This window comes from Vigna umbellata, chromosome 4, assembly GCF_029865625.1.
Source record: "Vigna umbellata cultivar VRB3 chromosome 4, Vumbellata_1.0, whole genome shotgun sequence".
NCBI lineage: Eukaryota > Viridiplantae > Streptophyta > Magnoliopsida > Fabales > Fabaceae > Vigna > Vigna umbellata.
Window position 1 is genome coordinate 74,146,849 of NC_142168.1, and position 65,655 is coordinate 74,212,503.

Consider the following 65,655-nt stretch of genomic DNA (forward strand, 5'->3'; position numbering starts at 1 on the left):
AACTTCATATCTGACTTACGTTATGCTGATATGTTTATTTTGATGACATAATTATTAAAAAACTGTGCATTTGTTAAGAAAATGTAATAAATATTTGATGCTCATATATTTTGGACATATATATTAGTTATATGTGTTTGTTAGGAAAATTTAATAATTATATACATTAATACAAACTTTTTTCTCCTTAAATCTTGGAACACCTGCTCTATTCAATTTAGCAAAAGTAAAGTTTATTCAACAAGATGATTTTTAACATCAATATAAAATAATTATGATACCTACTTTATAAACGGGAAGATTTATAAATGGGAAGATTTAATGAGATGTTTTAAATGACATGTTATATATTTTGGATAGACATATTCAATATAGTAAATTTTTAGGAAATATAATAATAACAATAGTTTCTCTTTAATTCTTGTATAATTTATTAGTTTTTATATTGGTTTATTTCAACTAAATTACATTTAATTATTTTTTAAGCACTATATTTACTGTAAATATAATTACTTTTGGTATTAAATAGTTAAACTTATTGTACTTCTTCACTTTTCTAAATTAAACAAACAAGTATTTTAAGTCATTATACAAAAATAATAAAGTTGTTTTTATAATGTTGATAAGAACTTTCTTACAGAAGATATTGGGTTAAATATGTTTTTAGTCCCTAAACTATTGACCGTTTCTGGTTTTCGTCCCTCTTCCAAAGTAAGGTACAATTTAGTCCTCAATCTTTAAAAAACGTTCGTTTTAGTCGAAAAAACGAACGTTTTGAGGACTAAAACGAGGACTAAAAACAAAATTTTGAGGACTAAAACGAACGTTTTTCTAAAGAATGAGGACCAAATTGTACCTTACTTTGGAAGAGGGACGAAAACCAGAAACGGCCAATAGTTTAGGGACTAAAAACATATTTAACCCGAAGATATTTAAGTAATACAAAATTTATCCAAAAAACTTTTTACAAAAATTTTCTTCTTTTAAAGTTTAAACAACACAACTGAAAGAGAGTTTTTATAGTGTAAAAGTATATGTAGTTCAGATTATTGTTCTTTTTATGCGATATTATTCATATAAGCAGCTTTGAAAAAATCAGTTAGATATTGACTTTGACGTAACTATATAACCTTTTGTGAAAAGTTAAATGTTATATTATTTTTGTAGAAACAATTGTGGTATTTGCACAATTCATTTAGATGTAAAGTTTAACATGGTACATGTACTAGCATTTATGTAAAGTCAAAGTAATTTTATATCATTTAAGATTTGTTAACAAATATATCATGTTTATGAGCATTCAAAATATTATTTAATCACATTTAGCTTGCTATTTTATTAGACGTTTTTATTAATCTCAAAAACAAAATTCTTACACATTCTTGTTTTAACAATAGTTAAAAAAAATCAAAATAATCAATATTCTAAAATAAATATATATTATCGACAATTATTAAAAGTATCATTTAGGGTGAAATTTAATTCTAACAACAATTCCATTTAGTAAATTTATTGTTGTTTTTTGTATTTTTCTTTTCACGATAATTAATCAATTTCCGTGTATAACAAAAATTGTAACTATTATTGTTAACATTAAGTAATTTGAATAAATTAAACACAATATATTATGTTATGAAAAGTTTCGTTAGATAATTGTTCCTTTTATTCATATTTTGTAATAGTTATAGAAATGTTTATATATATATATATATATATATATATATATATATATATATATATATATATATATATATATTGATTTTGATATAAATTATGGGGTAGTGGGTGTTAGATACATCGGTTCTCATGACTACCCAGATCTTTTGGAATGGTATGCGTTACTATTTATTATTCCCACGTTTCATTTTTTATGAGTCTTAAGATGAAACTATGATAAAAAAGAGAGAGTAGAAAGTGGAAAATATAACATTAAGTTGGTTCGTCGTAATATTACTGGTATACATAAAAAAAGGTTTGAATTAAAAGTAATTACTTTAAAATAAATTTATTTTTTTCAAAATATTATTAAAAGTTTTATTGTTTTATTTAGAATAAATTTGATCAATTAGTTAATATATTTTAATTATTATTTTATCAATAAAATTTTTATTCTATAAATATTCTTTTATATATTTTATTTATATAAATAATATTTTTATTCATTTTGTATATTTTCATTGTAAAATTTATGAATAAATATAATTTGTTATTAAAGTTTATTTAGTAACTATTTTTTTCTTTTTGTCATTGTGATGTTCTAACATGTTTCTACTTTTAAGGACACGGATAAAAAGTTGGATACTTATATGAACTTTAAGAAAATAAATCAAATATTAAATTACATGACCTAATTCTTTTTAAGACGGGTATCCTTTTTCAAATTACAACGTTATTTATTCCATGTTCTAACTACTTGAACCAAATTATTCTTCCATTGTTTTTTGTTGTTATTTTTCTAAAAAATAATACAGTGAATAAGAAGATTAATTCAAATTTTAAAATATTAACTTATATATATGTATATTACTTTTAATTTAAAATATAGAGACAAGGTTAATAAACTTTGATATTAAGAAATTAAAATAATTTAAAAAATATATAATTTATTAATACATTTATTGTGCTATATAAACTAAAAAATATTTTTTTCTTAATGTTTTCATTAATTGAAAAGATCTCACAAATACATATAAGCAAAGAGTATTGTGGAAGTTGGTAGTATTTGAATATGATAATATGAAATGAAATCAAAAGTGTTTGGTTTTGTGTTTAGAATTTAAAATAGAAAACTATTAGATATAAAATTATTTATAATAATTTATATATATATGACACATTTAACATAATTAGAAGCTAAGACATGGTTTAACTTGGAAAGGATCATAGGTCCTACAAGATCCCTACCAACCGAACTCTATCAATGGAGCTTTGTGGCTTCCTTTAATCTTCTCATCTTTTTCCAAAGGAATACATGTCATCTATGGGTCCATTCATATTCAAGTGCAACACCACCCATTATTTCACTCTTTATGTCTCACCCTTTACACCCACCCATTATTTCCATTTTTTATTATTTCATAATTTAAAAAATTATTTTAATAATATATAAAAAGAGATTGCTTTCTAAAACCTTATGAAATTTTTTTAAAAAATGTATTTAGTTTTTCTTATGGAAAATATTCATTACTATAAGTTGGTCATTAATTACCCAAAAATAATAAAAAATATTATTTATGTTCTTCCATTTTCAAGCATTTTTAAAATAAAAATACTTTCTTGACCTTCGTCTAATCAATAGTCAGCAACTTAAATATTATTACTTAGATTCAAAAGCTCATGATTATGTCGAACTAATGATGAAAAGACAATGCCCCTAAGTAGCATAGTTTTTGTTGTACTTCCTTCCATCGACGAATAATAACTTTCCTACGATAATTTTAGAAAAACGTAGTTAGTGCATGATCCCATGGCAATGCAACTTCTCCCTAATGACATTGACAATTTATTTATTTCAGATAAATATACGTAATTATTTAATATATAAAAATTATAAAGCCATTGTAATTAAAATATTTTTTTAAATGGATTTTTAACAATGGTAAAATGTTTTTTTTTATTTTAAACAATCTCTTATAAAATTAGTAAAATTAATGAATTTTAAAACTGAACTAATTGAAATACTGAATAACTTGTTTAGTCGAACGAGGCATAATTTTTAACATTAAATATTTTCCATACAAAAATATAAATATTATTATCTAACTTTTAAAACATAACAAGAATATAAGGAAGGAATTTTTTATAAGTGTTACTATTGTCTATTTTCTTTAAATTTTCTTTAAATTTCATAGCTAAGATAAAGTATTGAAATGACATTAATTTTTATTAATAATTAATAACAATGGGATTTACAAAGATAAACCATCAACTTATTTTATAAATAAACTCCATGTCTAGGAGTTTATAAAATGTTTAATATTTTATTTTACATATTAATGATTCGTAATTATATAATACGATTAAATAACATTTTATTAAATATATTTTATATAGTAAAGAAAACTTGGGTCTATCTCACAAGAAAGTGAATTGATATTTTAAAAAACTTTCTTTTTAATTAATCAGATATAGAAAACACAAAAATTTATACACTGATTCAAATATATATTTCACTTTCAATTACCTAGACACTATATATATATATATATATAATCTTATTACAACTACACTTTATATGGAATACAATGTAGTTACACAGCAAACCTATAAAAAAATAACTTAAGAGTAAAAAAACCTACTCATATGTGTTAAAAAATAACTTATATAAATGTAAAATATAATTTATTTTGTTTTTATATAATAGATTATTATATTCAAAATATATTTTAAACTGATTTAAAAAGAGTTAAAAGTTAAAACAAATAATAATTCAATGAATGTAACATCATATATTAAAAAAAAACTTATGCTAATGCATGATTCATCCACTTGTGCACAATGGAATGAATTCAACTTACATAAACTCAAAACTAATGAATTTTTCATAAACATTAACACATGAAACAGAAAAAATGGTATACTGATAATATCGACAAAAAGGTAAAATTTAATAATGATCAATAAAACATACCAAGTACGAGACCACTTTAAGATAGTATTGAGCACATGATAACCTTTTCTTTAGTGTGTGGTATATTAATTTATATTTTGTATCCTCTCTCTAGACATGAAATTATTATATTCCAGAAAAGATTGTAAATCCTTCTCTATCTCGTTAAAATTCCATGTTTAAAATGATGGTTTTTTGGACATTAAGCTTTGTTTACAGCACACATCCATGGGGAATAACACTAGTTTTCTTTAGTGAAAATAATGTAGAAAGAGAAGGATTAAGGGTAATTAATTAATGAACATGTTGTTGTAGATTATTAATGAATGGTTATGTGATATTTGACACTTAACCTACTTTCTGGTCCACCTGAATCACAAAGCTTCAACTTTAATATTCTTCTTATCTCTTAACGATCCATGACTTTATTAACTTTTGATTAAAAGTAAATAATTACGCAGATTGTATGTTTACTGACTTATTAACTATATATATGCATAACATCAGCAAAGAAATTTAACTCGACCTACGCCTAAGAGAGTTGAACATGCCACATTAATTTGAAAAGTATGAATTTGAATATATAATATATGAAGAATACTTTTAGGTATAACTTCTTAAGTAGCATTCATTGGAAATTTTTTTATTAATATTATACTTCAAAAGTGTTTAAGCTAATTTTAAGCTTTTTTTATTAACGTTTTTATTATGTTAGTCGTGATTGATACACAATTTTTGTATTATCTTAAAATAGCTATTCTTTTCTCCAACATTCATTTATAAATAATTAAATATGTAAAAGAAATTAGAAGTACCGTGTTGACATGATATTAAAAATATTTGTCGATCTCACTTGAGACAGTTATTACTGGAGTTTCTATATCAACACACAAACATTTAATTAATTGTACACAATAGTGTCAAGAACTATTGATCGGAATAAAAAACTGGTCATTCTTAAAAAAAAGTCAAATAAAATATAAGTAGCACTTATATTATGGGATAATGATAATCAATCACAATTAGACATCACTTAATTGAGTGCCCCAACTAAAAAAATAGTTCACCCAGTTTTTGATACTTGGGTTTATGAGGATATGCACTTTTCATTGTATTAGCTAGAGTGTTAGACGGATTGGTTTTATTGAAATCTCCTTCATATAATTTATGGAGTCAAAGAGATTGAGGTAGTACGTATAAGATCATTGATTTAACACTATTATGAAAAAAAGAAGAATTATAACTGAGCAATTTTCAGAAAAAAAATTGGTGTATTAATTAATGTAATAACAAGGGAATTAAATTATAATTTTGTCAAGTTTGATATGGATGAGATATATAAGGTTGAACTACATTAATGTTGAGATGTATACCTGAATAAAAAAACCTCATGGATTGTTCCAACACTAGTTACATACTTTCGGCTAAACTCTATAAAGGGTTTCTTTTCTCACTCTTTCCGCGATAAGAAAAAGCATCTTTAGTTTCTTGTATATAAATGATTAAAGCAGACATAAAAATCCTACCTTTGATATATATATATATATATATGTATATATATATATATATAGTATTCCCATGGAGAAAACGATTCAGTGTGTATTTGGGTTTGGAAAGGACCCCTTCCACTTACTCCTTTGTAGTAATGTAAACTACATATTTAAGTGTATGATGAAGGCAATAATGGGCAATTAGGTACAGTGCATTATCACATCATCTGCACCATTTTACTGTATTTTGATACTTTGCTTCAGCACACAACAAACCGCACCACCGGGTATATATAAAGATAGATAGATAGATACACATATCTAGGGTTAATGTTGTTGTGACTGAAATTAACGTTATCTTGATCTGCAATTAAGAGGGCATAGATCTTGAAGGGAATTGCGTGCGCCATGAGTAGAGGTGAAAGTTCTGGTGGTGGTCAGAGCTCTTTGGGGTATCTATTTGGGTCAGAAGAACAGCGAAATGAACCTCAACCCACAAGAACAGTTTCATTACCACCCTATGGCGTTGAAATCGACAACACTGTTAATCCTCCCAACACCCAACTTGTTGTCACCAACAACCGATCTCAAGGCCACCACTTGGGAAACATTGTAACTGTAAGATAATCTCCCATTTTATTAACCTTCATAGTCATCTTAATTATAGTTTTTTCGTTAATTAATATAGTTTTTTTCTCTCTCTATATATATATATATATATATATATATTACAGGATCGTCCATCGACAAAAGTCAAATCGGTTCCCGGAGGTCGTTCATCGCTTGGATACTTGTTTGGAGATAAGTGATATTTCATTCTCCGACATTGATTGATAGTACTGGTGCTATCTGACAAGGAGAATCGGTACTTTTTATTGTAGCTTATCTATGTGAGGTTTGAGTGAATCAATCACCTATAATTTGATTTTATTAGAATGTAAAAAGAATAAAAAAATCAAATCAAGGGATTAAGTTTCCCTTTTGTTGCAGGTTAATAGAAGTGAATAATGTGGGTCATGCGAGTGAAAAATAAACCAGTGTGTGCTTTGTCTGCTAGTTTAATCAGTTTAAATGGAATGTTAAATCTATTATTGTTGTGTAGTTGTACTTCAAATGGATAAGAAACTTTGTATTCTGTTCTGTGGCTGATCTTTAGCTAGCATCCTTAATCATGTATTTATTTTCAGTTGACCCGGAACTTTTTTAATTAAGAAAGTTAGAGATAGAGAATCATTCGTCTCATAGCTTTCCGATTGAATACAGACTGGATTTGCTTCGATTTTGCTTACTTTTATGTCTTACTTATGATGATCAGGGATTTGTTCTTATATGTTGGTCGACTAAGATATTCTTCAGCGACAAACAACTTTATTAAGTGTTTTAATTAATAAAGGTTTATTCTTGTTCTTAGTATTATTACTATACTTCAAATTAAATAGAGAAGTTGCAAAAGCATACGAGCTTAGAAGTGTACTTTAAGTGGGGTGTTTCTTCTTTCTTTAGATTTTGTCCTCTATCATTTATTTCAGAAAATGTTATACTGGAAACACTCTCACACAATTTCTCTCCAATTCGAGATTATGTGTTCTATTTACTTCGTATAAAGTATGTGTTTTCCGTGTTTGCTAACCCTTCCTAGTGGGATTGTTGTGATTGATTGAGCTCTTAATTTGATTTAATGGAAAACTAACATTAATTTTTCAGGCTAGTCGTTTTTTAATTGTGTTCAAGATTAACTCCATTTTTTGGATAGTGTATAATACTAATAATAATAATAATAATAATAATAATAATAATAATAAATATTATAAGTGATATGATAACTAAAGAACATATATGGAAATTGGATGAGAGAGAATATAACATGTTTATAATTTTTCTGCATTTTGGTAGTAGAAGAACATGGAGGTGGTGTTTTTCAGAAGTAAACGTGCATTTCAGTTAGGTTTTGACATGCTCAAAAAAATTCTAATGAAAAAATTATAAACCCTTCTCTTTTAGTATTTAATTCACCCAAGATTCCTAACGCACTATCATCAAAATGTAATGCTGTTTTGTCCAGAGCCAAATTCGTAATATATATGTTATGGTAATATGGTAGATAACAGTTTTGTTGGGGAGTTTATGCTCCAAGTTGTTCCTACAAAGGTCAACCATATTCTTGATCTTAGAAATGCATGTGTACTGTACATATAATTTAACACACAACTGATATAATTAAATTTACAGTATTTATATCAGTGATTCATTTCTTGAATATATATATATATATATATATATATATATATATATATATATATATATATATAGCTGTGAAAATATCATTGATAATGTAAAAAATCTCAAACAATGCATCTAGTTATTGTAAAAAACATTTGATCCTTTGTGTCCATCACAGTTTAAACCTTCTTTTCTGTGTTTTTTTTTCTTATAAAATGATAGTGACTCTATTCATGAGTATTATATAAGCATTTGACTAATACATGGCGATCTAAAATAAACCTTGTAAACATGTTGGTGATAGAAGAAAAATAACAAAAGAAGTTTGAATATTTTAGAAATAAAAGCATACTTTATATATATATATATATATATATATATATATATATATATATATATATATTATCTAGACATCTTTATCACGAAAATCTATAAAATATACTCTCCACTGCACTCTTTTAAAAAACACTTTATTAAAGTCTGGAGTTTATATTAAATCACAAAATTTCTGTGATATCTTAGTTTATATTTAAGGAATATTGCTCGTAATTATACTGGTTTAATGATTATTACCATCAATTATCATTCAATCAAAAGTCAATACTGTTGTTATGATGTTTAAGATAAATATTTTCAAAGTTATTGACTTTGGCAGAATAAAACTGATTTATGCTATGTATTTTTGCATTAGATTAACAAAGGGTGGTTATGCAGTTCATTTCATGAAGTAGAGAGGAAGGGTGATCATATATTGATATTACACTATCAACATAATTTGCTTTCATGAATTTGTGTTGAACATGAAAATAAAAACAGGAAAATAAATGTAGGGGGTGCTTAAGTGGGCTAATAGCTGGCTTGGTGTGTGATTGTTTAACAGCAAATCAATTGAGTGATAATTATAACTTTATGTTGTGTGGCTTAACTTGCTCCAACTTCAAATAAAACTAAGTACTAAATGAGCATGAATGGACCAAGAGGTTCGAGGAAAAAGATGAAAGAAGGAAAGATTGCACGTGAACCAGTCTGCATATCATGTACATTGTGATAAATAGTAGACAAGCAGTGAAGTGGGCAATGTCTGTTCAGGAATATGTTGGGTTGGGACACTTGGGGCTCATATCACCACTGTCTCTTCAGCAACTTGTCGGAAACCATTATAATGGACAATTACTGAAGAACATTAATAATTGAATCCTTGAAAATCTTTCCTTTAATCTTGAGTTTTATACTTTTGTTACTGTCAGTTTTTCCTGTGCATCTAACCTTTCTGATCTTCAATGGTATCAGTATATATAGGCTGAAACCTGAGGAATGGGATCTCTCAATGTTTTACAAATTTACAAAAGATACAGTTTTTACTTTTCAGTTTCACCCCATTAGAGTTGCGGTTTTGTTTATACATAATCTTTCTCTTTATAGATTCATAAACATTTTATGGGTATGATCATTTTTCTCATTCTCTTTCTCTTTTCTTTTCCTCGTTGATGTTATATGGCATGATACCTGGATAGGAAAACGTTCTGCATAAACCTGGTTTACCTTGCATATTCATTCAGAGAATCTTGATCTTTCTTCAAGTTGATAAGAATCTTTATCTGGTTCTTCAGTCATTATATGCTGTTGTGTCTAGTAATGTGTATGACTTAAAGAAGTTATTTTTGTCAGAATTTGTTGCAATTCGCAGTGCTTATGTGTTCGTTTCTTGGATTTGATTGCTTCGTGGCATTTAAAGTTGGAGTCTTTAACGGGTTGGATGATTTAGAGATGATCATCGGTCTTAAAAAAAACTGTTTTTATTCACTAAATTAATACAAAATTGTAATTTAAGAGAGTTTCAAACTTTTAAAAAAAAAATAGATATAATTTTTTAATTTAATTACATTACATTTTTTAATATGTTTTATGATAATATTTAAATATTTATATTATTTAATACGTTTTTCATTTAAATTAGTTGAAAAAACACGCTTTATACTAAAACTGTCAAAATGGGTAACCCGATCTGACCCACCACGGGTTGGCCACTTAGTGAGTCAACCCAACCCAGCTCATTTATTAGCGAGCCGAAAAAATTCGAACCCGACCCGACCCTGCACAGGTTGGTGGGTTAAACGGATTGGCTCATTGGCTCACTTAATTAACTTTTTTTTTCACCCTATTCTTAACATGTTACTTTGATCGATCAAATTGATATAAAAGAAAATGAAACAAAAGAAATATATTATTATATATATTATAAGCTATCAAGCCTAAAATTTTGCCAATTTAGTTTAATGACACAGACACAACTGATAAAAAAGCTACATATAGCTATTAACAAAAATATATAGCACAGTATAAAACTATCATGCTTGTAGATGGATAAATTCATAGTATTATGAGTGCGAAAGACTCTATTATTGTTAAGTAAAGGTTCTGCATTTTGAATAATTAATTTAATTAATTTGATTTGAATAAAAAAATAGGATTTGAATAATTAATTTAATCAATTTAATTTAATTAAAAAAATAGGTGGATTGGTGAGCCAACCCAACTCACCACGGGTTCAACTCGTGTGAGCCGGGTTCTTAGTGAGCTGGGTCAAAATTGGCTCGCATAAAAAAATTGTATTTTTTTCCAACCCAACCCGGCTCAGACCCGTGGTGAGCCGGGTTGGTTCACGAGTTTCAACCCATTTTGACGGCACTACTTTATACTAAAAAAATTAATATAATTGAATTAAAAGAATTATATTTTTTTTAAAATTTAGAAAATAAAATATATTAAAATTTTATATATAAATAAATTTTAATTTTATATCAAAATTAAGAAATTAAAAATATATTTAATCCTAAAAGAATTTACAAGTAATTTTAATTTTTTTTACCGTGAAATTTTAGACTAACTGAATATTGTATTAATCGAACATATTTTTTTACCAATAGGTCGAGTCTACCGTTCTAGTTTCATATAATATTTAAGCAATTAATATACTCGAAGTCAAAGGATATTATTCTTTTGTACATTATTACCACAAAAAAATAATAATAAAATGCTATGAGTTCTCGTTCAAATGATAACCAGCTCTTTTATACATCATTTAGTTCAAATAGTGTGCTTTTTAGCCACTGCATTGTAGTTATACTAATTTATATCACTTTTTGTCATTACAGTTAATTTAATTAAATAATAGATAGAATTAGGACAGAGAAAAGACAATGGGTACATATGTGTATTCTTTTTTATAATCTATATCTTTTCAACGCCAAAAAAAACATTTTTATTTTAAAATATAAAATTAATAATTTCAGAGGATACAATTAAAAAAGAATATTATTTTTTATTAAGTGTTAAATATTTGTTGGAAGATTAAGAAATGTTTATAATTTTCCTTCTTTTTTAAATGGCTTTTCATATTCTATCCTGATCCTGATCAATATCAAACTCACTTGCAACAGTTAAAAGTAGAACTACAAAAATTATACATCTGTTACTTTATATTGAAAGACTAAAATACAACTAAATGATAGTTCTTTCAAAAATATTATAATTTTACTTACATTGTTAAATTAAATAATATACATTTGATGAAGTAAAGTAATTCAATGAAGTATTAAGAATCAGATTATTGTTGATTTTTTTTTGTAAATCCTTTAAAGAAATAAAAATAATTAAAATAAACTTCCCTAAAAATTAAAATAAATGTACAAATAAGTTAATTTGTAAAAAAATATTTTACATTAAGATTATAAAAAATAATAATTTATCTACAAACTAATTTTAATTTTGATATTAAAAAAAATCTTTTTTTTTTCTCGAAAACACTGACAGAAAATTTTCCAAAGCAAACCCTAAATAATAGTATTGGTCTATTTACTAGCTTTACATCAAAAGGCCAACAGTAACTTTGATTTTAACAGCCGAATTAATTTAAATATTCTTCTATTTTGAATCCCATAAAGAAATATTAGATTTGGAGTTTGTATTCAACATAATGATGCAATTATAATCCATTTGCTAGGGCTTAAGGATTAACATATAATAGCATAGTAAAGCACACCATTTAATTAGATATGTTAAAAAGTAATAATGTTTTTATAAAAATTAAGACAAAAATTGCTATATTTCTATATTGTTTTTATTATTTACGTACGGAGAACAAATTTTGTTGCAAAAAAAGTCCAAGATGTTGAATAAAAATTTGTTGCAAAAAGTCCAATATAAGAATAAAAAGCGTCTATCAAAAGTTGCAGTTTAAGTATAAAAGAATGGAGGAAAAACACATATATGATGTAATTAACGTGTCAATCTATTATGTAAAGTAAAATATAATCATGGCTTAAAAAGATAGATAAATAGATCGTATTATCTCATTGTAGAAGTAAGTGGATGAAATTAGTCTCATCGTGAATGCTTACCTTCAATATTTCACTATGGCGTTTGAAAATAGTCTCATCGTAAGATTAGCATTGTTAGTCCAACTCTTAAGTATAACAGGAATATAGAACTCTGGTATAGTGAACTAGCGTAGCCATGAAACGACAGTGTGTAAAAAGCCAGACATAATAGATGTGAAACAAATGGTGCTAGATCCAAACATTTAAACCAGAACAAAAAATTAATGATAAATAATAAGCAAAAGGCTCCATGACAGACCATATTTGTCATCATAATTGTTTCCCTAAATCCTGACTACCAATTTGATTCCTAATGATTACTCATTTTGGTTTATCCTGAATGCTTTAGGACTAGATTACAACAGTGAAACTTTCTGAATTTCTATACATAGCAATTAATCTGAATAGTGGATAGGCACTGTATTTAAGTGAAGAGGTGTATCATGGTACATTATCCTAATAAGAAAGAATACTAATGTTTCCCTCGTCACTCAACTATTAGTTTCACACGTTACACCCCATCATTTCTCTTTATTTCCCTTCTTGACTCATTGTATCATCAATCATATGAATCACTTATCTTTCCCTCCTCCCGTGTCTCTCCAGATGTACACCCAAGACCAAGAGTGATCAGGTGATCATATTTCAAGAAAGAATTACTGACTGGGTGGATCCGGATTGAATTTCACTGATTCCCTCCAGATGAGCTCCTTGATGTGCTCTTCAGTGCATGTTGGCTGCTCAAAATCAAAATTGAATTGCCCAGGACCAACTGGTTCATCATTGATGTCATGAAGTGATGAAAGGTATGGGTGACACAGTGCTTCATCAACTGGAGGAAATAAGTGAAATATTACAAAAAGTGTATAAACAAATATGAACTTACATTCAATAATAAGCAAGTTAAAAATACATCCTTGAAACATAATTCATGAGGCATACCTGTAATGCGTTTGTTGGGATCAAAGATAAGCATCTTCTCTAGTAAATCCAATGCCTCAGGAGACATACTTGGGAATCTAGCCGAGAAATTTTGCTTCCTATAATGGGGAAGCTGTCGAATATATCTTTTAGCATTTTCACTTCGGAGAAATGCAAGACTAGCATCATCTGGTGAACCTAATAACTTTTAAGCAAAAGGAAAACATAAGAAGAGTGTCAAGTTACAAACTAATTTACACATAACTGCAAAATCGGCTTATGCAATCCCTCCATTTTCTAACAATGACAACATTCAAAGATGGAAATACAAACCCTCCGTTATTCCCTAGTGTAGAAAGGGTAGAAGGTTTGGATAGATATCACAGGAATTTATGTCACGCAGCAAATATGTTGGTTTATAAACAAAACCACGACGATGCTAAAGATATTGGCTTTTTATAACATTAACAATGCTTACCTTCCAGCTATCAAAAATAGTAAATTAGCAAGAGTAATGTTATTTCCAAATTATTTTTCACTCTCATTTCCACAACAAGGAGAAAGTCAAGATGAGAAGAGATAGAAGTGTGGATTAAGATTGTTAGTATTTTGAAGGTTGTGAAAGGAGTAGTTGATGTGGTAGAGAAAATGTAGAGATAGTAGAATGTAGAAGTAGTAGTTGAAAGAAGTGTTGTAGTTGTCTTTAGTTGTAGTAGATGTTAGCTCATACAAATGGTAGATGTTGGCTTCATACAAATGGTAGATGTTGGCTTCATACATCAAATGGTAGAGTTCATGGGTATTTATAGACCCATAGATTATTCTAGAACATACTAGCCACAACTTATGTGGAATGTTCTAGATTTTTACCTATGTAGAATATTCTTGATTTTTCTTCCTATCTTAGGTTTTTCTAGAATATTCTAGAACTTGTATTGCATTTCAATTCTTCTATTTAAGGAGCTTCTACATTCTTCTAGAATTTGCATTACACTTTAATACTCCTCCTTAATGCAAATTCGGTAACTCCAAGCATTGTGCGCAGTAGTTCAAATCTTGGTCTTGGTAACATATCTTTAATTTGATCTTCTTCCTCCTTTGCCTTGACCATAGTTCTTGCTTTGATGCTTCTTCATAACAGTAAGGCTCAATCATGGCCATATTGCAAGTTTCATATATGTCTACCAAAGATTTTACTCTTCTTGGACTAGATTCAGGTGAAGAATCTTGTTGTGGAGGTGGAGAAAGCGTACCTAAATTTTCTTCCTCTTCTTGAGTTTCTTCTTGAGATTGTTGCACTGGAAGTAGAATGTTGCTTTTAACAACTTTTTCTTCTTCCCAATTCCAAGAAGCATTTTCATCAACTTCAACATCTCGACTGATGATGAGCTTTTTAGTTTGTAGGTTGTAAACTCGATAGCCTTTTGACTGTGTGCTATATCCCAAAAATATTCCTCGTATAGTTTTGTCTTCAAGCTTGTGCCTCCTTTGATCAGGAACATGTATGTAGCAGATAGATCCAAATACTCGTAGGTGTTTAGCCGATGGCTTTCTCCCACTCCAAGCTTCAATAGGAGTCTTATCTTGGACTGCTTTAGTTGGACATCTGTTTAGAATATAAACTGCAGTGTAAACTGCTTCAGCCCAAAAAGTATTAGGCATACTTTTCTCTTTCAGCATTGATCTTGCCATCTCCATAACTGTGCGATTCTTTCTCTCTGACACGCCATTTTGTTGTGGAGTATATGCGACTGTAAGTTGTTGCTCTATGCCTTCATCTTCACAGAATTTGTCAAACTCGCGAGATGTGTACTCCTTGCCACGATCACTTCTAAGTACTTTTAGCTGTTTTCCACTTTGCTTCTCAACAAGGGCCTTGAATTTCTTGAATACTCCAAAAACTTCTGACTTTGCCTTTAAGAAATAGACCCATGTCATTCTAGAGAAGTCATCGATGAAGAGGATGAAATACCTGTTGTTATGATGTGAAGGTGTTCTCATCGGTCCGCAAACATCGGTATGAATCAACTCCAATAAGTCTTTTGCTCTCCATGCTTTGTCTGTCGAGAATGGTAATCGATGTTGTTTTCCGAGGAGACATCCTTCACATGATTCATTATTCTCCTTCAAGCATGGAAGATCTCTCATCATGTTTTTCGTATATAGAAGTTTTAAGGCATGTGTGTTGAAGTGGCCAAATCTCCTATGCCAAAGCCATGAGTCATCAACTTCTACTTTCATGGCAATATTAGTTCCAGGTTTGAAGCTTATAGGAAAGCTTCTATTTCTCTTCTCCATTTTTACTTGGCCAATTTCTATCATTTTACTGTCATAAATTTTGCATGTATCTTTCTCAAAATGAAGAGAATATCCATTCTCCATCATTTGGCCAATACTTAAAAGATTTTCTTTAAGATTTGGAACTAGTAAAACATCCTTGATGAATTTCGTACCTTTCTTTGTCTCCACCATGACAGTTCCTTTGCCTCGAGACTCCACTGTGGTGCCATTTCCTAGCCGAACTTTGACATTGACAGATTTATCAATGTCTTTGAAGATGCTTTGATCTTTCGCCATGTGATTGCTGCATCCACTATCCAAGTACCAACTTCCTTCTCTACCAGAAGATTCTTGATTGGCGTAGAATAAGAGTTTCTCTTGATTATCTTCTTCCGCAAAGTTTGCTTGATACTTATTTTTATTACGACAATACTTTTCTACGTGACCAAATTTCTTGCAATAGTGGCATTGAGGTTTTCCATGATGCCAACAATCTTTTTCCAAGTGACTTGTCTTTTTACATATGCCACATGGAGGATATTTTTCTTGACGAGTCTTCGAGAAGCTTCTAGGATTTTCTTTATTTCTAGAAATTTCTTCTCTACTTTTATTTCCTTCATATTCTTTATTCTGAGACCGTAATTTTAGTTTTGATTGAAAGGCATTTTCAACCGAGTCTTCTTCATGCCTTTTCAATCTTTGTTCATAAGCTTCAAGAGAGCCCATTAGTTGTGTGACTGACAATGTAGCCAAATCTTTTGTTTGTTCAATCGCGGTTGCGATTGCATCATACTTTTGGGGAATAGAAATTAAAATTTTCTCAACGATCTTTTTGTCAAGAATATTTTTCCCATAGGCTCTCATCTGACTAACTATTTCTTTTATTCTAGAATAGTAGTCTTTAATGGTCTCAGATTCTTTCATTCTTAATAATTCAAACTCTCGTCTTAGAGAATGAAGTTTAATATTGCGTACCTCGTCACTTCCTTGAAACTCCTCTTGTATTGTATTCCAAGCTTGTTTTGCACTTGTGGCACCAATTATCCTTGGAAAAATTGTCTCATCAACTGCTTGTTGAAGAACAAATAAAGCCCTTGAATCCTTCTGCTTGTTTTCTTTCAACTCCTTCTTTTGAGCTGCAGTAAGAGTAGAGGTGTCTTCTGGAATATTGAATCCCTCTTCTATGATATCCCATAAATCTTGAGAGCGGAAGAATGTCTTCATTTTGACACTCCAAAAATCATAATTTTCTCCTTTGAAAATAGGTACTGGAATTGATGATGTTTGATTAGTAGTAGCCATGTGTTGAGAATATATTTGGAAGTAGTAGAATGAGTTATAGTTTTGTTTGAGGTAGTTGAAAATTTTATCTACGCCTAGTAGATGACCGAACGTAGCTCTGGTACCACTGTTAGTATTTTGAAGGTTGTGAAAGGAGTAGTTGATGTGGTAGAGAAAATGTAGAGATAGTAGAATGTAGAAGTAGTAGTTGAAAGAAGTGTTGTAGTTGTCTTTAGTTGTAGTAGATGTTAGCTCATACAAATGGTAGATGTTGGCTTCATACAAATGGTAGATGTTGGCTTCATACAAATGGTAGATGTTGGCTTCATACATCAAATGGTAGAGTTCATGGGTATTTATTGACCCATAGATTATTCTAGAACATACTAGCCACAACTTATGTGGAATGTTCTAGATTTTTACCTATGTAGAATATTCTTGATTTTTCTTCCTATCTTAGGTTTTTCTAGAATATTCTAGAACTTGTATTGCATTTCAATTCTTCTATTTAAGGAGCTTCTACATTCTTCTAGAATTTGCATTACACTTTAATAAAGATGGGTAATTGCATAAAGATAAAAGAAGAAAAAAAATGTTGTGAAAGTGTTGTAAGAAAATGTAGGAATAACACTATTCAATAAGTAATAGCTAGAATGGAAAAGTAAACAACTAAACCGGAAGAAAATTTTAACTGCATGGTTTTGTACTTCATTAAGGTGAAGGGTGCCATTTCTGGACAACGACAGATTTTTCTATTTCTATGCAATCAGAGTCTGAAAACCTCACAGAACCCAATTCACAAAGTTAACTATCTAGCTAATAATTAGCAGTAATAGTAAGGGTAAGAAAACAAGGAGTACAAAATGAAAACCAATGGCTTTTTGTTTCCAGCAACTTGGGAGTATTAAGCATGTCTGGAAGGTCAAGGAAACAGGGTTCATAAGTCTAAACATGTTTCTTAAGAAGAAAAAATTTACAACCAAGAGACTAATGCCAGAGAGAGGTAATGCAGTACATTATTTAGAAAGCTTCAGCAACATGTAATGTCAAAATGAAGCACCGTAACACATACCTCCGTTATAAGCCTTAGTTGATGAACATAGTCTTTCCCAGGAAATAAGGGTTCCCTGGTCAAAATTTCACCAAATATGCAACCGACAGACCAAACGTCAATTGCAGAGGTGTACTCCGAACAATTGAGGAGCAATTCCGGGGCACGGTACCACCGGGTGACCACATACTCCGTCATGAAATCGGTTTCAGATGTTATCCTTGCCAAACCAAAGTCAGCAATTTTAAGGTCACAGTTCGCGTTCAGAAGCAAATTACTGGGCTTAAGATCTCGGTGCAAGACATTAGCCGAATGCACATACTTCAGCCCCCGTAAAAGCTGATATAGAAAGTACTGCACAAATTTCAAGAAACATCAGTACCGTGCTTAATTTATTTAACCTACATGCGTTGAGATAATCACTTTAAAATATGTCAGCAACAGAATGAATGGGGATTTTTTGTGATCTTTTTTCAAAGAAAATATGAATACAATGCAAAAGTGAAAAAGGCAACGACAGGAACAGAGGGAAACCTGACAATGGTCGTCGTTAAGAGGTTGATCAGAACGAATAATGTGGTGAAGGTCAGTGTCCATCAATTCATAAACAATGTAAACATCATTGAAGACATCCTTTCTTGGAGGTCGTATGATATCCCTAACAGCAATTATCTGCGAAAAAACAGTGATTACTAAACAGAGAAAGAGAAATATAAATAAAAAGAGATTATTAAAAAGAGAGAAGAAAAGGAACATTTTCATGGTCCATGTGGCGAAGGAGCTTAATCTCCCTCAAAGTCCGTTTAGCGTCAATGATGTTGTCAAAGGCGTTAGCAATCTTCTTTATGGCAACTTCCTCGTGCGTATCGCAATTAACAGCAGCACTGAAAGAAAGAAAAGAATAGCATAGTAAGGTACCATTAATCGAAGCAAGAAAGAAGAAGAAGAAAAAAGGGTTTGTTGGGCATAGATACCAAACGATGCCGTATGCGCCCCTTCCGATGGGACGAAGCGGAGGGACATACTTGGAGGGTACCTCGAACAAGTGTCCATAAACGTTGTACTGCACGTATCGACCTCCGTGAATCATAACCTTCTTAATCCCTTCTTCCTCTTTTCCTTTGCTACTCATCTTCAAATTAACTTTCAACCACGCACTGCAAATGCCAGATCTCTCTCTCTTATTTCTTTTGAAAATCCATCATGTGAACTCGCTCATTTATTTTTCAATTCAAACACCAACTCCTCCATTTCACATTAATTATTCCTTGCTCTTTCTCCAATTCAATTTCTCCAACTGTCTATACTGTTAAATATTAATGTCAGAGTATGAAGTGCACAACCAAAATATTTTAATCAGTCTTGTTCTTCACCTAACTATAATTTAAAAAAACTAATTTAATTTCCGTGTTTAATCACGCTTCCTAATTCTTGTCTTTCTTTTTCTAAATGATTTAACTGCCAACAGCTGATTACCATTTCAATTTCGTAAAAGACTTGCTACTGAAAGACAAAGTCCTCTTAAATTGTAATTTAATTTTAAATTGACCAAATCGCAAAGGCTGTAATCAGATTCAGTCTAAGGTTTTGTAAGGATGAATTGTTTGGCAATAATTGGTATGTAAGTTTTCAACCATGGAAACTCGCCGCCAAGTGAGTATTGAATATGAAGTAGTTGTAAACAAAAGCGATTGAGCGTATCTAATTTTGACGCCAAAGATTGTAGAGTAGTCCTCCAACTCTGTTCGTGTTTCAAAGGTCACCTCAAATTGCAAACTAAGTGACCACTTGTTTAGGGGATTGGTATAAGGGTAAATTATATTAAAAGAAGAAAAGGTTTCAAAAAACAAATTTAGTATTAACATTTTTTATTAAATTAATTATAAAATTATGTTTTCGAAAATTAATAATTTTTTAATACTAATATATCTTTATTAAATTAATTATAAAATTGTTTAAGAAAAAAAAAGTCTCAAATGCTAACATATTTCTATTATATTAATTAAAACTTTAGGTTTGAGAATAAAATTTAATTAAAGTATATGTTAATTTCATTAAAATTAAAAATATATTTATTGAGTTAAATTATTTTTTCAATAAATTATAATTTAGTTTAAGATAAAAATAATAATTAGCTGTTTTTGTTGTTTTATAATCAATTTTAATATGTGTATCAATATTTTTATCTTAGTATTTCTTTTATTTGTGTGATTAATGTTTTTATTTTATTTGTATTAGAATTAAAAATTAGAAATATGTTTCCTTTTCTTGATTTTGCTTTCTCTATATTTTTTAACTTATGAAATTTTTTGTGTTGATCGAATTGTAAAATTATTAACTAAATTAGAATTTGATTAAAATTTAAGCTCTTGGTGGATATAAAAGATGAATTCTCCACTTAAGCAGATAAATATGAATTTTAAACTAATTACAATAATTTAATAAATAATTTTACATAAAAAATCCAAAAAATAAATTTTAAATAAAATGTCTTATTATTAAATTTACTTTAGGTCTCGAAAACCCTTGAACTACCTAGAACTTGTTCTTCTAGTTAAATTTTACGTCTTTTCCTGACAACACTAGTCCAAATCAAACTTAAAATTATAAAAATCAATTGAGAAAGGATAAATAGATAAGAATAAAACTTAATGTTAAATTGTTTGATGAAATTGAAATAAATGAAAAAATATATTTTAAAAACTAAGTTTTTTTTTAAAAGAGTAAGATGAAAATTAAAGAAATAATAATGTAGATTCACCGTTTTCTTTTCCTTCTCTCATCCCTGAATCAAGCCACCAATATTATTTTCCATTCCCCTTTCTACCAAATAAGGAATGTGTTTTGACAAAATATTTGCAAAAACAGATATAAAGTAAAATTAACATAGTAAAGCTAATGCAACTTGAATTATTTTGTTTAAATGTTATTATTTTAAATTTTAGTTGACGATAGAGTTTAGTATAAAATTTTCTCAACATTACACTAATTTCTTAACATAAAAATTTATGCTTAAATCCATTTTGATTGTATAGTTTTACGAATGTGAAACTTCAATCTTCACAAAATTTTAGTTACATATATAAATTAAGTATTTTTATGTTAGTGATTAATGTCTTCCAATTGTTAAAAAAAATACTAAATATCAATTAGTAATAAGAATTTAATTTTTTTGTCACATAAAAAAGTAGTGGGAAAGTTTAACGAGAAGTTTTAATCTAACAATTAACATTTTCTATTTATTATTGACTAAAATATGTAGTTAAAATTTTATACATACCAAAATGCACCCTCAAAACAACATGAAGTGAGTGAATTTAAGCCTAAAGATTAAAAAGCAACAACATGCTTCATATAAATTAAAATTAGGGCAAATAATGCATGAAACATTGGAATGCTACATACTTCAAATAAATGAAAATGAGAGTACAAATTCCTTGAAATATTAGAATGGTAGACTGTCAATGGGCAAAGAATGTGGGATTACGCCTAACCTATGGACGAACGAATCCAACATTTTAATAATAGTAATTACTATTATTAGTTAAAAAAACGGAAATTTCATTTAAGAAATGACACTGCATTAAAACACCTGCAGTCATTATAGTTTACATATGAAACAACTCAATCAAAAAAATAACTATGTACATTAAGGTGATTTAAAAATTTAAACAATTAGCCTAACATCATAGGTAAATATGCCTAAAATAACCACTGTATATTTCAAATTCTGGTCATGATACATTTTCACATCCATTTAGCCTGTTCTGAGAACAGTTATTAGTTACCAGGACCGCATTGGCATTCAATGTTACAAAACACTGGGCTATATTAGTTGTAACAAAAGAATTGAAACATGAATTCAATTATTGGCATAGATTAATCATATAGTTAAATATCTTTAAAGTTGGATATATCCAATTAAAAACATTTTTATAAATGCTCACTTCCAAAATCAATTGCACCATTACCCAGCCAGTTTACAACAGCCCATTCTCACTACCCAAAGCATCACACCTCAAACATAAATTCAGGACAAAAATTTTCATTGTATAAATAACTTAAGTAAAATGTCAGCCAGATCAAACTACTTTGGAACGAGGGGAGCTAAGCTTAACTCGAATGACAGCCAAAACTGAACAACCTTGAGCACAAATCAACTATAGTCAAGGAATGTTTGAACTTGTTGGTGCTCCATAACCACCAGCACCACGACCGAAACCAGGCCTTCCACCAGGACCCTGAAAATAGAGTCAAGCATACATTTCAGACTTGGAATAAAACTAAGCAAACCCAGATAAGAACAGCTACTACGAATTGGTTATCAGAATAAGAATTGTAACAAAAAATAAATGAGAAATTGTGTCAAATCTTCCAATGTAACTTCCAACTTCAAACGGAAACGAGTTTAGATAGAACGACAATTTAAAGGAAGTCTAAATCAGAGGCCTAACTTAACCGGCATGAATTAAACAAGAAGCCAGAAGCAACACAGTAGGTTCCTGACTATAAAAGTAATCATAAAAAGTAGGTTCCTGACTAATCGTAATAATTAGATAAAGAAAGTTAAAAAATTGGGAAACCCAGGAACAAAATGGTACACTATGAAAATTGGTAACGTAACATATTCTTCAACCGAATATGTTCATCCTAGAATGCTTATTCATCAAGTCATCAATTTATTCAGATAACGGTATCATCGTCAGATGGTTAATGTACAAGTCTATTACATCAATTGGGGTATAAAAAAAGAAACCACAGTTTCTCTTTTCAGAGTAAAACGAAGGATCCACTTTGGAGAATCGGAAAATATGAAAGTATTTCATTGTTTGTAATACAAATTTATCCTAATTTTCCCTCTATTTTCTCGTTCCAGTGCTATAACAGTGGTTGTGTCTCTTTCAGTATCTAAAACTAAATTTCGCACTAATTTAGGTGGACCATGGCTAATATAGAAATCCAACATAGAACCATGGACAACCGTAAAATAAAGTAAAAGATATGGAATAAAGATATTTGAAAATAGGAAATAAATAAACTATTAGAAACATAATGATGATTGATAGGGGTTGCAATAAGTTACCCCAAATGAAGGTCTGTAGTCAGCAGGAGCTCCACCTTTGTCCCCAAAGTCACCACCAGGTCCCCGGGGACCTCCACGGTATCCATCTCTATCACCACCAAACCTCCTCTCTCCCTCAAAGCGAGGTGGGCCCCTGTTCAAAGAAAATCACAGTCAAATCAAACACACCAATATCACAATTCGAAGATATAGCGAGAACAACAACGGCCTATTACCTGGGGCGATCACCGGGTGGGCCACCGAATGGTCTTCCGGCGGGCTTGGCCTGCTTCTTAAGAGTAGCGGGCACGATTTCCGAGGGAAGGTTGAGGTATGTTCTGAGGAACTCAATTCCATCGTTGGTGAGGAACCAGTAATAATGCATCCAAGCAAATGTCTCGCGCACGTACTCCCTGGACTTGAAGCTCTGCATCAGCTTTATCACCTGCAGATTTGGAACATCAATATCTGGGTGCTTCGCCAGATTGAAGTCCTTCTTCGCATAGCAAACTCCCTCTGAAACAAAACCAACCACGTCACAATTTTAACACGACACAAACCTTAAAAAACGACACGAGAGAACATTAACGGACCTTGGAAGAGGTATTTGCAGATCTCTCGACGGTTCTTCTCGGAAATGATCTTCACAAATTAATGGAAAACAAATTAAATAAGTATTTCCATAAACCAATTCCAACAATGCAAGCAATGTTCAATCTTTATCCACGAAAAAAACAGCTAAGAGGATGAAGTTCAGATACCATGGTTGCTACGGTGCAGCGGCGACGGAGAGAATGTCTACTACCTCACTATGCCTTTGCCGCTTGCTGCGATACAAACCCTAATTCCGCTTTCTATGGTTTATAGCAGACTTCTCTCCATGTAATACAACTATTGAATTGGGCCTATAGATGTCCCGAGTTTCAAGCCTTCCTGTGACTTACTCCAGCGAATGGACTCGTATGAGAGCCCATTTGTTTCTTTGCTTTGTAATTAGCCCACCTTATTCTTCCTACAACCACACTTTCTTCTTTCTACAACAAAAACATCATTGTGATGCCCAATATAACCTTACAGAATATATATAAACTATTAAATTAATTAGGTAAGCATTTAATGCTTACCCACATGTATTTACTTCTCGAGCTGCCCATTATAATCCTATAAAAATATATATAAATTATTAAATTAATTATATTTGCTTCTTCCATTACCCTCAAATCCTTCTCAGGAAACATTCAAATTGGTTTTTCTTTTTAGTGTTTTTCCTTTTCCTTTCGTATAGGTTCTTCTTCCTGGATTTCGTTTTTCATCTTCATTTTGGTTGAAGCTTAGAATTATGTATTTATTTACTTTTTCTTTATTTACATTATTTTTTTTTAGTTTTAAACGTTCGTAATTATTTATAATTTTTTGAAATCCAATTTGAAGAATGGAAAATCTGTTTTAGAATAAATACCAGATTTTGAAATCCAATATATATGAGTGTCTAATTTTCGAAATTTGGTTTTAAAGTGTCATACATTTCAAATATATAAAATTTTAAAATTCAACTTAGAAATTTTTCAAATTTTGAAATCTAGTTTAGTAATGTGCTGGAATTTGGAATTTAGATTAAGAATTTATCGGATTTTGAAATTTAATTTAGGAATATACTGAATTTCGAAATTCAATTCTACTAACATGGTCTTTCCACAACATGTGTTACTTGATCGATATAACTTGTAGTGTTCTCATGTTCTTGTTCAACAATATCCTTATGTTGCTCATCCAAATCAGGACCAATTATAATAAGAAGTTTTTTCAACTTTACTGTGTAAAGCTCTCAATTAAGTATTTTGAGACATCTCGTGTTGTTTTCATTTTTGTAACAAATAAATTACAACATTTGTTATAAACAACACACCAAATAACTATACTTAAAAAGAAAAAAAAAACACACACTAAATAACAAAAAATAAATTAACTAAAAATTATAAAAAAACAAGTGACAACTTCAAATGCGTTTTTTATACTAAAATATACTCGAAAGAACAAAATAAAACACGAAGCAGTGGTTAATACATATTGGATATATTTAAGAAAAAAAAAGTAGTTTGATGACAACCATTTAATATTCAAGGCTAAAATAGTAATAAAAAAAATCAAAAGATAAAGAAAAAAAATGTAAAGTAATGATGGATAATATTAAATAGATGTGAAAAATGTTTAGATGTGTCCATATTTTAAGTAGGAGTTCCACAGGAAGAAGCTTAAACAGAGAATGATTGAGCAAAAGGAAAAATGAATTTTGGAAAAGAAAAGTAAAGTAAATGTATGAAATTATTTAGCATTGCTTTATCGAGTGGATGAGTAGAGATGACGAAAATATATATAGTTAGCGAATGAATAATGGTTGGTTAGCTCTTTAAGCACAAGGTACATTTCATTTCCAAAAGGAACACTTGCAGTGCAGAATGAAAATCTTTTGGGACGTGCATGCGTGGTAAGGTAAGACAGAGAGGACAGGGAGTTGGTCGTTACATCAAAAAAACAAGACACTCAAAATTAAAAGGCAAATCCATTATTGTATATTCTCATTCAAAAAACACCAAATGTACAGTCAAATTAATAACAAATTCAATATTTTTCCATATCTTCAAAAATCCAGACCCAAATTGTGAAGAGCAATTTCACACTACTAAGCAACGTGTGAAAGCAGCAGTGGGAAAACTGAATAAGGAATGTTGACATCGAGCTAAAAAGGAGACATAAAGAATTGATAACTCAAATGAAGAGGCATATTGTTGAGCAAGGGGGAATTGAAAAAGAAGTCTCTCACAACTAGCTTCCCTCGCCAATGAAGCCATTGAAGGTGTTATGAAGTTATTAACTAATGTTGAGTCCGCAGTGTCGATCTTTAACTTACCTAAGGGGATTGAACTTTCCTCAATTGCTGCAAGAGCTGACTAGAGAAATGAAGAATGGGATGGCTAAGGCCCGAGATGGTTGACAAGGACTTTCCATGCTTCACATTTTGGGAACTTCTAGAGGTGGTGGATGTTTCATTGTATGAACCACCCTATTGACTCTATTTCATGTTAATTTCCAAACTATACCGGGGCAATGTTTCACAGCTTTATAATTTCCGACTAGAGTATTTGAACTACATTGTTTCTTCTTCTTTTTTTTTTTATTTGTTCATTTTTGTTTTCTTAATTTGTTAAAAATACGGCTAAACATCCGAGATACCCTAAAGGACTCGAACCAGTTATAGAATCTTGGAGAACCAAGGAAAAGTTCAAGAAGGGATGAAAGTCGGTGTCCAACAATTGAATGAGCAAATGAGTTGAATTCTAGAGCTTCTGAATGCCTTGCAAAGCCGTGTAGATTCGCGCGCATGAGCGCAACAAAGAGTTCTAGGAGCACAAACTTTCCCTCCTTATGGTCTTCCCTAGAATTACACTACATCCTTGGAAGTGGACTCGAGACAATTTCACACTCAAAAGGCATAAAATAACGCAGTTGAAGGAAGAAACAAGCTTAGGGCAACCACTTTCATGGTCCCTACAGAAATGATTCAGCCCAGTGTAGTAAGCAAGACAATGACAAAGCAACCCGAGGCGAAATCTTCTCCTCATGTCGTTACGCCAATGGATGTTGAGGCTGACAGACGTAAATGGGAAATGCTGGAAAAGGGCAAGAGTCATAGAAGTTGGAGGAAGCCTTAAGTTTGAAAATGTTGTAGGGTTATGCTTAGTCCCAGATGTGGTGATACCTCCCAAAGCGTAGATGAAAAAGAGAGACCATTTGTCTTAAGACCCATCTCATGACATATGGGAAGAAAATGGTTGTTCACGCATGTGATGAAAAGTTGCTAATTCATTTTTCCCAAGATAGTTTGGTTGGCATGGCACCAAACTGGGGCACTCATCTTGAATCTTCGTGCATCCGGTCTTGGGAGGATCTGGTGGATGTTTTCTTGAGGCAGTACAAGTACAATCTGGATGTAGCACCTGATAGATTGCAATTGTAGAGCGTGATGAGGGAGTTCAAATCGTTCAAAGAGTACGCCCAAGGGTGGAATGAGATTGCTGCTCAAGTAGGGTATCCTATGAGTGACACGGAAATGGTTGTCATGATCTTTAAAACTTTACAATCACCCTTCTATGAGCATATGATGAGCAGTATTTCCTCAAACTTTGCAGACTTGAGGATACTTGGAGAAAGAATTGACATTAATGTGAGGAAAAATCCGACACGATACTACCATGATGGCAAATGTTAACAAGTTCGGTCTAAGCCTGGGATAAGGAGAGAAGAAAGAGCCCAATCACATCCCACTGCTCAAATACTGTTGGCCTACCCTTTGAAGCCGTTCTGAGGAAAATTGGAGACTAGACCTAAACTCAACTTCCTACCGAGCCGTGAGTCAAAAAAGGTTGATCAAGACGAAAGGCATATGAGTTTCACTCCTAACCTTCTGACTTATGCAACATTTCTTCCAAGTCTCCTGCATAAAAAGGCTTGGTCTCTACTTGTTACAGGAAGCCTTTAAAGCCTCAATACCTCAAGACTCGTGATACATCATACACAAAAGGTGATTAGCATGGAGTGGCTATCGGTCATTCCACCAAAAGTGCTGGTTGTTCAAGCGCAAGGGTAAACTTTGATTCATTCAAGATGATTAAAGTGTGAAGAAAGTTAACCCAACACTGAGGCAAGGCTTGAGAATGCCACGAAGAAATGAAGTGGGCTTTAAGATCACATAAGAAAGCATAAGTCATTGTACAAGTGAATTCGATGTTGTGAAGTGTCTTGCTATGGAGAAGTATGCTCATTGGTTTCACATCTTCATCCATGACTTGCAATGCGAACATTCACTACAGGGTTTCTCCAAGTAGTGCTGGAAATCGAGTCCTGAAAGGGTATTAGAAAAAAAAAGGAGGAAAAACAAAATTGAGAAAAACAAAAAATGAAGGAAATCTTGAGTCACTTGTCTTTCTTGTGAATCGTCAAACTCTTGTTTTTTGAAAATAGAAAATAGCAAAAAAAATGATAATAATCAAAAATAAAAATCGAATGTCAAGCCTTTCCGAGGTCAAGTGTTTAATCAAAAAATAAAAATTTGACGTTTCTTTCCTAGACGTTTGTCCGCATGTTGCTTGAAAACCTTCACCCTTCACCTTTCCGAAATAAAGGATCTTCCCCAACAAACACTGTCACTGCCTTCAGTAATGAAGAAAACCTTTACACTGGGGCAGATTGGCCGGACCAAAATTACTCTCGCTTGTGCTAGTTGGGTGATCCCTGATTCCATTGAGACAAACAAAAGAACTTTAAAAAAGAGAATAAGTCCACTAGATTGAAAACCCGAAAGGGCGGTCTAGAAAGAAGGAAAAAGAAAAATGACTCATGTTGAGGCCATCCAATCGTGAAGTTAATCTTTTGAAAATAAAAGCAATCAGAGTTCAAAATGATGTGTGGCCTTCTTCTTGTCTTTATCTAAAAAAAATCCATTGTCACCCTGTTTTGAGCCAAAAATAAATTCTTTTTCAAATTATCCCCAAGCAAGGATTGTCATCAGGTGGGAGTCAACTCATGATGCAAATGAAGAGCACTCAATGATCAAACGAAGAAATTTCATCAAGAAGAGTGAACAAAGAAAAAAACAAAAAGAACAAAAAATCACAAAGTGATGAAAAAAAAAATGAAAAATCGAAGTTCAAGAAAAAAAGCAAAGTGCTCAAAAAGGTCAAATAATTGACACAATGTCAGATGATAACCCTTGTTTCAAAAAATAACCGACAAGCATTCATTTGGGCCTTTAACCCTTTCTTTCGATACCTTCTAGCCCTAGCCGCATTACAAGCCTAATAAAGTCCACACAGATTGAATAATGTTTGCTCAAATTTTCATAAAGCTTAATTTTGCGATAAGACGAAATGACTTTCAATGTGTCAAAAAAAAAAAACAAAAAAAAAACAAAAAATTTGAAAATGAAAAAAAAAAAAGAAAAAGTAATGTCTCATGAAGAAGGGATCTCTTTGCCAACTAGGCAAAAGCATGCAAAAGAAAATCAGACCAATTGGGGTCATCCTTTTAACCGATCCTTTTCATGCCCACTACCTCTTCCAAACTGAACCCCGGGCCAAAAACTGGGGCAGCTTTGTGGATCTCACCACGTGTCTTCGCCCTGAAATTTATCAACACATAATCCCAGACTGGGGCAGCTTTGCGGATCTTACTTGAATTTTTGACCCGAATTTTCAAAGGTCCATACCCCATGCTCATTTCCCCAAACACCAAACTGGGGCAGCTTTTGGGTGTCTCGTTTCCTTTAAGCAATGTATAAGGAATGATGTGCTTATGTGGCTGTCCCAGACTTCTCCAAACCATTCTAAATAGCTCTCATTCTTCACTTGCCAGTAAATTCAAGCAGGTGTGCGTCGATGTCTCGAAAGGAAAAGTCAACATGAAATCATATCAAACATTAGACCTCGAATGTATGACATTCCTCAAATTCACAAAACATTGAAAATAAAGATCAGTTTGATGATGATTGCAAGTAAGATGAATGACTCAAGCAAAAAAGAGAGACAAAACACAAAATAAAGCAAATGTTTTCCATATGTGTGCATTCATCCATCAAAAGAAAATCTTTCAAATCGAAACCCTCTTCATTCATATGAATGGTTGTCGAATCCTTCTTCGAAAATACAAAAAGAATAACGTTATGGTTTTTTCGTCAGGTCATGTTGTTTCATGGTGATCATGTTTTTTCTCTCATTTTGGGGTTTTGACATTCACATTCTTATACACTATTCACCGCCTTTAAGTTAGTGTTTCAACATTCTACCATGGTCTTTATACTTTGTTTCTCCTATCCTCATATTAGGACCTTCTCTTTGGAAATAATCACTGATACCTTTTCAAAAATCAAATTTCTGTCAAAAATTACAAAAAAAAAAAAAACATTTCACAAAATTACAAATTACTAGAATTTCAAAATTTGAAAGCCCAGTTTCCACACTGGCCCCCAAAGCCCAGCTCGCCTGGCCCCAAAGCCCAGTTTTGCCTGGCACCCTAAGCCTAGTTTTATCTAGCACCCTCAGTTTTCTTCTGCGATATTGGCCCTCTGCAAGGCAATGGCCAAGTCCAGATTTTAGTTTTTCTAGCGGCTCTCTACTTGGCAATGGTCAAACCCAATGATCACATAATTCATCCATAGGGTTGTTACACCCTCCACGAGGTTGTTACACCTCATTCACTTATCCATAGGGTTGTTACACCCTTCACGAGGTTATTACACCTCATTCACTTCATCCATAGGGTTGTTACACCCTCCACGAGGTTGTTACACCTCATTCACTTATCCATAGGGTTGTTACACCCTTCACGAGGTTATTACACCTCATTCACTTCATCCATAGGGTTGTTACACCCTCCACGAGGTTGTTACACCTCATTCCTTATCCATAGGGTTGTTACACCCTCCACGAGGTTATTACACCTCATTCACTTCATCCATAGGGTTGTTACACCCTCCACGAGGTTGTTACACCTCATTCATTCATAGGGTTGTTACACCCTCCGCGAGGTTGTTACACCTCATTCATTTATTCCTTGTTCATTTTGAAGTCCGAACGAAATTAGTGTTTCTTTCTTTACTTAGATTTTACACCAATAATATGAAAATATCAAATTTTCATATTATCCGGTAATATCTAAGTAAAGAGGGGCAGCTGTCAACACCCAATTTCGTCCGGGTGACTAATAAGATTTATTTTATTTTATTATATGTTATTCTAATTATTTTACTTTGTTATTTTGAGTTATTGTATTTTTGTCTATTTTATTATATTGTATTTTATTTATTTTATTTTAATCTTATTTCAAAAAGAAACAAAAATAATGGCAAAGTTCAACTCTCCCGTCTGTTTCTTTTTTCCATGCTATCTCCCATTCTTGTGCAAATTCTCTGTTGCGCCATGCATGCGTCTACACTGCCTTTAGCTAGCTTACCTTAAGGGGAAACGCAGTAGAGCAGAGTAGGGGTGGTGGCAGGAAGCAACCATTGAACAGGCACGCTTTTGACTTTGGTTTGATCGAACCCGTGAAGATGGCTAAGGGGGAGAGTCGTTTAGGGGGATAGGAATTCTTTTTTTTTTTTTTTGACTTGATCCTATCAGTCTCACAGCAGATACCAGGGCCGAACTCCAAACTCTGGAGGCCCCCTCGCTTCCAACACCATTATCATTCACTCTCACACGGCTCTGAGAATGGAATTCTCCACCAAGCAGGAAAAAGGCCCAGAAACATTTTCACAGAAAAAAAGAAAAATTGATCCCTCCCCATTCACACAATAGGACCCTCACTGTCCACTGTCGTTAGTATCTTCATCTATCCCATCTCGTTAGCGTCTTCATGGTCGTAGCTCGCAGGCACTTACGAAGCAAGGAAAGCTAGAACACGCAAGGTAAGTCTTCACTCTTAAACTGCTCATATACTATGAATGTTTGGGATATTGATGGTTGTTATGTGCTTATTGGGTTGATATCTGTTTCCATTTGACTTGATAATGCCTGGCTTTGTCTGCTCGTATTGAACTTGCAATTATATTGAGTATACATGATTTGCTTCTGCACATTGTTTGTTACTCATTCATCCCAACAAACAGAAACCCAAATTTGCTTAAGCTGATTCTTCCATTCTCTGTCAACCCCCACGGTCCATATCCATCCACCAACCACCAAGAATCCAAGAGCCCAAACCAGATATTGATACTAAGCCTTCAAGCCTCTGTTCATCTCCAATCATCAATACTGAAATTGAAACAGTAAACACAAAACGCACAACAGAAAAATCATGTAACAGAGACCATAGAACCGTGTCTTCATCCTCACTGAACCTCCAACACCCATCATCATCAACCCTAAATTAATACACAGAGCCTGAAATATCAGACAACACTGAAACCAATCAAAAATTAAAAAAAAAAAGAAGAAGAGTGGGAGGAGGATAGTGACGCCGCGGCAGCTCGCGGTGGTTGGCCTCACCGGGGGTGGCGTCGGCGTGGTGCGGAGAGGCGAAAGTTTCTCTCTCGCGCGCGAAGAAGCGGAGAAGAAAGGGAGGGGAGAAGCTTGGCACGGCAACCGGCAGGGTCTGTGGTGGCAATCGACGCACTGGTGGTGTCCTGGTTTTGCGGTTGGCGGCGGCCGTGTTGGCGGAGGCGGTGGCGCGTGTGCGCGAACGGGCGGAGGTCCACTTTTAGCTGCCTCGTTTGGGAGAGGGGCTCTAGGTCTCTAGGTTTTCTGAATGTTTGAATGGGAAGAAGAGTGGCAGAACCCCTAATGCTTCTGCTTGGAAAAATAACCTTGGGCCGATCCAAATATTTTTAGAAACAAAAAAAAAAGAAGACTCTTTTCTTTCCTAGGCGCACCCCCATCTCTCACCCTTACACCCATACGTCCATCCCCTGCCTTGGGCTCAGGCCCGTTCTGTTCCTAACAAACAAAAACACTGTCTCCTTCACGCAGCCCCCGTTTCTCACCCACGCACCCCCATACGTTCCCTGGGCCTGGGTTTAGGCCCATCCTGTTCTTAAAAAATAATAACAAAAGAAATAAAATTATTTTTCTTGCCTGTACCCCCTATTCTCACTTTCTCACCCCTTTCAGTTTGGGTTTAGGCTTCATCCATTTATAAAAGGAAAATTAGTTTAGACACTCCCATTTTCTCATTTGGACACCCCTCACTATTTGTTTCATTTTTATTACTTATTTATTTATTTGTTTTTCTTTATTTATTTTGTTCCCTCATTTTTCTTATTCTATTTGTTTTTATTTTATTGTTGTTATGGTTTTTTATTGTTTTTATTTTATTCTAAATATCTATTTATGTTAAAATACATATTAATAATACATAAAAAAATAAAATATTTATATATATATATATATATATATATATATATACAAAAATTACAAAAATACGTTTAAGGGTTTAAGCACACGTGTGGCCGTTCGCGTCGTCCTTGTGCTAAAAACTTTTTCTTGTTTCTTATAAAAAATTACAAAAATACGTTTAAAGGTTTAAGCACACGTGTGACCGCTCGCGTCGTCCTTGTGCTAAAAACCTTTTCTGTTTATTTTATAAAAAACCGAAAAAATATTTTTAAAGGTTAAGCACATGTGTGATCGCTGTGCTAAAAGCTTTTCTGTTTATTTTATATAAAAACCGAAAAAATATTTTTAAAGGTTAAGCACATGTGTGATCACACGCATCGTCCTTGTGCTAAAAACCCTTTCTCTTTCTTTTATAAAAAAATACAAAAATATATTTTAAAGGTCAAGCACATGTGTGATCGCTCGCATCGTCCTTGTGTTAGAAACCTTTTTCTTTCTTTTATAAAAATACAAAAATATATTTTAAAGGTCAAGCACATGTGTGATCGCTCGCATCGTCCTTGTGCTAAAAACCCTTTCTCTTTCTTTTATAAAAAAATACCAAAAATATATTTTAAAGGTTAAGCACGTGTGTGATCGCTCGCATCGTCCTCGTGCTAAAAACCTCTCTCTGTCTTTTATAAAAATATAAAAAAATATATAAAAATCTTCAAAAACTAAAAACAACACTTTCAAGCAAACAAACAATATTTCTAGCCAGAACTACGTGATCCTTGATTCTCCATCAAGAGTGGAGATACGTAGGAGCAAGGCTAGTCCTTGTCAGGTTCACTTTCCCAAAAATCCAAATTTATCCGTAATCATTTTCTCAAACAAATCTTTCAATCTATTTCTCAAACAAATCTCTCAAACATTGTCAAAAAGAACTACGTAACCCTGATTTCTCATTTTGAATGAGAATACGTAGGAGCAAGGTCAATCCTTGTCGGGCCCAAAAAACTAAAAAATATGTTTTGTTTATTTTAGAATTTTATTTTAGGGGATAGTTAAACATTTTGAAAATCACATCATATTCGTGCATTTAGTTAAAGGTACTGCCTTAGGGCAGGCGTTGTGGGGTGCTAACACCTTCCCCACGCGTAACCGACTCCCGAACCTAGAATCTGGTTTTCGCGGACTGTGCTTTTTCGTTTTACGGTTTTTCCGTAGTTTTCCATAATAAACTATGGTGGCGACTCCAAATCTTTCTTTTCAAAACCGATTTCTTTTTGGATCGTCGTCCCGTCGCGATTCCGGTTGCGACAATTATATTGGGTAAATTTTGCGAAGATGTTTGGCGCGAAGGTGAAAAATATATTTACGTATGACGTTGAATTCCCTAGAATTAAACGTCAAAAGGATATAAAACCATCGAAATGTCGAATGTCCCCGCGTTAGACTTTAAAAGGTTAGTGAATTCAATAAAAATTTGAGCGGAAGATTGAAAAATTATTCATTTTATCTTAGCGCGCGATACCCTCTTCTCTGCTCAAACTTTTCTGGAACGAACTTTGACGATCATCACATGTAATCTTTCTTTCATTTGTTACAAATGCATGTTAATTAACTGCTTTATGTATGATTTTCGTTTGTTTTGACCGATTATTTTCGTGTTCTTGTCCTTCATAGCGCATTATGCTTTCTCTCTTAGTGGTTGCAACACATTATTTCGACGAAGCCACCTTTTGAAGGTTAGTTTTCGTTTTCGTTTTGAAGAACTTATTTGTTGAACTTGTTTGTTATTTTTTTTTGTTGAACTTGTTTGTTGTTATTTGGTTGAACCAGTTTGTTGTTCTTGTTTGATTGAACTTGTTTGTTATTTGTTATTGTTGTTTGTTGTTGATATTACACTACACATTCATAGTTCATGCTTTATAAAATACCAAAAACTGAACTTTGTTGTTTTTCTGCTTTTCAGGTCTCTTAGTGTTGTAAAAAAGGATCACAATTAATTAAGAAAAAACAAAAGAAAAATTGATTAACGTCGAATATTGAAAAAATTTGACGTTAATTTGCTTAACGACGAATTGTTCTATGTTCGATGTCAATTTAACGTCTCGAGATACGACGTCGACGTCGACTTCGAATTCAACGTGAAAGGCTGAAAAACAACGACCTTATATAATGTTTTTGTAATAGTGGATGAAGACGATCAAATAGTGAATATAGTGTACAAATAACAAAATAGTTTATAAATAGGGCTCACTTGTAAATTACATTTGTGGATCGAACACAACAATAGGGCTCCTTACTTGAAAAGTTCCATCATCCCAAATCAAAGAACACGAAACTGTAACCTCGTTAAGTGTTCCTTCAATCACAAGATTGAAGGACTTCTTTTGACCCACATATGAGAAGGACATAACGTCTGGCTCTACTTTCAACTTTAACGAAGACGGAGGTACATTTAGCCTAGCTTTGTATGTTGATGTGTTGGCTCCAACATTGGTAACGGTTCGGTGAAAAGTGCTACTAAAAGGTGTTGAAGTGCTCATGGAAAGGGCAAAAGATGGGAGATTAAGATTCAAAACCATTCCATTATTAGGTTGTTGTGTACAGCTGCTATCATCCTTTGTAATAGTTCGTAGCTTTTTGGTATCATATCCTTCGCCGCATAGAAAGTTAACATAATCAATTTCATTTGCATCATAAACTAACCCAGGATTCAGTGCCTTCATAGGGTTGATTTGGCCAGCACCATAAGCAAATTCACCTTCATGATTGAGTTTTTTACTCATTGGGGTAGCTGCAAATGAGAGAGAAAAGCAACACACTATTGGTTTAGACAATATTACATGTTTACTTTCTTTGTTTGTTATTCAAAAAATAAATATCTTTAACAAGATGTATGTGATTTAGAGGCTGAAAACATTGATTACCTGTGGTCATCAATGCTGATTTGATTGCAGCAGGGGACCAATCAGGATAAAACGATTTGATATAAGCTGCTGCTGCAGTAGCATGAGGGCATGCCATTGAAGTTCCAGACATTATATTATACTCTGCAATTCTAATATCTCCTCCGACATTAGAATCAAATGAAATTGGAGGACTCGCAGCTAAAATGTCAACCCCAGGGGCAGCTAAATCTGGCTGCATAATTAATAAATGGTTAGAATAAACAAATTATATTGTTGAATCTACGGAGGAGAAAGTTAGAAGACACGAACATTAACAAGATACGAGTCCAATCATATAAGAAATTGACACCACTTTATCAAAAACCTTATCCAACTTTATAAGTGATTGATACTACTCTTTATCAAAAATCTTAACACAATAGATTAATGGGTCTTTTAACTTTTATATAATGTTTTACTTTCTCATTTATATACAACGTGAGACTCGACTCAAATTAGGATTCCCAACCATTATATCTTTGAAAATACTAATTATTATATATATTACATTATATAAAGTTACCTTAAGAATGTTTTGAGTGACTGCATTTGGTCCTCTAGATGAGAATGGAGCTATGTAAAGGGCTATTGAGTCTGGATCTTGATAAGTCTTAAATATGGTAACAGTAGGATTTCTGCAGTATGCAGTTAATATAATATGAATTAGTGATATGTATACTCTAAAGAAAATAGTTGTTCTGATCTTTATTGTGCAAACTCTCAAAATATAACAGAAATTTCTGAAGTGGCATCTTAAGATTCATAGAACTATTAAGAGAAAATAGTAAAACTAAAATAGAAGAAAATTAAATATACCTTGATCGACTTATGTATGAATGTATGCGAGCCCCATCAATGCGACGAAGGAGAACCGGTGGCAATGCATATGTAAAAACGACATCGTTTGGCCCTAAACTTCTAAATAAAATACCAGCTGCCCCAAAAACCGATCTCACACATGAAGATTGTTGGAAATCATCACACGAAACAATTTTTCCTTTCACCAAATTCTCGTCTAAGGAATTTTCCTGGCATAACCTAAGTAGTGATAATGTTAGGACACAGAGTACTGGAAATCAGTAAATGTAATTGTAAAATTATTACAAGAGAGATTTTGGTACCTGAATATGGAACTGTTGTATCTATCGATGATGTTTGGTGCATTTCCAGCATAAATTAATGGATAGCTCACGTAATCAAATATATTAACTGAAAATCCCTGAATGTTGAGTAAAGTTTAATTGAAGCAATAAAAATACATGAAGACAAAAACAATTATACTCTAAATTACCTGATAAGTTCTGCCATCACCCAACTGAACACTGGTTAAAAACTTTCTGTCTGTAGTGCTAGCAGCTACAGAAAGTGCCCATGGTGCATTTTTGGATGTTGTATAATACTCTGGACCGCTGTTACCAGCTGAAGTAGACGTTAATATACCTTTCTTCATAGCATAGAAAGCCCCAATGGCATATACATCAGTGAAATAGTTGTAGTGTTCTACATTGGCAGGTCCAATTGAAATGGAAATGATGTCAACACCATCTTCAATTGCTTCAACAAATGCTTGAAGGATGTCTGCATCATCACAGTAACCAGATGACCAACAAACTTTGTACACAGCAATGCGTGCTGATGGAACTCCTCCTCTTGCTGTTCCTGACGCAAGACCCAAGAAACTTGCGAACTCAACTGAGTTTCCAGCGGCAGTGGATGCACAATGAGTGCCATGCCCATTTGAATCCCTTGGACTCAACTCTTCTTCATACGAATCCTTCGTACGAAAATATTTAGCTCCAACTATTTTACTGCAAAAAGTTGTCAATGTTAAATAACTATTAATTTAAAAGTGCATTGTATATGTAATTCTCGTGGGATGATTTTAGTGTAAGAATATATGATATATAACTATTACATAATAAATTTATTAATAAAGTGACGAGAATTGTTTTAGATATGTTCAAATTAATTACTTCTTTTTAGTTTTAAATAAATAATTCAAATTTTGAATGATTTAGAGATTTAAATGCCGAGGTAGTTATCCAAATATAGAAAAACTTTTTTTTAATTTTTTTTATCATCTTTCCAAAGGGTTATTGAATAATGAGTTTTGCTTCGAGGTAATGTCAAATTCTTTATATATACTTACGTTGCATTGTTCATTGTTGAATCTTTTTGGTAATGTGAAAAAGAATCACTTAGATGGCATAATTTCTTTTGAAAGAATAACTTTCAAAAGTTAAGAGGGTTGTTTTTATCAATCACCAAATGATGAAATTTAGGAAATTTATGATTTTAATTATGTGATCAATCACTTATAAAGATTTGCTTGCATGTGTTGATTGTGTACATTGAAGTATGTTTAGTGGGCATATTATGAATATGAAATGTATTTATTTTATCTAAAGGAAAACTTAAATACATTATTAAAGTCAATATAGTTTGAAAGTGTCTCAAACATTAACTTGTGAGTTTGCTTTAAATGTATGCATATAGAGCCATGTCTAGTATATGTTTGTTTTGGGTATCTATTTCATCAAATTCAATTATTTGAATAAAATGATTCAGTTTTAAGTAGGTGTAATGTGCTTAAACGTTGCATTGATAATGGATGAAAGGCTGATTATGGCTTAAGTCATTTATGTTTAAAATTGATAATACAAAGGAATTCAATAAACCGGTTAAATAGTTATCGAAATCTGACATTAGTGGCAATTTAATGAGGATTACAATAATTATACTTCTGCGTATGTTGTCATTGAAGATGCATATTAGAGCATAATGTAACTCTAATTGAGTTGAATGATTTGTGATATATGGAAGGAATCATGTTGTTGGAAAACTTCCAACCGTTGTTATATAATCTATAATTTATTTGATAAAGTAAAATGACTTAATAACTTTTGTATATAGTGCACATTTAAACGTTGAATCTTTAAGTCAATATATCACCTTTGGAAGAATGTTCAATTGTTTTCAATTTAATAATGAATAATGTAATTATATAAATATATTAAAGTTATGGGAGTTATATTAAATATATAATAGTCTTTTAATAAATAATTCAAATTTTGAGTTATTTAGATAAAAGATTTAAAAGGGAATTATTAGAACATAAGAGTTGTTTTCATTTTATTTTTATACTACGTTCTCTTGGAAGGGGAAAAGAAAATGTATTGTACTTGTTGCAGCTGAAGTTATGGCAAGTGCCCTTCCATTTTGATGGAGGTGGACCAAATCCTTGATCATCAAAACTACGAGATTCTGGCCAAATTCCAGTATCTATTACTCCGACAATTATGTCACTCTCTTTGCTTGTTCTCTTCGCAGACTGAGATAAACCTACGAAATCCCAAGACCTTGTTGTCTGCACTTCATTCCTTTTGTTTGGGAAAACAGAAACAACATCATCCAATCCTAAAAAATTATCAAAATCATTCATTACTATATATAGATACAATTTGACAATGAGATATACAGATTATTCATGCACTGTAATCAATACCTGCCATTCTCGCTGCTTCTTCTTCTGTTAGCTTTGCGACAAAACCATTTAAACTCTTCTTGTAGCTATGTACCAAAACGTCTGCTGTAAATTTGCTGCATCAAAGCCATTTCAATATATTTTTTTACTGTATTTCAGGAAATACTAACTTCAATTTCAATGAATCAGCTTATTTTTATTATAGACTTTTTTTAATTAACTTTTAATTTCAAGTATCAATTCACGTAAACTTTTAATTTATTAGGAAATGTAAGAATCTTATTTTATCAATTTTGTTTGATCTTTAGTTTTATTTCATTTGAAAATTCTTTGTTTCGTTGAAACAATATCCTTTTTTTCATCATAACATTAATTATATTTGTTTGTGGTTCCATGGTATATTATATTTGAAGAAATACAATCCTTACTCTTATTGAATTAAAAGGTAATTATATTTATACATTTGATATTTACACAATTATTATTTGATAATACGATTTGATGAAGAAAAAATTATAAAAAAAAATGTAACTTTTTACATTGAATCGTTCATAATATTAAGTTTATTTAGTTGTTATTTTTTAAAAAATATTTAATTAATATTTGAAAGAGTAAATATAGACATAGAGACCACTATAATCTTTATTCGATAGATATAAGACAAAAATTCTACGCCTATAAAATATGTGAATAAAAATAAAGATAAAGATAAAGATAAATATTTATTTTAAAAATAAAGATATAGTAAAACAAACCTCTCTTCGGCCTTGTTGTTATCTCTGCTAAAAATAATTAACATTTTTATGAAAAGGTTTTACAATGAGTATTTTAGTTGACAAATTTAATAATAAAATATTGAACAATTTTATAAGAAAAATTAAAAATCGTACAACCATACTGTAAAACATGGATTTGATTTATGTTTTATATTAAAACTAAACCAGGTTAAACCACATCTTATTTTATATTTAATTCCAATGAGTTATCATGAAAAAAATTATCAAAATCAAATAATAAATTGAAGCAAATCCTATAATTAGTTAAAATAATAGAAGTTAAAAGAAAACTGAATTAATAACCTGCCGAGGATATTTCGAAGCATAGTGATGTGAAGTGATTCCGTGGATTCCACGCCTTTGGGAAGATCACCCATGTACACAATGTAGCTCTTACGAAAAAAAATACACAAAACCATTATTTAGTATCTAAAATTTTGTTTGCATGTTAAATTAACGATATATTCTAATAAATAAGGTCTTATTATAAAAATTATTATTATTAATATTTTATTTGATTTTTTTAAGCTTTATTTTATCATATATTTTTCATAATTTTTAAAAAATTTATTCTAATATAGAGAGTCTCTCGTAATGCATTTCTGATAGTGGAAAAACTCAAGCTCTAATGTAGTATCACTTTCTTATTTTTTTTCATGACGATTAAGAACGGACAAATAAACAAATTTCAATTTTGAATTTCGGACCTGAACATTTTCATCATGTTATTTCACGGTCAGTATTGAAAACGAATGGAGAAGAAGGGGAACGTGCTATTTTCATCAAAATGTTTTATTTGATGGTAGGTAGAAAATAAGTTTTTAAAATTAAAAACATTTTGATTTTTATGATTTAAAGTATTAAACTTTGGTATTTTACTAAAAAGTGAAATAAAACTTTTTTCTTCCTCCTTCTCCTCCTTTTTTTTCTTCTTCCATTTCTCTTTCACCTCCCACCGTTGCACCATCATGCAACACCTACCATCGCACCACCATACAACACCAATATTGTATTTTCTCCTCTTTTTTTTTATTATTCACTTCCTTCCCTCTTTATTCTCTCCCTCCTCCTCCTTATTCTCTTTTTCCTTCTTGTCTTTTAATTCTCACTCATCTTCACTAGTGCACTAAGAGGATATTGCAGCGGTTGTTTTGGCTTATTCGCACCGGGTTTGCAACCGAAGTATATAAAGGCGAAGCAAAAAGCCTACCACTTTTGGTCTCAGTTCTGAACCGAGGTATAAAGATATATGTTTTTGTCTCGGTTAAAATGAAACTAAGGCGGTAGAACGTATTATTTTTTTTTTTGCCAGACTTTTGGTCTCGGGTTCTAGTGAACCGAGGCAGTAGAAAGGTTCTTTTTTTTTCAATCTTTACACTAGAATCGATAATATACATTTTTAAGGTCATGAGCATATCACATTGAAGGTGTTCAACATCTGCTTATTGTGATAAACTTTAAAGAGAGGAAATTTGAACTCAATCTTCAATCCCACAACCAGCAAAAGAGGGGAAAATATCATAGAAATAATAAAGCTCACCCCAGGCTAGAATCATATTCGTTCCTTTCATATCTTATCATAATCATATAACACAAAAAGAAAAAAAAAACACAGTTTTTCCTCTAAGCAAGTTCATCCCTTCAACCTACACTACACGGAACCCACCACAAAAGCTATATCCAGAGAGGAAAACTTTCTCCTTCAATTCCTCTTAACAAAACCTGCTAGAACGCCAAAAATAAAAAAAGCCATATCCAAAAATGTGTTATGCTCCTTCTTCACCTGCGTCAAATAGAGCCAATAGCCAAATGAGACTCAATACACATCAAATTTCGTTAAGCCAACAGCCAACAACCATTTTTCTCTGCAAGAAAAACCCAACCACCCATTCGGCGACCACAAACCAAAACAGATAATGAAATTAAGCCTCCACCCCTCTATGTTCATCTCCAACCACCAACAAAGGAGTTGAATCCTTAAGCAAAAAACACGGGAGATTACCTATACGGCGTGACTTCCTCCAACGTGAGCAACGGCGACTCCGACGACTGGCCTCAGCGAAGACGTGGCGCGAAGGAGCAACGACGTTTCTCTCTCGGGGAGTTGGCTTCTGGGGTAGAGCTGAGTGAGGCTATGGCTTCGGAGATGTTGGGGATGGAGGAGGGGTCTTTACGGGCGGAAGCCGAACCTTCAGATCTGTAGATCTGAGATATTTCTCCGCCAACAGCCACCGCTTGCTCCACCTATCTGTAGATCTGAGATTTTCCACGCATTGGCAGGCGAGGTGGAAGCCGCGCTCGCAGCCGTCGCATACGACGAGGTGGTGGTGGCTCCCGGCAGCGACGGGGCAAGCAGCGCAAGGAGCGAGGGGCAGGCAGTGCAAGGAGCGACTGGAGCGTAGAGAAAATGGGAGATATGCTAGGTTTTCCTGGCTTGAAAGAGGCATTTGGGGAAAAGCTTTCGCAGGGTCCAAGCCCAAGAAGGCTTATAGGCCTCGGTCAAAACGAGGCCGAAGTACCTTTTGACACCGGGTCTAAGAGGGACCGGATGCCGTAGAAGCGTGTTTAGGTGTGGTAGAGGGTTTATGCCTCGGTTATGCATGTAACCGAGGTAGTATCAATTTTTTAAAAAGTTGTCAGCCCGAAAGCCTGGCTGGTAGGTGGGTTTTAGGCACCGGTTCTTCCTGCAACCGAGGTCGTAGCATTTTTCTACTTCAGTCTTGCATGCAACCGAGGTCTATAAGGTTCTCTTAATTTCACTTTTGCCACCGTGGTTTGATAGACAGCGGTTTGGTGTGAAATGATGTATATTGTGTGAGTTTAAAAGCAAATATTGTACTAGTGCTTCTCTCAATATACAAACAAATATAATTAGACTTAGTAAGAAACTTTTTGCGTATTTCACCGATAAATTTACAAACAAAAATATTTGTCGGTAATATGAATTACAAATTACCGATTAAATTGATTATTAGATATATTATGACCAAATTGACTGTTGCATACATTACGAATGAAAATATTCATCTGTAATACAAATTCTAATTTGTCAATGGATTTTTTCAATGAATTTCACCCACAAATTCGTTACTAGCAGAAATATCTGACGATAATTTAAATTTTAAATTTTGTTGATACATTTGGCTTTACTAACGAATTTATTCTCATTGGTAAAATTCTGATAGTAAAAACAAAAACTTTTGTAATGTGAGAAATATACAATTTTTATGTCCAAATCAGCTAAGGTTAAAACTTATGTACTCTTGTAATTGTAGAAAACATTTGATTAATCTAAGAGACTCGTAGCTTTATAAAATGTTTATCTTCCAATCTAATGTTTTGTGATGGTAAGATATTGTTTGATAACAATTAAGTACATAAAATAAGATGATTTGGTTGGAGTTTGACTAAGTAAAAGTTAAATGTTTAAGCCTCTTTAAATAATCTTAATGTATTTTAGATGACAAATTTATTATTACACTTCTATCACCTTAAAATAGGAGTGTTAAAGTGAGCCAATTAGGCTCATAGGAGTTGGTTAATAATTGACCAAAGATCATTGACCTAAAAAAGATCATCGACATACTGACTCACTTTTTGATAAGTAAAATTTTTTTAACCTAGCTTAACACATCACATGTTTGTGGATTAATAGGTTGATTCACTTATGAATATTTTATTTTTTTAATTTATTTTATATATTTATTGTAATATAAGAAAAATGGATTGATTCAATTATTTTTTTATAGTAATGTAATCAAAGTGTTTACCTAATTATCTAAATATTATTATAAAAATAATAATTGAAAATTAAAGTATAAACATACATTGGTAAAGAAATAAATTAAACATATATACTATTTATATATTATTTCAACAATATTCTAGCATTTAAAAAAGATCAAATTATAAACCTATATAATTAGAAGTAATAAATAATTTTAATAAAAAATGGTAAAATATATCAATAAAGTGTTTTATTAGTGGGTTAGGGTGAACCAACTTTCAATTCAGCCCAAACCGATTTAATTCTTGAATTAAGTAAATCAAACTCATTAAACCCACGAAAAAGAATTAAAAAATTTCAAATTCAAACCATAAAACTCCTAATAGACCAAATTAACTTAGGAATTATATCTCATCTTGACATCTCTATCTTAAAATAATTAGAACTTATTTATAGTAATTGATAAATTTAACAGGTTTCCAATATAATGTTAAAAAGATAATTTTGTCATTAAAAATTAACAATTATTAAGCGAATAAAATATAAAATCAATTTTTTAATACTTTCTATTAACATAAGTTATTGATTAAATCTACAATCATACTACTTATAAATATGAAAAAAATTAATAATATAGACACTTTTAACTTGAAGTTATTCTAATTTTAAATCAAAAACAATATTATATATATATATATATATATTATAACTTCCTTAAAGTGAAACTTCACCTTATGAAAATCAATGATTTGCAATTAAAGTTAGGATGTAAAGTTATTTACCTTTCGTCCATCTTCTGAATGTGTTTGAACCAAAAGAAGAAAGAACGTAAGAATGTGGAGACTGCATAAGCGAAGAAATATCATCTTTTTTGGCAAATACAACTTTATAGTGCAATAAGTTCTTCTTAAGAGTATATATATCTATATATATTATAGGCTAGAACTTGGTTGTTACTGACATATTCAGAATACTTATAAAAAAAATGCAATGAGATTGAACGTTTCAACTTAATTATATTTTTGTCGTACAATAATAATCGACATAATTTATAAAACATCCAATGGAATGTTATTTTTCTCTAGTTTACACCTAACAAATCTGTTGGTAAAGCTTTCGAAGAAACTATGCCTATGATGAACTATGAATTTGTACGATTAAGCAATTAAATATGACAATCAAATATTTACGCGGGAAAACAAATATTCAAATAAAACTGTTAAAATTAAGTATAATCATAAGATATACCTTTCAAAAATAATTTAATTTAATAAAATTGAAGTTTTATAATTATTTATGGGTTTTTCAAGATATTCATTAAAGAGATGGCATAAATATGATTCTAACCTAATTCACGGAAGTAATTCAGGTAAGACATGTGGAATTTACATCATTTTCAACCTATGAATGATTTTTCTTATGAGTAATTCACGTAAGACATGTGGAATTCACGTAAGAAACGTGTGAATTCACGTAAGACATGTTTCTTCTATAATGTTTAGTTTTTTTTTTTTTTTTTTTTATCCAGAAGCACTTGATTATTCTCAATAATTTTTTTTCAAGAGTGAACTTTTCTTTTATATAATACACTTCTCCACAAATGTACAATGATAGATGTTTTAAAGGAACAAAATGATAGATTTTTTAAAGGAATTCATTAGGAAAAGACTATTTAGATTAATCATATAAATAATTAATAAATTTATGAATTTTTTATATGATATTTAATTTTATTAGTTTTATCTAATGGGTTATTCTCAATAAGTTTTATGATGGAATACATCATTTTCTTATATTACAAATATCTATTTTTGTCATACAAATCTCACGAAAAATAAGAATACTTATCTTTTCTTTTTGGAGACAATGTTCATATTATAGCACCCATAATTCAAATGGGAAATAGTTTAAACACCTTTGAGAAATACAAGTTTATTTATTATCGATGATAACATACTGTAATTAAATAATGTCTTACACCTCAGATACACAATAATCCTCCTTTAATCAATCAATATGTCTCTATAAGACGAAATCAATGATAGAATCGTTAACATATAAATACCTGGGAAAATATAATGGTCAAATTATTGATTTGGTAAGTAGAAAAAAATAAACCTATAGAAATGTATTTTCAAAATAAAATTATAACGAATTCTTATATAGATTTTTGTTTTCTTTCGTTTTCATCATATTTAATTATTTTAGAATACAGTCATAAGAAAGAACAATTCAACGCGCATGAAGGTGGACGATTAGTTTAAATTGCGTTGTTGAACATACTAAATTTAAAAGTTTCTTTTTAAAAAAAAATCTTGTGATTTGAAACTGTATAATGCATTACATATTTTAGACATTAATTTGGACACGTATCTAGAACGATATTTACCAAACCAAGTTTATATTAATTTCTTCTCTTACATTTATTTTCCATCAATTCGTAGGAATTTATTTATTGTCTACAAATTGGATTTAATGCAATGTTTGAATCCGAGGTCTGAAAGAAACAACAAAAGTTAAATAAACTCAGGCTTACCTATACAATTCACTTTATTATAAGCATCTTATAATATTTTTCTAATTCAAAGTTGACTGTAAGAAAATATTAAAACACTAAATTCAATTTCACTCCATGAATATCATTTGCTTTGTCGATTTTTTTGTTTGCATTGTTCTTAAAACAATGAGACAATAAAAAAGATGAAAAGAAAATTAAAGTAAAAAAATAAATAAAGTATGCAGATGAATTAAAATTTTATTATAGAAAAAACAAAAACCATAACTAATGGTATAGGGATAAAACTTCGCATTACCTTCTTTCTTACATAATCAATTAAGGTCAACTTCTTAATGTAACTCCTTAATTTCAGCCTGAAATTCAGTTTTCATAACTTGATGCACTTTTAATTTTCCTTTTGTATTTTAAATTGTCTAATCAAGAATGTAAAATATTACATTTTGAATTATACAAAATTTGTATTTTTATTTTATATTCTGAAGTATATAATTCAAAATATAAAAATTGTATTCTAGATTATAAAATTCAAAATATTGTACAATCTAAAATACATTTTACTTTATATTCCAGAATGTAAAATATGGATTATATTCTGAATTATATATCGTAGAGTACAAAAATTTATGACGTCCAAGTTAATTATGGAGGTGCAAAAAGAAAGAAAGTAATCAAGATGTATCTTCAAAGTAGATTTCTTGCTATATCTTATAGGGGTTCATACTACACCCCAAACCTTTCATCTACGTCTTCAAAAATCTCAATTTTAATCTTAAATAATATTTCTTTCAATTTATTTTCTTTTTTGATAAAGTCATCTAATTTTTTCTCTTTCTTATTAAAATTATTCTGCACCCCTTTAATAGATTTTGGAATCTGTACAGATTTTAAAATCCGTTTCATAAATTTTTTAAATTTCATTTTAAGATTTAAAATTAAATAATAATCTAATTTAATTTAAAATTTTAATATTATTTACCATATCTTTATATCTTAATAATTATTAAAATATAATTTCTATTATTATAATAGTTATATTAAAAAAATAAAAACAAAAGTAATTAAAATAAAAGTAGCAATAATAAATATTAAAAAAATTGTTTAAAAATACTATAAATAATAATAGAATTTTAAGTTAAACTAAATAATTATTAAATTTTAAATAAAAAACAAAATTAAAAAAAAAATTGTTTATTGAAATTCGTTAACATATTTTAACTGATTTTGATATTAGATAAACAAAGTTTTTTAAAAGGGTTAAATATGTTTTTAGTCCCTAAACTATTGGCCGTTTCTGGTTTTCGTCCCCCTTCCAAAGTAAGGTACAATTTGGTCCTCATTTTTTAGAAAAACGTTCGTTTTAGTCCTCAAAATTTTGTTTTTAGTCTTCGTTTTAGTCCTCAAAACGTTCGTTTTTTCGACTAAAACGAACGTTTTTTAAAGATTGAGGACTAAATTGTACCTTACTTTGGAAGAGGGACGAAAACCAGAAACGGTCAATAGTTTAGGGACTAAAAACATATTTAACCCTAAAATTTAGTTCTTTTATTTAAAGAGCAGTTCTCCTGCACCTCACCTCTTTCTCCCTGTATCTCCCATTTTATCTTTTTGTCCTTCATTTAGTAAAAGTCAAACTCAAATTAATGATTACTTAAAGATTTCTCAACTACGACCGATCTTTCTAACCTCCAACAATCCTAAACCCTAAATGGTATAAACCCTAAATATTATTGTACATGTACCCCCTTCATTCCAGCAATCTGACTTTCATTTTTCACTCTTTGCACTGTTTGATATATTGGTCTGTGGAGTGTTCTAGATTTAGAGTTGTAGTGGTTGTGCCTGGTAGTGCTGTGGAAAGTAACAGAGGAAGAAGAAAAGAGTGCTGGTGGTGCTGTGAGGAAGAAAAGAGTGGTGGTGGTGTTGTCGAGAGTGGAAGAGGAAGAAAGCAAACAAGTTAGTATATTATTTTTCCACGATTAAAAACGTAAACCGCTGTTGGATATGCGGTTAATAGTGGGCGCAGCTGGAACGTCAGTTAAAGAGGGTCGCAGTTTGTTTTTCGGCTCACCCCAACCGCACTTCAAAATGCGGTTAAGGGGTGCCACACTTCCAAATACGGTTTCACTGTGCTTCGTTTTTTATTTTCACGCTTCCAGCCTTTGCTGCTTATCGATTTTATTTTTATTGGTACTTTTCATTATAAATCTTCTTATTTGTGCTGTTTGGTTATTGCAATATTATGGTTTATTGTTGTTTAAGATCTTTATGCAATGCATATTGTATTATGAATCATGTATTAGTGTTGTTATCGTTATGTTATGGCTTATAGGATATCCAGTTTTACTACATAGAAAACGTTAGATTGACATCCAGTTTGATTTACTATATAGAAAATGTTAGATTGACAAGTTCCAGTGTATCATATCCAGTTTGATTTACTATATGGAAAACTTTATATTGAAAATAAATTGAGAGCATTAAGTTTGAGTGAGTGTTGTCTATTAACTTTTGAGGGTTTACATACCAATTCATATGACTTTAATCTTGAAATAGAATTTCATAGTGTTAGATTAGATATTACAAATACATTTCCAAAAAGTTAGTGATGTTGGTTATATATCATATGGGTATATTTGAAGGAACAAAAGTTTTTTTAAGTGGTATTAGAAACCAAAATTCATTTACGAAATTTGGATAGACTTTTTACATATTAAAGTTATTTTAAACTATATTAATATTAAACTATATTAATATTATTTAATTTTAATATTATATTTAGTATTTACTTTATAAAATTTTCTGTTATATTTTTTTTTAATTATTTTTATGTATTAGTTAGTAATCTAAGTGTATTGTTTTACGTAATAGTTAATATGTTTTTTTTATAATTTTTTAATGTGTTATTAATTTTTCAATGTTTTATACGTGAAGTTATAATTAATTTAGAATAAGTTTAATTTTTTTATTTAGTATTTAGTTTAGATTTTTTTTTTGTACAATTCTTATGTTATTTTTTTTTAAAGTTTTTATTTAATTTATAACAGGTTTATATTTGGTCATTTTTATATAAATTTTAAAAGTTATTGAAAATTTTTAATTGTTATTTTTTAAATTTTAATATTGTAATGTTTATGGTAGGTCGTATCCATTTCTCGATTCTCAAATAAATTCTGATTTTATGTCGGAATTTTCTTCTTTTCTAAATGAAGTCGGTGAGGGTGATTACACAAGTAATTTTTCCACTGATCAAATCTTCCCATCACGCATTGATTTAATTGAATGAGTTCGAAAGATTGCATTCGACCTTGGATTTGTTGTTGTGATTATAAGATTTGACACATCAACTGGTGAAGCTGGAAGAAAGACATTCGTTGTGTTAGGATGTGAAAGGAGTGGCAAGTATAGGAAGTAATTCGTTGTGTTAGGATGTGAAAGGAATGACAAGTATAGGAAGTATTCAGCCTAGTGTATCTCGTACAAGAAAATGTGAGTGCTCATTTATATTAAGGGGTAAACCTAAAGGACAAGGTTGGGTACTAAAGGTTATGTGTGGGTATCACAACCATGAATTAGCAGAATGGGAGGTGCAAGACGAAGTTGGTAAGGTGCAGGGAGAACTACTCTTATTTAAATATAAAAATGAAATTTAAAAAATTTATGAATCAGATTTCAAATATAATTTAATATACATTTATATCTTAATAATTATTAAAATATAATTTTTATTATTATAATAGTTTTATTAAAAACATAAAAAAAATAAAAATAGTAATAATGAAAATTAAAAAATTAAAAAATATAAAATCTAATTTAATATATTTAAATATATTAAATTATATTAATTATTAAATTAAAATTAATTAATTATTAAGTTTTAAATAAAAAACAAAATTTTAAAAAGTTTTATTTATCAAATTTTGATATTCAATAAACTATATTTTTAATTTTGTTTTTTAATTAAAATTTCATAATTATTTAATTTAATTAAAATTCTAATATTATTTAATATATTTTAATATTTTAATAATTATTAAAATATGATTTATATTACAATAATAATTATATTAAAAAATAAAAATAAAATATTTAAAATAAAAATACTAATAAAAAATTATATAAAATTTGATTTAATATATTTAAATATATTAAATTATATTAAAAATTAAATTAAATTAAATAATTATTAAATTTAAATAAAAGAACTAAATTTTAAAAAACTTTGTTTATCTAATATCAAAACTGTTAAAATATGGATAAACAAATTTTTTTAAAATTCTGTTTTTATTTAAAATTTAATAATTATTTAATTTATTTTAAAATTCTAATATTATTTATAGTATTTCTAAACAATTTTTTTAATATTTATTATTACTAGTTTTATTTTAATGACTTTTGTTTTTATTTTTTAATATAACTATTATAATAGTTGAGATTATATTTTAATAATTATTAAGATATAAATGTATGTTAAATAATATTAAAATTTTAAATTAAATTAGATTATTATTAAATTTTAAATTTAAAAATGAAATTTTAAAAATTTATGAAAAGAATTTCAAAATCTATATAGATTTCAAAATCTATTAAAGGACGCAGAGAGAGAAAAAAATTAGAGGTATGCAAAGTAACTTTATAAAAAAGAAAAAAATTTTGAAAAATAATGATTAAGGTTAAAATTGGAATTATAAATCTGAAGATGTTGGAGGCTTAGGGTGAAACACCCTATCTTACACATTTGTGAGTCCATTCATTCTCCCTTTTCTCAGAAAATTCATTGAATCAAACTAGCATCAGTTCTCTTCCATTCTCTCCAACAATTCATGCATGAAAACAATCATAGGAAAAAGCAAGAGCAAACTGAATCAGGGAAAAGTTAAATAATTTAGTTTTAAATTGACTAAAATTTGTACTGGTATGACATTTTTTTCTTAGTTATTTTGAAGTTAGATAAAATTGGTTTTGTATATTTTGTTTTTATCAATATTGATTCTGGATCATTGAATTTGGAAGTCGACATAAGTGTGTGTGTGTGTATATATATATATATATATATATATATATATATATATATATAAATTCTTGATTTGATTACTCTATTTTGTACAAGGGTTGGTTTTGTTGTGTGTACGTGTGTTTTCTGCTTTTCACTTGTTTGAGGAATGGCATGAACGAAATTGGTTGAGATACATCCATGTAACATTCACTCCAAAAGGAAACAAAAATGCAGAAAGATAGAAGGAATGTTGACAACAATTGAAAGATGATCCATTAAGAATAATGAGTTTATGTGAGGGTTTTGAATGCTTTTCTTATTGAGCTAAGAACACCTCTGTCATTCATATTTGAAAGAATGGTTGTGGAAGTGGTTTTCCTTCCAAAAATGCTTTCAGTAGCACCAGTGATCTCTCTGGCTGGGAAAATGGAGCTTCATGAGCAGCTCCTCTTACAGTGGCAAATGATAAGATGTCTCCATATACTTGTGTCCAACCAGCCACCTGAAAATTATCAGAAAAGGTTTGAGCTGATTGACAGAACTAAAATGCAGTGAAAATTTTCAGGGTCTTCATGCATTAAGTCTTAACCTGTCTTCCCTCAAACCAGGTTCTATAGGACACTGTTGTGTTAAGTCCAAAGTTCTTGGCCAGTCCATTTACCAGGGATCTTGTACCAATTAATGGGATCACTGAATCTTGATCTCCACTGCAGTAAAGAGAAGAAATTGTTTGCTTTGCTTAAGAATGTTAGCATAAATAATTGTGACAGGAATGTGGTGCATAGGCATGATAAAGTGAACATTTGATTTCATGTTAGATTAACTCAAACACCGATTCATGATCTGCAACCAAAATAAAGTTACTTTGAATAACTTCCATGCTTTACATATGAAATGTGAGTTCGAAAATACAAATGCTGAACCAAACATGTACTAAAATTTCTGTAATAGAAAGAAACCAAAAACTCATTTACCTGTATACCAGAACCCTGATACCAGACTTAGCAAGTGCACCAAGAATAGAAATAATTGGAATCTCTAGATTCTGCATGTCATATTTAAGAATACTGTGACAAAGGAAAAATATTAGTAGCTATCCAAAAGTCTCACTGAAAAGGAGAACATTTATTGTATTGTATTAACAAGCACCCTGATCTTGAAAGTTCGGTGCTAGATGAAATAGGGTGTGGAACTTATATTTTATCCCTCTTTTTCATTACACTATTTTTAGTGAAACTAGAATTCTCTAATCTTTGGAACTTGAGATCAAACATTATAGGGGAGAATTGTGATGGGGATTTTGAGAGAGGATTTACAGAAGAGATAACCTATATAAGAGATTAACATTACCTTCAACTCAAACCCTTAAAGACAATTGGTATATCGATCTTCTTTCTTATAAGACATTCAACTTACTCATTTCTACTCATTGTCCCTAGTCATATTCTTTTTTACTCCATTCTAACATTCTCAATCTTTTGCTAGTTTTTTTCTTTAAAAGTAGAATCTATATGTTATACTTGATCCTATCCTAATCAAACACTCTATTAATGACTTTCGGACTTTTTGGACTGTTTTTGAGAATTCACGTCAGACTATAAATATAACCAAATTATAATATAAGTAGATATAAACCTTATCTTAAACTGATTTTATGAAGTTGAGTTAAGTTTAAAGTTAAAAAGGTTGTAACTAGTGTTTTGCCATCTTTTAGGCAACAAAACTTACTCGCTGCAAACTGACCAAGAAGTGATCCCTACGAGCTTAGCATGAAGAGCTTTTTGCACGTCTTTCCTATTCATACATATGCAGTAGTTTCATCTTCCACACAAACATCTATCTTTCCTCTCTCTTGCTGCATAAGAGTTCAAAGCTTGCAAAATAACTAAGCAGGAAAACACATGACATGTTTGGACAAGTATAGAAAAAAAAGAATTAAACTCTCGAGTAAAACTTGTCAAATAAGTTATTGAAGAAAAACCAATCAAGATAGACACAAAATGAATGAAGCATATACCAGTTGAGTCAGTTGATTCAGCACATAAGCCTGTTGATCTACCGATGAAAGACACACATCAAGTGTAACATCATATGTATCAATATATCTACTAACTTCCGTTGCCACTAGCCTATTTACTCCTGAACAAATGGGGGTAAGTGTCCCACTTTGATGCTGTCTCCTAATTTGGGAATAGTTGCATACTTTGGTGAAGATTTCGTAAGTTGAATCTGATATTAGGCCATGGGACCAGAAAAACTCAGCTCTAGAGTTGAAATCCGTGTTAAATTCTAGAAGAGGATTCCCTATCTGCAAGTATAAAATATGAGAAACAAGTTGTGCTGTTCAAGTTAACAAAAAAGTGCTTCTTATCTATCAATCATTAAAAATATCTCATGTGTGTACTCACTGCTATTCCCTTGAGATTGAACCTGGTCTTGGTTTGAACAATGAGTTGTGCAAGTTGGGGTGCATAGTGACCTGAAAACTAGTGTGCATTACCTCACAGAAACAACACAAAATGAAACATCATTCATTTACCATATATATTATTAATACCTGCATAGCTTTCCCCTGTGATAAAGAAATCATTGTTTTTGAACTCTGGGAATTTAGTGAACCAACGCTGTAGGAAAACAAGATTGTCCCTTGCTGTAAGGAAGTGGAACCACACATCAGATTTTTGAGAAATGTGACATCATAGTTTGATCCTTAATCAAACTACAAATATGATTAGTAGTTAAGTAATTCAGTTCAACTTGTTAGCAGCTAAACCGTGACTCGTTTAGTACTATTTAAATGCTACTTTACAAAAATGCAAGGGAAGAAGAGAAGAAGAACCTGTCATTTCATCATTCACATAGTCATAGAAAGATTTGTTAGCAGAGTAGGAGAAACCAACACCAGCTGGTGATTCCAAGTACAGCACATTTGCCTCTGCAACAAAGACAAACTCAAATCAATAAGAAATTTAGATTAAACCTAAAAGGTCACTTAGCATATCCAACAAAAAGTACAAGATTAGCTGAGTTTTTTGGATTACCTTTGTTCCAGCTAAATTCATTTTTCAAAAGTCCATTTTCACTTGGTTTGAAAGGGCCATGCTCAACAAAAGCTCCAGCACCAACAGAAGAACAACCAGGCCCTTCAAAACCCAAACAGCATATTAAATTGCTTCTTCCACTGAATCTAAAGGGTTTGGTTAAGATTACAAAACCAAAGAAAAAAAAAAGAAAAAAAGAAGAAATTTTGTCATTTACACTACAGCATATACCAATACCTCCATTTAACCATAGAACTAGTGGCTTTGAAACTGGTTCCACTTCTGCCTCAACAAAGTAGTAAAACAAAGCTCTCTTCTGCTTCTCATCCACAGTAATGTAACCTGCATATTGCTGGAATTTGACTGGTGGCTGCCCTGGCAAAGTGCTTATCTTATCAGCTTGTGAAACTGAATTCACTCCCACAAAACTTTGTGCTATAACAAATAACAGTGATGCTGCAATCATAACAAATGACTGAGACATCATAGTAAGATCTGAGAAGGGATTGTTGGTTTGAGGATGGTTCTGTGTGTGTTCTTTGAAAGTTGAAGGCAGAGTAAGGAATATAGTAAGGGCCTATGTGAAAATGATTATTATAGTACTGTGGTATGTGTTAGTGTGCATGTTGGGTCCATGACTCTGAAACAAGTTTTGGTGGTGACCCCAATGTCTTGAATCTTGGAGCTTCATTATTACTACAACACTACTTCACATTCAAAAGAGTTCAATTGATGCATTCTGCAATTGTTTATCTAAAACAAATTTTCTTTTGTCCTCATTGAGTAATGGAAATGTGAAAAAGGGAATACAGATCAACGAATTAGTATTTATTCAGAAAAATAATTTGTTGAGATGCTTCTGATGGAAAAAGATTAAACTGAGAAAGTTAAAATAATGAAAAAATTGATTAGATCTTTTTTAAAGGCAAACAAATATCTGAAAATCTGGTCATGCTTACTTTGTTCTGTCGTGATTAGTATTCTCACTTTAGAGTTATGTGTAGGATTAAATACTAAAAAAGTATGAAGACCTTCAGCATGTTTATTCATAAAAAAACAGCATGAGATTGTTAGGTTGGAGTTCACACTTGCAACAAGTTGAAAATTGTGCCATAGCTGACTGATCAACTAAGTCACGGGGCATTATTACAGATTGATAGAGAAAGATGATAGCAATAAGACAACAATTGCTGGTGATGAAGCAATCATTTCCCTCTTCTCTCAGTCTTCCACTTTTGTCTATATTTATTTCTGTAAAGAAAATAAACACGATTTTTGTTTATCTCTTATCATATATCTCATCAAGGGCTTGGTGAAGTTTTTTATTTTATGGTGCTTGCATTTTTATGTTTAATTTCTTCATGAACTCCTTTTAAAAAATAGTTTTTCATTAATTGAAATTAATTTATGCATATTGATGTAAATTTTATAATGTAATTTTCCTATTCTTTCTCTTATATTTTTAACTCGTGCATACTGCTTTGTACTAAATTATCATATTAGAAATTTCTATTTTGTTAACTCAATCAAGTGTTTTGAATATCTTATAAATTTGAACGATTTTTATTAAAAAGTTATTTTATTGAATGTTTAAAATATTGTATACTTTTATTTAAATATCTTGTTTTTCTTAATCTCATTTCTCTCGAGTTTTCTTGTTTTTTTTGTCTTTAAAATATATTATTTTTTATACATAAAAAATAAATATATTTTAAAATATCAAAAGACACGACAGAAAACAATACTGAATAGAGAATCCAAATTTGTTTTTGCCTCTCTATTCTTCTTTAATTTACCCGTCAACTCGTTCTTACAAAAAGAGAGAAAAACCAAACTGATCTTGTGAAATTGAGGAAATTGAAGAACTAATTCGACCTGTAAATTAGAAATGAAAAGATAAAAAATAGTCGTATCATTTCATTAACAACAAAATCAAACAGTAAAATATTTACAAGAAAATTAAAAAATATTTTTAAATATTCAATAAAACACAAATTGTTAATATAAATTAAATTGAAAATATAAAATATAAAATAGAAAATATGAGATACTTAAAACTTAATTCAACTTACTCTTTATTATATAAATAAATCTTCGACCAACTACTTAACTCTACTTAACTCTACTTAATACACTGACTTAATAATTTTGTCTTATTATTTATTTTACTTAGTCTTTCAATAAAATAGGTAATTACATCTAATCTTTTTGAAATATTTCATAACACTCTGGAAATCACATTTACAAAGAGTAAAATTGCTATTTTCAAAATTATGGGGTGCAGAAAGAAAAGTCCGAAAAAACACTATATAAGCCCAACAAAAAAGCAGTGGCTTATCGTATACTCCAACAAAAATGTTCTATTCTCACCTCTTAACTTAAATATATGATTAAATACTTTGAGCTTAACCATAATAAATTTTGTTATCATTTTTAAATTAAATTTATACACTTATTTCACAACTCTTTACAAAACCTGCGACATGCATGAATTCATTTAAATTACCCATTTTTAAATTCACATTCATTATTTAAATATTTATTTTTATATACATTTCTAAAATATTTAGTAACATATTGAAAATAGTTATATTTACATTAAGGGCATTATTTTTTACATTTTTTATTCAACATATCTTTTCTTAAAAAAATTTAAGCATATTGGGATATATTATAATTTGTTCTTTCATAAAATAATTAATAGTAATATAATATTTATGCGAATCATATACATGAAAAAAGTTATAACAGTTGTAACTCTAAATTTGATAATTCATTTTGTCTGTTATTGTGAATATTATACATGGTCTATATAGATGAGTTTTGTGTGGGGATGATAATTGTAAATAAATTTGTCTTCATAAACTCGTTTATGTTTTTGAAAAAAAAAATTCACATATTTACTAAGTACAGATATAAATATAAAAATAATATCTGACTTTTTGAATTAAATATGAAATGAGATTTGGTTCTTATTTTTATAATTGTTTTAATACTCATTTTCATCTCCTTTAAATTATTAAACTACTCTTAATATATTATAAGAAATCTTTATAATGGAGTTTTATGAAAAAACTTATTATTACCTTTATAAAAAAAATATGATATTAAAATTGACTCGGAAATATTCTACTCACCAATCTCATTTATTTATTTATTTATAAATAACATAAAATTAGGATCACTAAATTAAACTTCATTCCATCTTATTGTAAAATTTAAATTAAGACAAACTTTCAAGACTATCTATAGATAGAAATATAAAAGATGTGGTGACATATTTTGTAATTTCCGTGTTTGTAAGATTTCATTGTTCTTGCTGTCTCCAATATCTTTTATTCTTTAGACCATATACAATTATACAAAATCCAAACAAAAACAACTTTTCAATTGGACAATAACTCCTTCAGATTAAAAAGAAATGTAAATACATAATTAATCTTAAATTTAAGAAAGATAAAAGTGCTAAATTACAATATTAATAGATTTGATGAAGTACCGTGAAAAAGTATAGAATTTGTATTTCATATTTATTTCCATTCAAATATATTTGTTGTGGTATTCTTAGCGGTACACATATTTATTGAATAATATTTTACAAAATATAAAAATAAAAAGTTATGTTATTAGAAATCTTTTACAAAACCTACTAGGTAAAATTTGCACTTAATTATTAATTATATATTGTAATTATTTTTATCTTTGATAATTTGAAATCTCCAACACATCACTTTCATATTAAATATCTGTAGATGGTGGAATAATAAATGACAACTTGTATAAAGTGATGTTTGTAATAACGTGTTTTATCACTATTCTATATTAATTCTATATGAGATCTCTATCCCATCTATTTAAATAAAATATTGAATATGTTATATAATTTCTAAACTTCAAAATTGTAATTTGTGTTTTTTACAAATTTTAATATATTTTGGTCTCTTAATTTTAAAATAAATGAATATAATCATCTTATTCCAACCAAGTTAATTCTTTTTTGTGTTAAATGATATTTTAGACTAACATTTGAATTAAAATGTGTCAAATAGTAGAACAACTCAGTCAATCTAAAACATTGTTTACCATATAAAAAAAAATAATATAGATAAGTTATGATTATTATATCTATTAATTCTTAAAGTTTGAAACTAAACTATATCCAAATTTAAAATATAAATAAATTTTAACTTCACGTTAAATAAAAAAAATATTTCACGCCCATATCCAATCTCTATGTATTGTAGGAGTAACCTCATAAGATGAATAGAAATTTATTTGGCATATACTTGAATCCAATTACTTGTGAATTGGTATGAAGAAGAGCAGAAAAAAGAATGTTGTGAATTGGTAGGGGAATCTCTATGTTACTTTCCACAGAGATTAAGATTCTTGTCTACTTATATAGGTGATGATGAGGCAAATAATCAACCATCACTTCTTTTCTCACAAAGATTCCTTGAATCATGTAACTATCAACCAATGATCATGGCCAACCCCATTACCCTACATTGTGCCTCCTATCATGGACCAAACTTAACAATTTCTACAACTAAATTCCTTTCAACTTGCTACAACAGCCTCAAAAACCATTCATAACAATTCAACATTAGATCACTTAGGCCCTGTTCTTTTGAGTGGATTTGAGAAGATTTAAGAGGATTTGAAGATAAATTTTTTTGTCGATTATTTGAGTGAATTTGGAAATAAAATTTGTGAGAATTAGTATATAATTGCATTGACGTGACAAATTAAAAAAAATTATTTCCAAATTCACTCTCGTTTACTTCCAAATTCACTCAAATAAACGACAAAAAAATTTATCTTCAAATCCTCTCAAATCCCCTCAAATCCACTCAAAAGAACATGCCTTAATAATGTCAGATCATTTTAATTTAATCATTAATTTTGAAATTAAGATGTTAAAAAACAAAAATAGATAAAAAAATATATATAAATGGAGACTTTCCCATAAAATGTAGTTGTTTGAAGAATAGTAGTTGTAAAAGATTTGGGGTAAAAAATGTTCTCTCATTATTATAAAAGCATCGTACATGATGCCAATCCTTGGAGCATCACGAAGATATGGATGAATAAAGTCAATGTAAATTCCAATTATTGGTAGAGAAACAATAATAGTATATATAGGTTGGGGACACTCTATAATCAAGTTGTAACCTATAGTCCTAGTATCATTTATATTTACCTCACAAATATAATACCTTTGTATTGTTATATTTATATCAAAATTTTTACACACGACTGATTGCGCATTTTTTCCATTTTTTTGCAAAGAAAAATATGCTTTCTAGATAGTTGTTCAATATTAGTCAAACAATGTGTTGGACATTTTGTATTCACACACATTTTAAGTACGACCAAATATTAGTAATCGATTCTTATATAATTTAATGTGTTTTTATTCTTGATCTTCAATACATTCTTTTTTATATTTTAAATATTAAATTGGATATTTTTGGGTGGTCCCACAACTATACAATAACATATAAAATGTGTCAATCAAATCTTATTAAAATATTTTTTGATAACGAAAAAAAAACTATAGTTTAACCTTTCAAAATAAATAAATAAATATTATATTATAATTAGACACTTATTAAATTTTTAGTCTCATAAATTTAAGTATTTTTTATTGAGTTTATATTAATTTTTTTATATATTAAATATTAAAAAAATTATATTTTTCAATTAAATTTTTGTCTTTTTACTTTTACATCAATTGGTATGATTATTATTCTGTCTCATTAATATAAAATGATATTATTATTAATATTAAATTATAAATGAATTCTATTATTTTAATTAAAAAAATGTTAGAATATATATTTATATTTAAAGTTTATGTATTATTTTGATCTTGACACAAAGTCAATTGAAAGATTAGGTAAAAGGTCCGAAAATTGAAAATTGAAAATATGAAAAGGAAAACCAAATTTAGTTGAAAACATTTATAAAAAGTTGATAATTAAATATTAAAGTGGCCATCATTTTCCATAATCTAATGAGAATTGAGTATGCAAAGAAGGTGAGAAGAAAGAATCTTTGTACGGACAAAAGTGGGCATCTAGAGAATGTTGGAGAGTGTGGAGGACAAAGTACAAGATCTGAACCTAAGCAACGTTGTTATAAGGAAGATATTGTTGTTGCATGTAATGTAATAAATGACACTTTTGCTTCTCACTTGCTCCAACTTTTTCCCATTGAAGATCCTGCAAGAATGAGAATAAAATAAAGTTAGGCATCACACCTACTTGATCATAGGGGGCAACCTACTACTACAAGAAAACACCGTATATGTCTTTTTTTTTCATAGGATTTTACATTGTTTTACAAAGATTCAAAAGGTGTAGTTGTGAAAAAAGAATTCAATCAATTTTTTCAAAACTTGATTTTTAGAAAATCTTTTAAATTGACATTTTGATAAGAGTCATAATAACTTATTTTTCATGTTTATTGGATTTTTTAATTTTCTTTATGTCATGAATTTTTGTTCTTTTTATGAAAATATTTAGAATTTAAACATTTTCTTTCAAAGAAGTAACTACCTTTTTATCAATTTTTGTAGATGAGTGGAAGTTTGAAGATCAGGAGAATAAGTCTTTTTGAGATTATTTTACTTAAGTAAACAACTTCCTCATCTAATGAGAAAAACTTTATATTCACTCAATACATCCTGAACTTACCCAAGACAAGCTCTTTTGTTCAACTATTAAAGAAGGTATGTTTTGATAAAAGGTAATTTATCGTTCAACGAGAGAATAGAGAATAAGTTTGTCCAAGGATATAAGCTACTTTTTTGTGAGTTATTTAAAAAAGTCAATTTTTGAATGAAAAAGATGAGTTTTTTTTGGAACTGAATAAGGGCAAAATTGAACCGAAGACAAAGTGAAGGACAAATATTTGAGGAGGACCTCCATAACTATTTCATATTTCAATCTCATACTTTTTCTTGCCATTTTGTGTGCTTCTCATGTTTAAGAGTAGTTAACTCTCTATTCATTGTGATTGGATGTAATGAATCTTTTCTTAATATAGTTTTTCTTTCTTGTGTTATTTTTTTGTGCTTAACTATACATGATTGATCATCTATGTTTTTAGTTGTATCTAAAAGTTAGAAAATGCTTTAAAACTTAGTTCACTATTGAACAACTTAACAGTTTGATTTTAAGCGTAAATATTTATCTCTTAGTTATTCTAAACACATTTTCTTAATGACATTGAATAGAAATAATTAATAAATTAGAATTTTTATAATAAGGTTTAGAACTTTTCTCCAAGAAATTAGAACTAGTAAGATTGTAGTGGGAATGCTTGAATTATGTTATACACACATTACATTGAATTGAATTCGTGAAATTTAATCTTGGTGAACCTTTCTCCGATAGAGAATTATAATTTAATTCATTAGATTTGAATGTTTTATATTTAGAATTATCACTATTTACATATTTTTTATGGAATAATGTTTACATTGTTAGCTTAAATACACATTAACCAAACACAAATTCCTTAAGAAAAGATAATTATGAAATATAAATTCTAGAAGAGGGGGAAAGGGTTTGAATAGAGTTTAAATTTTTTTCACAATTTAGTGCTAGACGTGGTATGCAGCTTAAAAAAAATTGTTATTCAGAGTATTGACTTTGTCATAGGTGTATAGCATTTTGTATGAGGTCAAATGCTATGTTGCTTTTGTAAAAACAACTGCTTGTACGGATTGGGCAGACAAAATGACATGACAAAACATTTCCAGAATGTCTTCTTATATCCTAACATTCTTCTGAATCAATGCAGAACTTTGCAATAAAGCTTTGTTCTTTATGATGAAGTACTATTTTTACATAACATTTAAAACATTAGACGTGTTGGAAATCCAAGTGTGAGTCTAAGTCAACATTGGATATAAATGAGAAAGTAGAGCACTATATAAAGATGAGAGACATATTAACTCACTATTTAAGGTTTTGGATAGAGAGTAGTGTCAATCCCTTATATGGTTGGGCTCATATGTCATTAGTGTTTGTATCTCCCCAAGGAACCCCTCCTTGATAGTTCTCTTTATGGACGTTATTTCGATAAACACTTTTGTTAAACTTCAAAATAAGAATTTCTGATATTGTCTTAGACTTTCCAATTAAAATCACTACTTGTACGATTTAATGTGTTGGTTCCAACTAAAATCTTTAGAATTTTTTTTAATTTGGTACAACAAAAGTCAATGTTTTTAAAATTTAAAAAGAAATTAACTAATTTAAAAAAATTTCTTCTTATAAATAGATGGTTTTCATTTTTTCTTTTTCTTGAAACCTATAAATTCTAATTAGTTTTAGATATATTTTTTAAATAGTATTTTTCGATTGCTTAATAATAATGTCACTCCACCAAATCATTAAATTAAGTTAAATAAAATATATTATGTAATTAAATAATTAATATGAAACATGGTTTATCAAATTACTCCATTTACAAATATGGATTATATTTATGTACAAATAATACTTGAAAAGGAAATGAAATGAAATTTTACTATAATTTTGACTATTTGAAGATTATAAAACTCTTTTTTAAGTCCAAATTTAACTTAATTTTACAAAAATAAAATTATACCTCATTTATGTACTATAATTTATATTAGAATCACGTAGCAGAATATTCGCATATGAACAAAAATTGAATTAGTTTGTTAATAAAATTGTGTTTTTAAAATTTTTCTCTTTCTAAAATCTGACTTTACTATAAAATGATTTCTTTAAGATAATAAAAGATCAATAAAAAGTCCAAGGAAAAATAAATTTAATTTTATACTTATTTCATGTCCAACTGTTAATAGGGATTAACAAATCACTTAAATTAACTACAACTCACAGTTAGAGAAAATAAAGTTAAGATTAGAAAACATTTATCTTGAAGACACAAGAAATAAAACACTTCCTTTGACACACAGTGAAAGTTCTTATTCTATCCACACTAGGTTTTTCAAAATCCCTTTTCACAAAGAGAGTTTTTCTAGCCGTCATAACTCTAAACATTTGAGTGAAAAGTTTATCTGATAAATAAAAACTTTCTTGAGTGCTTTGTTGCTTGAGTTATGTCTTTTAACTCTTAACCTATTAATTTAAATAATATAAACAAATTACAAGACTTCAACAACTAAATTCTTAATTCTTTAATGCATCTTTTGAATTTAAACATTCTTTTAAATCTTCAACACTTCTCCACAATCATCATCATAAAAACTCTTTATTGAAGCAAGATGTCTATCTCTTCTTTTTTGAACAATTTAATATTATTCCCAATTGATGTAACCTTTTTAATATCACTTATTATTAGATAAAAATAAGTTGCCATATTTTATTTTTCTAATTCTTCTTTTATTTTTCAACTTTACCTTGTTTTGTCTTTTGTCGTTGACACCATGACCAAAAGTTTTCAATGTGATCATGAAGATTGTTTTGCATTAAAGCATTTAAGTTAACAAATCAAACATGCACATACATACACAAATATTGAGTTTAGTTTTTTTTTGTTTTACTTTTTAAAGTATATTATCTAGATAAAATTTGATGCAAATAATGAGTCAATTCATATAAAATATTACAACATCGTTTCTAATTTAAACTCGTAAGACATGTTTATGGGTTTTCATCTTTATATATCATTTAACTTTATTATTTCTAGTTAACATGTGATTCAAATTAAAACTTAAATTCTTGACATTATAAAATTATATTTTAATTATAAACTCAAACTGATTTTTGAATTCCTAACATATAAAAAAGAAGTTTACAAATCAAATCTTACTCTTTTCTATTTGTTTGATGTCATGTTCAAAATAACATGATCACACATTTGTGTTCTCTTCAAGATAGAATATCTAGGGTTGCCAATGTTGCGTATACTTGTGATCAATTAGGCTAAAAACAACTTAAGTTTAAACCTTGTATTCAAGTTCCACTTCCTTATTATAGTGAAGTTAAGTGATGGATCTTATGGTGCAACTTTTTTTATATCTTTTGTTCATGTGCAAGGCGAAAGTAGTACAATACACGTACGTACGAGAGAAATAGAAGTTCATTCGTGCTACCTTGCGACATATGTAGAATGGACTATAGTGGTTTTGGATGAAAATTACACATTAAAAGTACCCTTAATTTGAGTATATTATTCATTTTCAAATTATTGGTCAAAGTTTATCACGTAAAGTGTTAAATAAATCTCTTTTTTTTCATATACTTCGTGACTTCTTCCTTTCACGCTTAAAATACAATCACAACTGAAATTTACATTTACTCATTAACTAATGCTACAAGTTTGATCATGTCAATTGCTCCACCAATCAATATTAGTTTGAGTAATGTTAAACTTATTTCAATAGAATGCTCATCTATATTGTAACAACTTCTATTGTGTTTTTCAAGTCCTACATAATATTCTTGCTCACTTATTCAACCATACTATTCCATTTTTCATTCCAAGAAAAACAAAATTCTAATTGCAATATTCTTCTCCAACTTTCAAGTATCAATGGTGGAATGAATGTGTGTGGTGTGGCATGTTAGGAAAATACAAGAGGGCACGTCATAGTAACATACTCATGTGATACACAATTACAAGAGACACATCAACAATTAGAGTAATTGCAAAATTATCATAATTTACTTTGGTGCACGTATAAAATCATGTTACAAAAGCTGCAGCTGCAATGTCCTCAACCCTAATTCAGAAAGAAGGTTTAAACCTTTGAAGATACTTATTCTCCCATTACTCTTCAACTTCTTGGTCCTGCTCAATTCTGTGGTTCCTGATGAAACAAATCATTAAAATTCTGCTTGTTTTGGAAAATTTGCAAGAGAAGACAACTTGCACCTTGCATGGTCACACCCTCCATTTCTGCTTATAAAAGGAGCATGCATGGTGCTTCCTTTCTACACATATCATCAAGACTCTTCCTAGCACTATACTGTAGAGTTTCTCAACCTTTC

The 65,655-nt window shown here is 30.1% G+C and overlaps 4 protein-coding genes and 1 pseudogene across 4 annotated transcripts; 1 reads left to right on the plus strand and 4 right to left on the minus strand.

Moving 5' to 3' along the window:
• Positions 1 to 6,235: 6,235 nt before the first annotated feature.
• Positions 6,236 to 7,234, plus strand: LOC148201277 (protein SPIRAL1-like 5). Its single transcript, XM_088114152.1, has 2 exons — positions 6,236 to 6,717; positions 6,834 to 7,234. The coding sequence occupies exons 1-2, from the start codon at positions 6,508 to 6,510 to the stop codon at positions 6,906 to 6,908; spliced, it is 285 nt and encodes a 94-aa protein (XP_087970278.1). The 5' UTR covers positions 6,236 to 6,507; the 3' UTR covers positions 6,909 to 7,234.
• A 5,639-nt stretch (positions 7,235 to 12,873) lies between these two features.
• LOC124842375 (mitogen-activated protein kinase homolog MMK2-like) lies at positions 12,874 to 19,534 on the minus strand. Its single transcript, XM_088114587.1, has 6 exons — positions 19,206 to 19,534; positions 18,986 to 19,115; positions 18,766 to 18,903; positions 18,253 to 18,585; positions 13,641 to 13,824; positions 12,874 to 13,530 (listed from the first exon to the last, which is right to left on the minus strand). The coding sequence occupies exons 1-6, from the start codon at positions 19,361 to 19,363 to the stop codon at positions 13,355 to 13,357; spliced, it is 1,119 nt and encodes a 372-aa protein (XP_087970713.1). The 5' UTR covers positions 19,364 to 19,534; the 3' UTR covers positions 12,874 to 13,354.
• Positions 19,535 to 22,080: 2,546 nt separating this feature from the next.
• Positions 22,081 to 24,165, minus strand: LOC148201278 (small ribosomal subunit protein eS10z-like). The gene is made up of 5 exons (XM_088111759.1): positions 24,055 to 24,165; positions 23,887 to 23,935; positions 23,530 to 23,809; positions 23,315 to 23,447; positions 22,081 to 22,472 (listed from the first exon to the last, which is right to left on the minus strand). Exons 1-5 carry the CDS (start codon positions 24,055 to 24,057, stop codon positions 22,398 to 22,400), a joined length of 540 nt encoding a protein of 179 aa, XP_087967885.1. The 5' UTR covers positions 24,058 to 24,165; the 3' UTR covers positions 22,081 to 22,397.
• Positions 24,166 to 31,341: 7,176 nt separating this feature from the next.
• LOC124825568 (cucumisin-like) lies at positions 31,342 to 44,969 on the minus strand. The gene is made up of 11 exons (XM_088113716.1): positions 44,886 to 44,969; positions 40,680 to 40,768; positions 39,622 to 39,716; positions 39,299 to 39,533; positions 37,408 to 37,924; positions 37,238 to 37,335; positions 36,933 to 37,154; positions 36,640 to 36,751; positions 36,096 to 36,309; positions 35,434 to 35,962; positions 31,342 to 31,562 (listed from the first exon to the last, which is right to left on the minus strand). The coding sequence occupies exons 1-11, from the start codon at positions 44,967 to 44,969 to the stop codon at positions 31,529 to 31,531; spliced, it is 2,229 nt and encodes a 742-aa protein (XP_087969842.1). The 3' UTR covers positions 31,342 to 31,528.
• Positions 44,970 to 51,864: 6,895 nt separating this feature from the next.
• LOC148201279 (serine carboxypeptidase-like 45) lies at positions 51,865 to 55,471 on the minus strand (annotated as a pseudogene).
• Positions 55,472 to 65,655: the final 10,184 nt, after the last annotated feature.

Bases quoted from the DNA above. Each gene is read 5' to 3' on its own strand.
- LOC148201278 (XM_088111759.1), bottom strand. The intron at 23,448-23,529 runs GTAATAGGCCGT...TTCTTTGAACAG, and splicing joins CCACCCGGTGATCGCCCCAG to GGGCCCACCTCGCTTTGAGG. The intron at 22,473-23,314 runs GTAACTTATTGC...CTCTATTTTCAG, and splicing joins ACTACAGACCTTCATTTGGG to GGTCCTGGTGGAAGGCCTGG.
- LOC148201277 (XM_088114152.1), top strand. From the start codon at position 6,508: ATGAGTAGAGGTGAAAGTTCTGGTGGTGGTCAGAGCTCTTTGGGGTAT. The intron at 6,718-6,833 runs GTAAGATAATCT...TATATATTACAG, and splicing joins ACTTGGGAAACATTGTAACT to GATCGTCCATCGACAAAAGT.
- LOC124842375 (XM_088114587.1), bottom strand. From the start codon at position 19,363: ATGAGTAGCAAAGGAAAAGAGGAAGAAGGGATTAAGAAGGTTATGATT. The intron at 19,116-19,205 runs GTATCTATGCCC...TCTTTCTTTCAG, and splicing joins GGCGCATACGGCATCGTTTG to TGCTGCTGTTAATTGCGATA. The intron at 13,825-18,252 runs GTATGTGTTACG...TTTGCTTAAAAG, and splicing joins AACTAAGGCTTATAACGGAG to TTATTAGGTTCACCAGATGA.
- LOC124825568 (XM_088113716.1), bottom strand. From the start codon at position 44,969: ATGATATTTCTTCGCTTATGCAGTCTCCACATTCTTACGTTCTTTCTT. The intron at 39,717-40,679 runs GTTATTAATTCA...GCTTTGATGCAG, and splicing joins CTTCGAAATATCCTCGGCAG to CAAATTTACAGCAGACGTTT. The intron at 37,155-37,237 runs GTACCAAAATCT...ATCACTACTTAG, and splicing joins TACAACAGTTCCATATTCAG to GTTATGCCAGGAAAATTCCT.